Raw genomic sequence first — 72,089 nt, forward strand, 5'->3', positions numbered from 1 at the left:
AATGTTCTAAAACTCGCTGAGTTGGGCAACTTAGTTATGAAATCCATGCTCAAATCATCCCAAGGTCTTGCAGGAATTCGGAGTGGTTGGAGCAGCCCTTGAGGTTTAGTTGGAATATATTTTGTACATTGGCAATCCACGCATTGATCGATGAATCAAGTGACATCCCAACGTAACCCTGGCCAAAAGAAGAGTTCTCCCATGCCTTTGTATGTCTTTAAAATACCACCATGTCCTGCCGTTGTAGTTGAGTGAAATTGTTGAAGGAGAAGTTCCATGATGTTGTCAAATTTAGGAACCTAGAATTTACCTTTGTATAACAAGATTTCATCGCGAAAAGTATAGTCAAATGAGAGTTCACCCTTTTTTAGCTTTTTACTTGAAATACTAATAGTTCTTTGGCTTCTTGATTAGCACGCAGAAGAGTGGAGATAAGGGTGGACTTAACGTCTGAAATTATATCGTTTTTAAATCATATGCATGATCAACCACTAATTATCAAATTTGAAAGATATAGAAGAAATGGTTCGATCCTCTTATTTTGATTTCTCGAACTGAAAGATCTATGAATCGAGATCTTAATGCATATAGATACAAATGGTCCTCTCCTTGCTATGATAAGGCATCAACAACCTTGTTGATTCTCCTAGGTCTGTATTCTAGGTCAAATTCATAACCAAGAAATTTGGAAAGGTAGTGTTGTTGTTCCGGAGTAAGAATTACTTGTATCATCAATTCTTGGAGCCCTTGATGATTAGTTTTAATGGTGAATCTTCATTAACAGCATTGTGATTGTGGTGATTTTTAGACAGATCGAATTTCTTGTCACTATGTCTTTGCGTATTGTGCGAACCAATGCCTTGATTAGCAACAATATGTTCATGAGGTATATAAGATGGATGAGATTAGAAAGGTATACAGAGCACGGTTTAAGACACTGGGGAACCCAACAACATGGTCGATGTCTTAAGGACCAAGAGACATACCTAATTCGCACTTAAAGAGAGTGTCCAAAGGTCGCCCCAAAATAACCCGCTTCTTGAATAGAATGGATATGCATGCTCCTAGGTGTTGCAGGCTTTACGGAGGCGATGGTCATAGTCGAAGTAGATGCCCTCATCATACCGGATCAAGTGCTGATGACTATCCACCTAATTATAAGTAAATCTAGTGTTTATTTACTTATTTTATTGGATTATGTACTACATTATGAATTGAACTAAATACTACTTTATGAAATGCCTTGTAAACTTATATCAATTTATAAAAATTACAATCATAATCTTTTAGTAATAGGTAAACAAAAATTATAAAAATTACTTACTAAACGTCTTTTTTTATAGTTTTGGTACATTTTTTAACTGCCTTCTTTGTTGTGGAAGGAGTATATCTACTTCTGTTTTTGCGTGCTGAGTCAATCCTCAAGTTATATCCCTTACCGTGAACATTTGGAGTATGGAAACTGTTCGCATCTTTTGCTGCTTTTGCACCTTCTGCACAACCTATATGATAATAACAACCACAACAATAAATACACTAATCGAGTAGAATAAACCTTAAAAATAATTAACAATAATAAATACATTAATCCAGCAGAACTAACCTTAACAATAATTAACAATAATAAATACACTAATCCAGCATAATCAACATAACACCAATAATAAATGCACTATTACCTGCATCATCATCACCATCGCTATTATCGTCCCAGTCATCCTCGCCATCATTATCATCCTCAGCCGTTGGTGCTTGCACTTGAGGGAAATCAATAGCATCACTACAACCAATCCCTCTAGTGACACTCTGGATCGAATCCCTCAATCTCTTGTCAATAGACACTCTTGTTCCAAAGCGTGGAGAGGGGATACAATGTCGTAGTCTTAAATCCACGGAAAACCAACTTGGAGCAATTCAAGGCAATTGCCGACTAGACTGTACTGCCTACTCCACAACTTCAGGAGGTTGCTGCTGGGATTATCGCACTTGCAGGTGCGGGTCGAAGAACAAATCATTCATCCATTGCGACATGTCTGTTTTAGGCACCCATCGATACAGCTGACGATTTGAGGATTGTCTAAATGTGTCCTTCTGGTGTGACATAGAGATTCAGTAATATGCTTGGTAAGGCAGCATGTGGAGTGAGTGTAAGTTGGGGAATAACTGCGTAAAGAATAAGATGCCATGCTCAGTGTATGGTTGTGTGTATGGGTGTGGCTATGGCTGTGGATATGGGTGTGGGAAAGGTTGTGATTTGGGTATGGGTGTGAAAAGGGATGTGGCAGTTGGAATGGATGCATGAAGGGATGTGGCTATGGCTGTGGAACATAACTAGGCAATTGCAGGTGAGCCCCATATACCTCACTAGACCATTGTATATACCTATTAGATGCTTGATAGTGCAGGACAGGATCACCAACCAGAATGAAGGTCCAACGGTTTGTTTACCTTATAATGTATCCAAAATGCTCAACTCTCCAATCTTTGTTCTCTAGTCCAGTCAGGACCACGTTGTGAGCTTCTACAAGATGAGTAGGTTGTCCAGAGACTTCTTACTACAAACCAAACTACCTTCTTATCCTATTTGATGCATTTCACTTAGGTAGCGTTTGTTTTGAGGTACTGAGACAGAGACTGAGAGACTGAGACTCAGTATCGTGTTTGTTAGTTCAGAGACTGGTACTAAAATTTCTGTCTCTGTCTCTAAAATTTCAGTATTTCAGTACCTCCAAAAAGTAGGGACACAGGGGACTGAAATTTTTAGAGATGGAGACTGAAACTTTAATAACATTTTATACCTAAAATACTTTCATTTCAATTAATTAATTCTAATTTTACCCTTTTGTGCAAATTAAATTAGAGTTTCATTCTTGTTTCAATTCATGTCTCCCATTTTGCACCAAACAGAATACTGAGATTTATTTCAATCCCTGTCTCTTAGTCTCTGTCTCTCTACCAAACGCTACCTTAATGCATTCAAAAGATATTAGTGGCACTATTGCGCTCTATATTAAGCGATGTTGCAAGATGTCATTTGGAACTACAATATTTTCCATATGATCATGACTGTATGGGTTCCACACAGACTACGAAAATATAAATGAACTTATAAATATAAATACAAAAGAATGCATAATAATAATAAGAACACTATTAAATAGAATAAAAAAATCTACTCCGTCTGCAGTAATATCATCTAGTAATTGCCTAATATGAGAGATGATCCACTTTTTGTATTCCCAAAAATGCGATCGTTAATCAATCCAACTGAAATAAAATAATACCCTATTATTCACAATCAATATAATTAAATAATATATTTAAACAGTATATATTAAACAATATATATTAAACAATATATATATATATATATATATATATATATATATATATATATATATATTACATTAAGTAATTTTACCTACACGCAAGCAGAAAGCTTGCTGCGATCGCATAAGTGCTAGAAACGATATCCATTCCCAAGCCCATACACATAGCATAGCCAAAGGGCCATCCACATCCTTGCAATTATAACGTCATTCTCGACATAATGCACTATATAAATGTGTCAGGCAAGCCGATCCCTAACTAAAGCCCCATAATCTTAAAAAAATTTCGGAGCAGGGCCAAGAACTTCTAGTGGATCGACAATCCTGACTTGTCAGTTGTCACAAAATAAATTTTTCCCAAACAACAATGTGTGAATCTTCAGGTACATCTTTCTACTGAGTGTGATATCCAACTACATGTGCCGCTTTAGGGTGTGGATCCATGAAAGCTTGATACAGCTTATTTTGTGATTAGCTGCAGTAGGTACAATGTCAAACTACACCATAAATTCATTTTTGAATCCAACAGTGCTGCTATCTGTAAATCATGACACCGGCATACCATATGTCGAGAGTCCAAATATCATTGTAACAACTTCTAAGGTAATCCTGCATTCACCATGTGGAAGATGAAACATGAGTTTCTAGATGTCATCGTTCAATCAAGGCATTTATAAGGGTTTTATGTAAAGTAAGTTTCCCAATATGAGATACGTGATAAAATCCACTATTCTTTAACTCCATTTCAACTCGGTAATCATACAGATCTTGGTGAAGATGTGTTGATTCCAAATTTCTTGAACTTTGAAACAAATCGAATAACATAATCAATAGTAATAATATAATTTTTCTTGTGTGGCTTGACTTTGATATAGCTCATCCCTAAGTGACCATCTTCTAGCTTTTAAATGAGATGAATTATACCTTGGTTATAAAAGAACAAGGAGAGTAGGCACTTGAAAAAGGCACTCTTATGCTCAAGTTAGTATGTGAATAATAAACTCTTTTCAAGAAAGTAATTTTAGACCAATGTCTTACCTTTTTCTTTTGGATTTACCCCCTTTTATAATTGGAGTATATGTCACTAGCTGTTATCAGTTAAAATTACACTAATAACAAATAAAAGCATTTATTTTGTATGATATTGATATTAATGACCAATTTGAAGTAAAGAATTGTATACATTGCTTTAATGAATTGAAAAGTTAGTCGCATGACATACTTGATCCAAAATTTGACATGATGTAGTTGATCCAATTTGATTTGAACATATATCTTTTATGATCTAAAAATTTGAAATATTGCATACTTGATCCAATTTGAAATAACAGAATGGTATACATTACTTTTATCATTTGAGAAGTTAAAAGTTAAAATGTTCTGTTAAATACATGTGTTACTTTTATAATCTAACAAGGTGGAAATACAATCTAGTTGATTATGGGGGAGTGAACATGGAAAGCATGTTAGGGTGCCACAATGATGGTTTAGGAATTATTTTTTATGCAAATATATGGTTGGAATCAAATACTGCAGTTTGTAATATAGAAGAGTAAGAGGAATTGGTTTTGGTTTAGACAATCCTTTAGAGATTGATGTGTATTTAATTTTCAAGTGGAAGACACTGAAAGAAGTCATTAGCATGAGACACAAAATATGCTAACAAAATAAAAGGCCAATCATGAAAATAATGGAATGTTGTCTTGCTTCCTTTTTGGATGGTTGCAAATTGAGAATATCTTTTCACTGCTATTTGAGAAGAGTCAGTATTAAGTGTACTCATTCTATACTCCTAATGCATACCAGTTACATACTAACACACATAGAAATTAGGAACAAATATTATATTATGAAATAATTAGGTTAGGTAAGTAAAATTGTGTAGACTACTGATGATTAAAAGCTTGACTAGTTGAGATATTTTTGTACATCCCCTTGTTGGTACCAAGAAGCCATGTACAAAACTAAACTTTTCGAATCTGTTGGAAATGGAACTTTAGACTTAGAAATCTCATCCATTCAGCCCCTATAAGTAAATATATTGGAAAACCAATACAAATAGCAAAACAAAATGCGACTTCATTCTGACTTAGCAAATTAATTTTGTTAACAGGTGGCTTAAGGTGTTGGCTTCTGTTTTTAAGATGTTATTAGTGTTTGCATAGAATTAATGTAAATTCAAATTCAATCTTTTGATAGCTAAAATATGGCTTTGTTCAATTTGGCCCTTGTAAACGGTCCTCAAACTACTAGCGCTAATGAAGATGTCTATTCTTAATAAGAGCCAATGCTGACGTGTATTCTAGTTCTTGATTCTCACTACTCTCTTTTTGCTTATAATTGCAAAGTTTGTTGGCTTAATTGAGAATAAAAGTCACAAGCAATAGAAGTAGAAGCATTGCAAGAGATCCAAGTGCAACAATAGTAGATGTGCTCCTCTTAGATAGAACATGATTATTACCTTCTTTGTATGGCCTTAAGAATTTTACTCCATAAATATCCTGATTTTTCTTCATATCAAATGAAATATGAACAAAATTCATAAGTTTAATTAGTAAATAGATAAGCACCTAACAAATTGCATGAAATGTTTTTACAAACAAACAATCACCTAGAGACAAATTTAAAATGAAAAAAATACTAGAAACCAAATATAGCAAGCATCCCACAATCTAGATCATTCTCAATCTGTCATTCCAATTTCAGGGGCCACGATAGGAGAATCAGACGGTGCAAAACTCATCTCAGATTATGGATTATTTGTAGATGCACTAACATGGGCATCAAAACCAGGAACTGATGTTTTTTCTTGACCAGTCAAAGTAGATTTAGCTACTGCAGTTGGTGCTATTCCACCTCCAATGTCCCTTCTTGTTTCCATATTCTGTTGATTATTATCATTGTTATGTCTTTTTATGCGGATCATAAACCAAGCATCGTTTTTTCTTACGACATCATAAAACATAGTTTGAAAATTCAATACACAATGAGTCAAATCACCATATAATAAAATTTAGATATAGTTCTAGGATGATGTACCTTAGAAAGCATGTCAAGGTGGATGCTATTATTCATTTCCATATCATCGACTAATGAATCATTAAGTACTCTACCAGGATTCTTAAGACAACTTTTGTTATAATGCCCTGATGCACCACAATTTGAACACTTTCTTTGTTGCTTATATTTTGTATTTTTCTTGGGAGTTCCCTTACTTTTCACCACCAATGGATCAACAACATAGTCATCGTCTAAATTATTATTGTATGGATGTTCACCTTACTTTTGGAGTTTTGTAATTCTGTTGACAACATCATTCATTGCTTCAACAAAATCACTAGAGTGCTTACATGCAACATCCATCAACCTAGAACACTCAGCACCTAACACACTCAAACGAAACTTGAGTACCTTATCAGAATCACTTAGATCATTTACAATTGACTTGATAAAATCACTCTTGGCATTCTTCGTCCATCGCTTGCATACTAAGTGTTTTGGAATAATTTCAATGCGTTGGTGCTTTAAGCATCCAAATATGTACCTACAGGAAATTCCTCGATTTTTAAACCACATACACTCACAATGAAGCATCCCTTCAACTCTGTCAAACTCAATCGCATGCTCAATCTCTGGCATTCTAAAACTATTACACTTGAAAATTAGTTTTTTAGCATTCTAATGTACCAAGTCTATGTTCAAAGTACAAGCACCTTCAATTTCCTTCCTGACCTCCCAAAAAATGTTACGAGTGAAAGTCTTTGCAGCAAAACCTTCAAATGTCGGCAAAGAAGTCACAAGTACTGGATCAGTATGTTTACTATTGAACTCTGTAACTCTCTCATTGTTTCTGTATGATTTTATTAGAGAATTAATCCCTTCACATTAGGATGTTGTCCTAATTCACCTAAAAAATTGGTTCCTCAAATATGCAAGAGCCCATAAATACCTTAATTCATAAGTTTTGTCGGCCCAATAGTTGCTTGATAAATTATACTTCTCTACCATGTCTCTCCACTTGACCTCAAACTCTTCAACCCTCACATTAGCATATATCAACTCCTTGAAGTCATTTAGAAATCTATTGTTCTTAACCTTCTCACATGCATTCCTATGTAAGTGCCATGTACATAGTCGATGTGTTGCATATGGATAGACTTGTTTAATGACTTCTCTCATTGAAAGATCTCCAACAACTGAACTAGGGTGGGTGCTTATTCTCCATTGCTTCCAAAAAGGTTTGCAAGAGCCACTTGTATGAACCAATATTTTCATTAATAAGAAGACCACATCCAAATATGATAATTTTTCCATGATGATTGCTACCAGAAAATATCACAAGTGATTTATTATAGACATTCCTATTGTAAGTCGAGTCAAATGTCAACACATCTCCAAAGCACTCATAATCTATACGGCTAGTCCCATTAGCCAAAAACAAATTTTTCATTCGATTCTCATTACTTAATGTATGCTTGCCAAAGAAATAAGAATCATTCCCAGACTTACCTCTCAGGTAGCTTGCTGCAGCAATAACATCACCACCCTTCACTTTTTTCTTCCTATATTGAGTAATGAGATTGTATATATCTTTTTTGCTTGAATGACAAGTTTACATATCCACCTTTTTGAGCAGTCAAGTATCCCAAAATATATGTGATAGGTCCTGATGCCTATGTTGTGCAAAATTTTTGCGTAATGCCTAAGCACACATCTACATTTTGTAAAAATACTAACAAATCACCATATAATTAACATTTCACAAATATATAGACTAGAATCATCACCACTAATTCATATAAAACTACCTTCTAGCATCCACTCCATTATTATCACATTATCTCTTTTCAAGATTTCCACACTCAATCTATTAACACTTATAACAAACGATCCAATAATTTATCAGTTAACTCACTTAGTATTGTTCATTCATACCACCCAAGATTCATCTAATCCACTTGTCATCATTGCACCATTTTCATATGCTCCCATGTCTTTTGACCTTCTTTCTAATTGCCAATAATCAACTAATATTTTTTCTTTAAAATTTTGTTTTTCTATCTCCCATAAGTCTGTAACAAATTAAACTATATGTTTCTCTTGATGTTCTCTTGACTGAAACAAATATTAATAAATAAAGATATATAATTCATATTCAAAAGAAATAAAAAATAGTATATAAATAAAAAGAAAGATAAAAAGAAAGAAAACATAAATAATTAAGATAGAACGAACATATCATATGGCATGTGAGGTTGATTATATTCTACACATTAGGCATACATGTCTATTTAGAGCTTTATAGATTTTGAAGAATAGTAAATTGTGCTCTCTGAAATCTCCCGAAACCAAAGCTAGCAAACTAAATGGTCCAATTATGTCACTTCTTGATCCATTTTCTTTTTCACTATATAGTATTTGTGGATCAACAAAATTTAGATGTAACTATTCTGCAGTTAGTTTAGGTATCTCAAACATAAATTCTATAACAACCTTCACAGTGACAAATTAGAAAAAAATGTGGCACCAATTAATTAGTTAACTTTACATGTGATACAGTGATACCTAAGACCTGAAGAGTTAATCCACTAAGGGAATTTTCTTTGGCAATGTTAACTTGTTTATGATGTAACTTTTCAACATTTTCAATTGGCCATTGAACTAATCTCTTTCCACTTTTATCATGCCAAATTTGCCTTGGAATTAACTACAACGAACATAGCAAACTTAAGCAACAACTATATTACCTAAATGACTTAGAGTTAATTAATTACACTTTAGTTTTTGAACTTTACATCCTATACATTTTAGTCCTTAAATATCAAAACATATACAAATCATTTTCATAGACTTCTATACATATTTATTTGACATAAAATAAGTGAATCATATTCATTAAAACATTTGATTATATTCTTATCATATAATGAGAAAGTATTCTCAATTCTTAAACTACAACAACCATTGTATAGTACATTTTCTTGTTGTCGTATGTATCTTTACCAACACCCATAAGATATAGCATATACAATCATCAATCTTTGGTACATAAATAAATTAAATTAAAAATATATGCTACTTTATTTTTCTTTAATTATTTATTATTAAACAACATTTTAAAAACCCAAAAAATATCATTCCGATCAGATTTTGCATTGTCTTTTTATTTCAATTCATTACACCAAGTCCAAATTATGAGAAATGGTAAAGAGAATGAGCTTCAATTCATCAGGTACCTATTTGGGAACAAGAAAATAATAATTATAATAATAATAAAAAAGCGAAACACAACAACACAAAACCAAAGAATATACATAACAATCAGAATCAACACCATTACAATAAGATAACACAACAAAGTACTCAGAAAAATAACACAACAAATTAGGTATTTTTAAATCAAAATTACAGCTACTTTTATTTCAATTACCTATTTCCATTCCAATGAACTCAATTTCGAAAAAAATTAAAGTACATAAAGCCAAAAAAAAGAGATAGAACAAAAACCTAATCTCAAAAGTAAGGAGGTTGTAGGAAGAGCCGTGATAACAACAACAACCACTGCGACGGGACTTCAACGACGTCGTTAAGGAATGATCCACGGAAGAAAGAGAGACCGAGTGAGAGAGCGAAAGATAGCGACAATGTCGGCGCTGCTTGTCACAGCGGCGGTGACGATGCTTGGAACACTACAACATTTTGGGTCTATGGCCACGGTTTTTTGGTCACGGTAAAAAATCGTGACCATAGACCCTCTATGGTCACGATTTTTTAGGGTGACCAAAAAAAAAGCTTTGGTCACGATTTTTTAAAAAAGGGTAGCCTAAAAGGGTCTATGGTCACGGTTTTAAAGGGTGACCTAAAGGGGTCTATGGTCACGGTTTTTTACAGTGACCAAAAAGGGTCTATGGTCACGGTTTTTCAAAAAAGGGTGACCTAAAAGGGTCTATGGTCACGGTTTTGAGGGGTGGCCTAAAAGGGTCTATGGTCACGGTTTTGGGAATGACCTAAAGGGGTCTATGGTTACGGTTTTTTATAGTGACCAAAAAGGGGCTATGGTCATGGTTTTTCAAAAAAGGGTGACCTAAAGGGGTCTATGGTCACAGTTTTAGGGGTGGCCTAAAAGGGTCTATAGTCACGATTTTGGGGGGTGGCCTAAAGGGGTCTATGGTCACGATTTTGGAGAGTGGCCTAAAAGAGTCTATGGTCACGGTTTTAGGGATGACCTAAAAGGGTCTATGGTCACATTTTTTTACAGTGACCAAAAAGGGGCTATGGTCACGATTTTTCAAAAAAGGGTGACCTAAAAGGGTCTATGAAAGCTTATATCACATTTTTTACATGTTGCATTTAGGCAGGAGAAAGCTTGGAGGAAGCTGTGAGAAGAGAAACTTGGGAGGAGACTGGTATTGAAGTGGGAGAAGCTCCCAGCCATGGCCTGATAAAATATATTTCACATACCTTATATCATTTTGTTCATCCGTTATACTCTGTCCTAATTATAATAGCATATGATTTTATTCTAGTTGTCAATTTATCTCCTGAGCAATCACAATTGGTGTTGAGGTCGTTGATGTTGCTGCTGTTATGCTATAGCTAGTCGCAAGAGTTTTACTGCTGCGGGATTACATTGAAATTGTCGCTGCTGCTGTGAATTCAAAATAAGCGGGCTTATCGTGGTTTATTCGTGCGAGTTCAGCTAATCGAGGTAGGGGGTTTAATTTAAACGATTTTAATTTAAGAATGCCCACAAAGTTTATTGGATAACTGCAAATAGGTATAATAGTTGTGAGTAATTGATTGATTATATAAATGTTGAATTGTGGCTGAAATTGTGATTGGAACGGTTGAGATTGTGATTTGGAATTGTTGATTTAATGCTATTGAATGATTATGTGGATTGTGAATTGTTTGACAAATAATTGTTGTGAATGCTGAGTTTGATGGATTATATTGGTTGATTACTGTTGAGCTGGTTACTAAGTATATTGTAATGGTGGTGGAATTGATTGGTGATTGTTTTGAGATTTGATTTTGAGAGGTATTAAAGGAGTTGAATGTTGAAACACTAAACTACTTGTTGAAAATCTGAGTTTTGAAATGAAACGGCAACTTTGAAAGTGAACCAGCAACTTAATAGAGATTGGAATGATATGAGACTAAAATCTAAGCAAACTGCAATAAGTATAGTTATTAATATTTAATTTTGAAGGTTTCGTATTAACTGGAGAATTAGTTATGATTTTTCAAAGTTGAATTATAAAATCTGATTTTCGGTATTACTTTTAAACGAAGTGAAAAACTTTGAAAAGTTATAACTAATTCCGTGACGATCAGAATTGTATGGGACTAAGTCTGGATTAAACTTGAGAATATGTAAAGCTAGACTGGAAAATTTGAGGGCTTTTTGTTATATACACAATTTATGGCAAATTTTTAAAGTTAAGTCGTCAAATCTGTCCTGCAGCAGAAGAATTCAAACAGGCAGCAACTTGTTTGTCTTGCTGCAACTTCTCTGAGATGATTTTTGGAGTGAAACTAATTTTGTTTTAAAATTTGATTAACTTGATTTATTGTTCTAAAATTTCAGAATTTTAGGAGATAAGGATTGAGAGTTGTGAATTTTTTAAAATTGGTGATCAAAGCTGGAAAGAATCAGTTTTTAGCAAGTTATGCATCAACTTCCAATGCTTGTAACTCTTAGAATTGAGTAGCAATTGGGTTGCAACTAAGACACACTTGTTTCCAGACAAGTTAGGAGCCTCCAACCCAAATTTTAGCCTAATTGAGGTTTTGTAGTAAACGTTGTACAAGTTCAAAGATACTAAGCTCGTTGGTGCAGTTCCTCTAGCTTTTCTTGCTTTGGGTCAATTGCTTGTGTCTTCATAGTTAACTAAAATTCTACTAGCTAGCAACTTAGACTTCATTTTTCTAGTCCTTGATCTTAAATTTAAATTATCAGTAGGTGTTGGGAAAAAAATATAAATAAAAAATTGTCTCTGCTGTTGAACAAGGTAGTTAGCTTTGATTTAAAAAATTAGGAAAGATAATAAAGATGATGAAGCTTAGTAGAAGAGGTGATAATAAAAAGAAGAAAATAGCATTTGAATGCTTGTATTAAAATAGCTTAGTAGAAGAGGTAAGAGTTAGAAAGACTATGTTCGAATGCTTGTATTACTTAGAATGCTTATGCTTATGTAATAATATCTACTAACACAAGTTGGTTTATGATGTAAGTGCTGAATATTCTGTTTCCTTTTTTAGCCTAATTGTGTTGTTGTAAGGTATTATGATGCTTGCTTACATTGCTTTTTAGTTAAATGGTATCCATCAATTAAGATTTCCAGAGTCTGATATATGCATGATGTTACCTATTAATTAACGAAAAAATTGAATGTTGATGCGATTTGTTTAATGTTTCTTTCTTATCTAAATTTTGTTTGTTTGTTTTGTTACATATATTGTAGGCATCAAGGCTTTTTTCTAAGAAATGGGTTCTGATCTGAAAGTTGAAATGTCCAAGAAAACTCTAATTTTTGTTGTTATAGTTTAATTAGTTTTAATTTAGGTCTTTTGTGAAATTGTAGCAGTGCAGCACTAATTAGTTTTAATTTAGGTCTTTTGTTATTAGTTTAATTAGTTTTAACTTGTGCTCCATATTCATTACTCAACTGTACTGCATCATCAAAAAATATTTTTGCTCTGTTCTAACATGTTTATTTCTTTTGCTAGCAGGAGCATGAGGACATGATGTGAAGAAAATATAAGATGGGATGAGTCTTATAATGATTTTGGTTATTTAAATGTATTATTTTGTTGTGTTCTTACTTTTTGATAAGAGACTTTATCCAATATTACATGTAATGGATAAATTACACCTTATTTTGATTAGTGTTGTAATGGATATCTAGTTTTTAATAAAACTTTTATGATTTAGATTTATTGAATTTCTCATTTTTAGATTTATTTTGTGATTATCATCATTTTGGGATGTGATTATGCTTTAAAAAAATTTAAATCTCATAAAACAAAATAGGCTATAGTCACCATTTAAAAATAGGGTGACCATAGATAAGCTATGGCCACGGTAAAAACCGTGACCATAGATAAGCTATGGCCACGGTGAAAACAGTGACCATAGATAAGGCTATGGTCACGGTGAAAAACCGTGACCATAGATAGGCTATGGTCACGGTTTTAAGGAGAGATGACCATAGATAAGCTATGGCCACGGTGAAAACCGTGACCATAGATAAGGCTATGGTCACGGTTTTAAGATAGGGTGACCATAGAAGCTATGGTCACGGCAAAAAACTGTGACCATAGATAGGGCTATGGTCACGGTTTTAAGTAGGGGTGACCATAGAGGCTATGCTCACGGTGAAAACCGTGGCCATAGATAGGGCTATGGTCACGGTTTTAAGTAGGGTGACCATAAAGGCTATGGTCATGGCAAAAACCGTGACCATAGATAAGGCTATGGTCACGGTTTTAAGGTGGGGTGACCATAGATAAGGCTATGGTCACGGCAAAAACCGTGAAAAACCGTGACCATAGATAAGGCTATGGTCACGGTTTTAAGGAGGGGTGACCATAGAGGCTATGGTCACGGTGAAAAAACGTGGTGTAAAGTGTCAGAATTTGAAAATTGAAACCGTGACCATAGAAACTGTGACAATAGGTAAAAAAACTGTGACCATAGACCTATGGCCACGAAAGAATAGGCCACGGTAAAAAACTGTGACCATAGGTCCAAAACCGTGACCATAGATCTATGGTCACTCTTTTTACTAGCTATGGTCACTGTTTTGACCATAGGCCTTCTTTTTGTAGTGGAAGGACGGCGAAGCTAGGGGATGAAAAAAGAAGGGAGGAGTGATCATGTGCTTCAAGTAACAGAAACTTAGAAGTATTCTTTTAAGAAAGAATGAATTGGGGGAATTTTAGTTACTAATATTTTAATAAAATATATAATTATCCATTTCAAATAATAATTTAATTACAAAATAGCCCTATTATGGTTAAGATATTAACTCTCATAAAATTGAAGTAACTCACGTTACAAGTATAGTTAGTTATCATATTAAGATAACATCCAATTAGAAGTTTGACACATCATAAAGAGCAAGTTACATGTTATTTTAGGAAGGGTTGGGTAGAATTCACCAAATATATAATGAAGGATAAAATGAGTAATGAGTTTTATTAGACCTTTAATCACAAAGGTACAGGTAGGTATGCCTCGTTAAAACCTCTCCAAGTAAAATTCATTTGAAAAAAATCTTGTATGTAGGAAAAAGAGTACATGCCTATCCCTGACTTTTAACTATAGTACAATTTTAAAGAAGAAATATTCCAAGTATTAGGTAAAAATTTACCATCTAAAGTTTGGATTTGGTATACTCTCTTATCGAGAACTTCTATAACTCGTAAGGGACCATCTAAAGTTTAGATTCGTCTCGTGCTTTCAATTTTATGGAGTACCAAATCATGAACTTGGAAAGCTCGAGAATGAACTTTTTGATTATATCGATGAGCTATATGGTGCTTCATTGCTCTATGCCTAAGTATGGTCATGACATGAACTTCTTCTATAGAATCTAACTCTATTTGAGTAGCTTCTAAAAATTTACTTCATTGTTGATAACTTGAGTGCATAAGGAAAATTGAGACACTTCCAAAGGAATCATTGCATCACAACCATAGACAAGATAGAATGGAATTTCTCTTATAGTGGATTGTATAGTGCTATTGTATCCCAAAGTATTTCTGGGATTAGTTCATTCCAAAGACCTTTGGCATCATTCAATTTTTTTTTGAAGAGCATGTAAAAAACCTTGTTGGCTGCTTCAGCTGAACCGTTAGTCTGTGGATGTTCAACTGAAGAGAAATGTTGATGAATTTTAAAATTCTGTAAAAAAAAATAGGTAAAATTATTGTCAATAAATTGCTGACCATTGTCAATAATAATATATTGAGGTATGTCAAATTTTCATATAATATTTTTCCAAATAAATGAAATCATTTTTTGAAAAATTGTTTTTGCTAATGGTTATGCTTCAATCTATTTAGAAAAATAGTCAATAGCTACTACCAAAAATTTAATTTGACCTGGCACCGTAGGAAAATAACCTAAAATATCAAGACCCAACTAATTGAAAGGCCAACTTACTTCAGAGGTGTGTAATAACTAGTAGGAATATGTATTAGTGGAACTTGTTTCTGACAATTATTACAAGTTCTTACTTTATCATGAGAATCATGTTGCAAGCTCAACCAATAAAATTCTGCACCGCAATATTTTTGAAGCCAAGCTCCAACATGAGTTTCACAAATGCCTTCAATGCAAGCTCAACTTCTAACCTATTCAAACATTTTAGAAGTGGACAAGTATAACCCCGTCTATATAACTTATCACTTATTAAAGTAAAAAAAGAGGTCTATCTTCGAAACCTCTTTGGTTCTTCAACATTTGAGGGTATATTTTCATTTTTTAAGAATTGTATATAAGGTCATCTCCAATCATGTTCCTGAGTTATACTCAAAATGTTGGTTAGGTTTACATTATGTGCAACTAATGTAGATTGTAATACAGTTGGAGTATGAGAATATAGTTGTGTACTTGATAATTTAGACAAAATATCAGCTCTATGATTTTGTTTTCGTGAAATATGATGAATTTTAAATTTAGAGAAAAAAAGAAATGAGAGAATGAACAACAACTAGATATTTCATTAACAAAGGATCTTTGACTTGGAAGAATTTTTCTACTTGTTGGACGACCAATAGAGAGTCACAAAGGACTTTTAGTGCTAAAATATGTAAGTCTCTAGCTAATCGCAAACCAGCCAAGAGGGCTTCATATTAAGCTTGATTGCTACTTGCCTAAAAGGAGAAATGTAAAGAATGTTCTAATATATTTCTATTGTCATCTTCGAGAAGGATACCAGTGCCACAACCTTGTGAATTAGAAACTCCATCAACATAGAGGGTCCATACATGAGAATAGTCATCTGTATCAGGGGGAGTAACTCGACCGCAAAACCCACCAAGTATCAAAACTTTATAGACCCTCGAGTATGATAATGAATATCAAACTCGAAGAGTTCTACAGACCATTTTATAAGTCGTCCTGCTAGCTCCGATTTGGTAAGAACTTGTCTTTCTTCTCGGTCCAAACAATGATTATATGGCTTTGAAAATAAATATGCTTCTATCTTTCAACCAATTTGGTCGGCAAATACTTTATCCATGAGTCTTTGCTCCTGCATTCTTAATACCAAAATGCATGACTTTATAACAAAAGTTACCATACTTGATCTAAGGGATGTATTAAGATCTAATTCTAATAGGAATAAGTGTCCATGAAACTTAAAGTACCAAAACCAGAAGCATTATCAACTAGAACATCAATAGAGGATAAAGAGTATGCATCCTTAGGACAAGCTTTGTTTAAATTAGTAAAATCAACACACATATGCCATTTACCATTATGTTTATTTACCATAACATTGGCTAACCAAGTGGTAAATTTGATCTCACGTATAAAGTTGGCATCAATGAATTTCTTGCTTTTCTCTAAAGATACTTGTCATTTATCAGCACCAAATTTGTGTTTTTTTCTAAGCAATAGATCTACAGAAGGATTCAAAGCCAACTTATGACAAATAACAAATGGATCTATGTCAGGCAGATCTATAGGAATCCAAGCAACCAAATCGGCATTTTGTTAAAGAAACTGTTGGAGCTTATCTTTCTCATTTTCCTACAAAGTTGCACCTACATAAGTAAACTTGTTTGGATCATTAGTTAAGGATATTTTCTATAATTCTTCCATTGGAGTTGGTCTGTCTTGCTATTTGGCTCTTAGATCTAACTTGGCTAATTGTGGAAGATTAGTCGAGTTATAAACTACATTGATGTGTGCATCTATAGCTTGGCTTGAACTATACATTCTTAAATTGACATTTCAACAGTGCAGAGCCTCATGATGATCACTGTCAATAGTAGCAATAAGATTGTCCTACTCAAGGAACTTAATATAGAGATGAACTATGAAAACTATGACACAGAATTTATTTAAGAAAGGATACTCACCCAGTGTGATTTGTAACCATACAGATCCCAAAACAAGAACACGCTCACTTGTAGGGATGGCAAAAACCCCCGGTGGAGCGAGTATCCACGGGAATTTACCTGCGGGGGGCAAGTATGGGGAAGATTTTGTACCTGCGGGGACGAGGGACGGGATCCTGTATAATAAACGGGGCGGGGTGGGGGTAGAGGTCCCCGCCCCGTTGAGGCCCGTTTAACCCCCGTATATGTGAAAAGACTAAAATGCCCCATATTACATATATACTATACATGACCTTGTTAACCTAGCCCTAGCCGTCAGTTTCAAAATTCAAAAATCCTCAAACCCTCAAACCCTCTCCTCTCACAAACGCAGCCATACAGGTCTCACCATTCATCACCACCGACCACCACCGCCACCTCCCACCCCCTCCGTCCCTCACCCCCTCAGACCCTCACCGCCACCTCTCACGGACTCTCGACGTCACCATCACCGCTCACCGCAGTAGGGAGTGCGTCCTTGAGTCCTCGCCGTTGCCCGTCTTCCAGTGTTCACTGTCGTCGCCGTCTTCACTTCAGAACATTAGAGCTTCTTCTCGTCGTCGCGTCTTTGCATCTTCACTGGTCTTTGCTAGTCTTTACTGTCAGCTGCTCTTCCGTCGGGTCAGTCAGTTCCGTGAACTCTTGAATTTTCATTATTTACTTTGATTTTGAAGCATTTGTTATAATTTCTGTGAGTTAGGTTCATTATAATTTATATTTCTAATTTTGATTTCTGTGATCTATGTGATTCTTTGTGGATTCTGTGATTTATGTAATTTATGTAATGCATATGTTTCTTCTTTATCAAAAATAGTTTTGAATCATAAACTTATTTACCAAATTTTTTTATTAATTTTATATGTAATTAGATTGTTGGGGAAAGGATTATGCAGTTATTGAGTTGATCAGTTTCACATGCCTAGAAATGAGAGTAATGTTTCTCTGGAAATTATAATGAACTTTCTTAAATTGTAAGTGAAGTAACATTGATTTTGTTATTGACAAATAAAGGATAGAAAATAGGGGTAGAATAAAGATGAAGCAACTTTAGTTACCACGCTATTGTATAGTTAAAGTGAATATTGATTTATGTAATTTGTGATTTTCTGCGAATTGTTCTGTGTATTATTCTCTGTAATTTGATTTATATGATTTATTGTGGATTGTTGTGTGTATGTGATTATAGCTTTATTGTTCTATGATTTTGTAGAATGTCTCCCTTTGATTCATTGAGTAACACTCTTGAGAAGTACTCCATCAGAAGAACCTATAGCCACTCTTGTTTATGAATATGTTTAGTATCAAATGTTTGTTGGTTATTGCTATTTAAGTCTTTGAAGGCTATGAAAATTATATTTGTAATGACAATTGAAAATTATCTTTATTTTTTTATTTTTTATTTTTTATTTTTTCAATTTTTATTATTTTTTACAAAAATTCGCAGATATCTACGTTGATCCAGGTCCCAAACAGATACGGGATCCCCATTACCCGTTGCAGGGACAAGGCAGGGACGGGAACAGATAATGGAGGCGAGGGACGGGGGGCATGTCCCCACCCCGTGGGGACCCATACTCATTTAAGAAGCCCACTAAGTCACCAGAAGAAGGTTGTAAGATGTGATTGCTTCATTTTATTTTCTGAAATGTGGAATAAAAAAGAATATTTGCACTGCTTCTAGAGTCTAAAAGGACTTTACGAACAATCAAATCCCCTAGTTGTATAGATACTACCACTGGATCATCTAAATTGATTGTTTTTGTTTGGAAATCAGATGGTTTGAATGCCATTTCCAAAATAGTAGGGGGAGGTTGAGTGAAACTACTAGCTCCTTCTATCGAGAGCATAGCTCGGTAAGTTCGTTTACAAGCAGAATTGGTGATACCTCCACCAGCAAACCCTCTAGATATACAATTAATGATGCCCTGAGGTTGATCAGTGGTGCACGAAATTGTGATTACACTTTTCACAACTCCGCACAACTAACCAGCAAGTGCACTGGGTCGTCCAAGTAATACCTTACGTGAGTAAGGGTTGATCCCACGGAGATTGTCGGCTTGAAGCAAGCTATGGTTATCTTGTAAATCTTAGTCAAGAGATTAATGATAAAAATAATTTTTGTTTATGAATAGTAAATAACATAAAATAAACGGTACTTGTGATTCAGTAGAGAGGAACAGGTTGAGGTTCCGGAGATGCTCTGTCGTCTGAATCTCTGCTTTCCTACTGCCTTCTTCTCCAAACACGTATGGCTTCCTTCAATGGCAAGCTGTATGATCCTCTCGGATGAAAAATACCAGGCACGGTTTCTATACGGCTAATTAACTGTCGGATCTCTTGTCTCGGATGAAAAATACCAAGTACAGCTACCGCACAGCTAATCATCTGTCGGTTCTCACTTGTGTCGGAATATGATCTCTCTATTCTTTTGCACACTATCACTGTGCCCAACATTCGTGAGTTTAAAGCTTGTCACAGTCATCCCCTCCCAGATCCTACTCAGAATACCACAGATAAGGTTTAGACTTTCCGGATCCCAGGAATGCTGCCAATTGGTTCTAGGCTCTACCACGAAGGTTCTAATCCCACGGACTCGGTCCGTGGATCAGATACCCAAGAAATACGCATTAATCCCTGAAATCACTTAACACACATATCACGGCATTGAATGGTAATAAGAGAGGATTAATATTAGCAAATATAAGGCCAAAGAAGCATGTTTTCAATCATAGTACAAAATCAGGAAGGAAAATGTAAAACATGCGAATTGTATGAATAAGTGTGAGAATAATGGATAAAATCCACTAGATTAAGCACAGAATAAACCCTAAAAATGGGGGTTATCACGCACTCAAGCTGTCGCCCAATGACTACGTTGAGCTCAGATAGAACGAGAGTGGTTGTCAGGCACGCATTCATAGATTTGAGAATAATGATGAGTGTCACGGATCATCATATTCTCTATATTGAAGTACGAGTGAGTATCTTAGAATAGAATCAAGCGTGATTGAATAGAAAACAGTAGTAATTGCATTAATCCATTGAAACACAACAGAGCTCCTCACCCCCACCTATGGGGTTTAGAGACTCATACCGTAGAAAATATAATATGAGATGTAGAAAATGTCATGAGTTACAAAATGAATCTCTAAAAGTTGTTTTTATACTAAACTAGTAACTTAGATTTACAGAAAATGAGTAACTAAGTGCAGATAGGGCAGAAATTCACTTTCGGGGCCTACTTGGTGTGTGCTTGGGCTGAGCATTGAAGCTTTCACATGCATAGGTCATTCTTGGAGTTAAACGCCAGCTTGGGTGCCAGTTTGGGCGTTTAACTCCAGTTTTGGTGCCAATTTTGGCGTTTTACGCCAGAAAAAGGTCTCTGGCTGGCGTTTAACACCAGTTTGGGCCATCAAATCTCAGAAAAAGTATAGACTATTATATATTCCTGAAAATCCCAAGATGTCTACTTTCCAACACAATTGAGAGCGTGCCGATTGGGCTTCTGTAGCTCCAGAAAATCCACTTCGAGTGCAGGAGGGTCAGAATCCAACAGCATCTGCAGTCCTTTCTCAGCCTCTGAATCATATTTTTCTCAGGTCCCTCAATTTCAGCCAGAAAATACCTAAAATTACAGAAAAATACATAAACTCATAGTAAAGTCCATAAATATAATTTTTGCATAAAAACTAATAAAATTATAACAAAAAGTAACTAAAATATACTAAAAACTATCTAAAAACAATGCTAAAAAGGGTATAAATTATCCGCTCATCAATCAAGTTGACTAATGACACTTTTACCTTTATCTCGAGAAGCATGTCCATATGAAGAATAGTTAGTGGAATGTCCTATGCGCCTTTGAATATGGTCACTGATGTACTTATCCAGATGACCTTGTCGAGCTAGTCATTCGAGTAGATCCTTTGCTACTTTACATTCATCAGTAGTGTGACCATGCTTCTGATGAAAAGCACAATACTTAAATTTATCCACGTTCTTCAGATCTTGATAAGTATCTGCCTTCCTTGGAGGTATGATAAGCTTGGCGTTTAAAATTTATTTCATGATTTCTTCCCTTTTAGTATTAAACTGTGTGTAGGAATCATAATAGGGTGTGAGCTGAAAAGATTTCTTATTTTTCTGACATTTATCATCATCTTTGTTGGTGTTTCCTTTCTCCAACCACCAAGCTTGTCGAAGTTTTTCAATCTCCATCTGACCTTTGGCCTTTTCACGAAATTTAGCTAGGGTTTTTGGCTTAGCAACAACAATGGCCTCTTGAAACTTTCCTGAACGAAGTCCACTCTTAATGGCATGAAGATATACCTTTGGATGAAGATCTGGGATGCTCATAACTACTTTCGTGAATTGAGTAACATAATCATAAAGATTTTCATATTGTCCTTGCTTAATCGTGCTTAAATAATCTGAATCATGCAAATAAATAGAAGATGCAGCAAATTAATCTTCAAAAAGTTTAGCTAATTCTTGAAAACATGAAATAGATTTTGTAAACAAAGAATAAAATGTGAAGGACCATCTAAAAAGGTAGGAAACATAAAATAGGATCAGAAGCACTGTTTACTAGCATCATGGAACGAAATTTCTTGACGTGCTTTTTTGAATCGCCCAAACTATTATAAGGGGTTAACATCATTGGTAAAGCAAAATTTCTAGGCAATTCAAAATTCATGACATCTGCAGCAAATGGTCCAACTATATTTACTGAGTCTGCTTCGTTTGCTGGCTGATCTCTGTAACACCCTACCATACAGAGATTTACGCCTATGACATAAATCAAAGGTGGTGAGGCACTACAACCTCTAAAATAAATAAAATACGTATATATATATATATATATATATATATATATATATATATATATATATATATATATATATATATATATGAAGAATAGTTTAACTAGGAGCCTTGGAAGAAAGGATGATCAAAACAAGACTAAAAATGTGTCACACTCGAAAGGCGATTGGATAGAAGGCTTATACCGAAAACCAAAGAGACAAGTATATAAATGGAGTTTCGAAAGATAGATACATAAGCAAGCTCTAAACTTGAATTGCGAAGCAAAGGCCGGCTAGAACATATATACAACTCAAAAATATTTCAAAAGATAAACATAATTCTTATTTCTCCAAGTCAACATCTAAGAGGGACAAAAAATACAAAATACAATATGGAGAATCTGTTACGTATATAAATATAAACAAAACACAAACACCGAGTCCCAAGATAATTCTTCGCTTCCAAGAGTCTCCAGAATGTCCAGAGCGGTGCTTCGCGTCATACATATGAAAACAACAATATATGTATGGAATGAGAACCAGAGGTTCTCAGTATGGTAAAGGTGCTAACATACATAATATATAAGGTCCCAAGAAAGCCAGAGGCATTCCTAGAACTCTGACACTCAGTTTTAAACTTAAGATTCAGCTAAACCAGAAATTAGGTAACTGTCTAAGGTTCTCAAGTTCTGAATCTAATCCTAACTCTACAATTCACTTTCTGTCTCATTACATTCTAGCCCTACAATTCACTTTCTGTCTCTTCCAATCCTCTAAAACACCGGTGGAACTACCCTCGTCACTCATCTGTTAGACGAGGGGCCTCTCAGTTGCACAAACAAACAATACAGATAAAGAAAACACAAATAGGATATAGATACAGTAGGTAATAAATATAGCAGGTAAGCATAATAATCACATACGCAAATCCAATCAATGCACAATCAAGCAAAACACACATATGCATATGATGTATGCCTGCCTTATGGCTAATGAGTCTCATATGTCGATTATATAGCCAACCCAACATGTCTGGTAGCTAACCCAGACATTGTCCTCTTGAAAACTGGTGAGTGGTACAGTATTACGATCCTCACCTGGTGAGCGGTAAACTACCTCAATCGCCACCATCTGTGGGCGATAAACCACCTCGATCCCCACAGACATTTTCAATTGGAAAATAGCACACATGTGGGCAGTAAATAACCATGATCCCCACAGACATATCAACACTGGACAAGCGATAAACCACCACGATCCTTGCCAGGTCAAGCTCAAAAACAATTTCATTTTCAAATTTATTATAAACCATTCATACATTCATTAACTCGTATATGCATCTCCGGCATATTCGCAACCTTCCGCACTTTCTCAATTAATTAATCATAGCCACATTTCATTAATATTATCATTATCTTCTTCATTTGCTTCTTATGCAATATTTCCAACCCCTCATCACCTAATTATCACTTCATGAAATCCTTCCCAATATCCCCTAACTTATTTAACACATTCACTTTTGTTCTAATGCTTAAAAGCTCACTAATGGACCTCAAACAAGTGTAAAGGATGTTTGGAAAGCTAAAGAATTGCTTTAGACTTGAAAAATACAACTTTTACAAAATAGTAGGGTCATGCGTACGCATGCCCTTCGTGCATATGCACGATTGCAAAAATTAGCCAAGTCGCGTATGCAACCATGTCCCACGTACGCGAGTATCCAAAACAGCAAGGAATACTCACGTCGCGTGCAAGCCTCGCGTACGCAAGCCCTGTTTCCTTCAAAAGTTGCAGAAAACCAAATTTTTACACCGAACTTCGTACACGCATAACTTTTTCGTTTTAAAATATTTTTCATCCATTTTTTGAATGGCATAAACTTCACGGATCCAATTTTTATTCAAAATAAGTTTAACACAAATTGGGGGTCCGAAAGTCGAGTTATGACTCGCCGAAGTTGGTCAAAAATTTACTTTTACCAAAAATATCAAAACATTTAACCTTTCCGAATTCTCAATTCAAACCGTGATAATTTACACTCAAATCAGTTCCAATATACTGAATACAATTCTCTACCATTTCCACAACATTCCCAAGCTCAATCTTACCATTTTTCACTTCAAATTCATCTACAACTCAAACTACACAATTTCAATATCAATCAAACCATCACCATCACTAATTATTATCATCATAAATCATCAATACAACTCATTATCATTTATCTATCAATCCTCTTCAATCATCATAGTCATCAATTATCAACACACAAAACTATACCAGTTGTATTCAAAGCAATACCATCATCAATATATCAACAAATATCATCAAACCTCATCGATATTAATAATTAACACATTACTAAACTCCACAATTTCACCAAACTTACTAAATCTTAATATTTTCATCTAGTTCAACTTAGCCTACGGTCAACTAGCTTAAATTTTTACGGTACATTATATTTTATTTATGAGAAACTGAAATTATACCTTGGCCAATTCTTCCTTAAACCCAGAACACTTCAATATTCACCATTCCTCAAGCTCAAAAGCTCCAAGACCACCCCAAATGAATTTTCCAGCTCCCCAAAGTCCAACCTCAAGTCTCCAATACCACCAAATTATTTTCAAAACACATAATCCAATCTAATTTTTACACAATAACACTAGAATTACCATAGGGTCACTAATTCAATAAATTGACAAGGCTTAGAAGTTTTTCATCTTACTAAAAGAAGTTAGGGACAAGACCCGACAAGTCCACAAAGTTAATTTGATTCTAAACACCGAAAATTCAACAAATCTCAACACCAAAGCTCAATAATTTTGAAACTATAGGAGGAGCATCTGGGTGAAAAAATGTGACTTTGAATTTCGAGACAAACGCGTGATCGCTGACGGCTCGTCAATCGGAGCTCCGGATTAAAAGTTATGGAGGATTGAATTTTTGGAATAAGGTTAGGGTTCCTTTACATTCTTCAATCTCCCTTCTTCACTCCCAACGTGAATTACCTTATGATTTTGAGGGAGAAGAGCTGATGTGTTGCTTATATATATGGGCCTTGAGCTCGGTTTGGGCCAATTCGTTTGGTTTGGTTCATTTGGTCTAATTTTAGGTCAAAACCTTTAAAATTAGTGTCAAAATTTATATTTTAATTATTTCTACGTCATTAAACTATAAAATTTAATTTTCTAATATTTTTTAAATAATAATTAATTTATTAGTTTATTATTTATTAATTACCCGGATTTTACAATCTCTCCTACTCTCGAGTTTCAAAAACATGGGTTGGATCAGGTTTAGCTTCTTTTTCTTCATCTGGTTGTTCCTCTTCTTCTTGATTATTATTGTTGAGTAATCCGAACATTGGTAAGCTCGACTATCTAGTTTTCCATTCTTTGATTTTTTGCTGCCATGCGCTAATTAGCCTGTTGTAATTTTATTACCATCCTAAGAAGTTAAGATGGTGTCGGAAGAGGTTGATTACCCATGATTACATGCTAAAATTTTGGATCTCAAAGAAAATTTGAATCTTCGGCCCTATGATGGGCACCAATTGTGCTTGTGTGGCTTGACTTTGATATAGCCCGTCCCCAAGCAATCGTCTTCTAGCTTCCAAATGGGATGAATTATACCTCGGTTATAAAAGAACAAGGAGAGTGGATGTAAGGTCCCACATCAGTTGGGGAGGGGAACGAAACATGCCTTATAAGGGTGTGAATACCTCTCCCTAGCATGACGCGTCTTGACGAGTGAGTGTGGAGGGTTTCGGCTATCATCCCTATCGTCAAAGGCAAAACTGTGAGGCCTTGTGTGCCAAAGCGGACAATATCGTGCTAGCGGGTGGTCTGGGCTGTTACAGATGGTATCAGAGCCGGAGCCCGGATCGATGTGCCAGTGAGGGCGCTGGGCTCCCTTAGGGGGTGGATTGTAAGGTCCCACATCGGTTGGGGAGGGGAACGAAGCATGCCTTATAAGGGTGTGGATACCTCTCCCTAGCATGACGCATTTTGACGAGTGAGTGTGGGGGCTTCGGCTATCATCCCTATCATCAAAGGCAAAACCGTGAGGCCTTATGTGCCAAAGCAGATAATATTGTGCTAGCGGGTGGTCTGGACTATTACAGTGGACACTTGTAAAAAGCGCTCTGACGTTCAAGTTAGTATGAGAACAATAAACTCCTTTCAAGAAAATCGTCTTAGACCAGTGTCTTACTTTTTATAATTGGAGTATATGTCACTAGCTGTTATCAGATAAAATTACGCTAATAATAACAAATAAAAGCATTTAGAATATTTTGTGTGATATTGATATTAATGGCTGATTTATAATGTACGGAGCCGAGTTACAATGTGTAATCGATCTATAACGGATATATCAATGATAATGATAATAATAATAATAATAATAATAATAATAATAATAATAAATAAACAAATAAATAAACATAGAAAATAATTACATATGGTCAACGCTCAAAGTATCAACAATATGATCTTCAGAATGTGTAATGTCACAAATCATCTTCTGCTTTTATTCTTTTTAAAAAAAATCTATAATATTATATAATCTATATTTAATGTATCATATAATATATGTTTTATATTTCTGTAACATTAAATAAATATATTAAGATATACTTAAATAATATTACAAATAATATTATATAAATATTATAAATGATGTTATATAAAATATATATTCATCTTAGATTTAATATCATATAAAATATCTATTTAATATCATATTTAATATATCTAAAATACTTTTGAATATATGTTTAACTATATTTAATATTATACAAAACATATATTTAAATATATAAAAAAAATTATTCTGTTTTAAATAAACAACATACTCATCAACTTTAAGATATATTAAATATATTTTTAATAATACATTAAATAAAATATATTCAATATATTTAAACAATATATCACATCAAATGTTATATTTTATATAGTTTTAAATAATATATATTAACATATTATATTAAATATGTTTAATATAATTTTTAATAATATATAATAACATGTAAAAATATATATTTGAATAATATATTTAAATAATATATTATATATAAAATATATTTAAATAATATATAAAAAATAAATTTAATATATTTCATCAATATATATTATATATTTAAATATATTGATTTAAACATATTTCAATTTTTAAAAAATCTATACGTATATTAAAATTTTAAATATTTAAAAATATTTTAAAAAATATTTATACATATTTAATATTTTTACAATAATATATTATATAAAATATATTTTACATATTTAAGCAATATATATTTAGTACTATTTTTTTTACAAACTCAAAATATATATCTGAATAATACCCTAATCTAACTAATACTAAGTAACTAACTAATACTTAGTTCAACACTTTTATCATTAATAATTAAATAATTAACACAAATTAATTTAAAAATAATAACCTAAATTATTTTTTTGAGTACCAATATTAAAAAAATTAATTAAGTAAAAAGTTATCATTAAAAAATATATTTACTTGTTAAATGAAAATGTTGATGTTGATAAAGATGAAAATGAAAATAATAATACTGATGAAGATGGAGACCGCTTGATGGAGATGTTTGATTTTCAAATTTCAAAACAAAGTAAAGGCAGTTGAGAATGTTATGAAAAAAAGAAAATATGAATTGAAAGTGGAACACGAATTCGATACGCGGGATATATTTGTATACCAAAACGCCAAAAAGTGATTTGGCGGACCGATAACCCAAATTGGTTAAAATAAAATATTTTAGTTTAATGAATTTTTTTGTTATAATTTTTTAAGAAACGGATGTTTTTACAATTTTTTTTATCTTTTTTTTATTTTATTCACTTTAATTGCGGTTTCTAATTCCATCATTAACTCAGAATCTTCTCGGTCTCCATGTCTTCTGACTCCTCCCACCCTCGCTTTTCATATTGAACTTCCAAAAACTAATACCAAATCTCTCTCACCACCACCACTACCATATTATCCTTCTTCCTCTTATAACTATCACGGCCACCTCTCTCCTCTTTCTCGTTTTCTTCTTTATTCTCTTCCTTCACCGTCGCAAGCACACCACATCTTCCATTATCTCCACCGCCGGCGACGACAACAAACCTCTCCACCATCTCTCCTACTCACTCTTTCGTTGCGCCACCAACTCCTTCTCCTTTCCACTTGGCCATGGCGACTTTGGCACTCTGGCACTCTCCCTCCTCCTCCGACTCTAGCAAGAACTCCTATTGCAATGACCCTGCAATGACGCGTGTATACTCGATGGTGGAGATTATGAAATTGATCTCTGCCATGAGACCTCTGACATGACGACAATGGTTTTGACTCATCAATGATGCTAACAAAATAAAAAATTTTAAAGTGCACAAATTAAATTAAAATTTAATTTTTTTAAGTTTAAAACACATTACCATTCATACAAATACAATTATAGTTTTTCATAAATGAATTATTGAGTAACTTAATGGGATTAATTTTGGGTATCACTTTTGACTTCTATAGTAACTGAAATGATTTAAAATTAAAAATTAAAGAAAAAAATTCTAAACGACCTATGATAATTACTTCGAAAGATAACGAGACCCTTAATAAAAAAAATACCCAATCCGACTCCTGAACTTTACTTTTATGGGACTGATTAGCCCATGTGTCAATGTTCTTTTTTTTTTCTGGCACAGGGGCTAATCAGTCCCATAAAAGTTAAGCTCAGGGGCCGAGTTGGATTTTTTTTTTGTTAAGGGGTAATTGTTAGGGGTCGGGTTGGGTATTCACTCAAAATTAAAAATTAAAATTAAAATTTGTATTGCATACTATCTTTAAAATGATACCGGTATCATATTAAAATATATGTGGGCACAAATATCAGAATATTGTAAACACATCTGAATATTCTAAAATTAGTCTCTTATTTTATATTAGTTTATGTACAAAGATATGTTTTATATATCCAAATATTATTCTTATCTTATATATACAAATATCACTTTTTTTGTCTTTTTTTTATTAGATTTTGTAAAAAAACAAAACAATTTTTAGAAAATATTAAAAAATTTTAATTGATAAAATTAAAAAATTATATGGATATTTATGAAAATTTTTAAATATTAGTTTGACTATAACAAAATATATTTATTTTATTTTAAAAAAATAAATACTAATTATGAGAATTTAGGGTTTAAGATTTGGAGTTTGAGAGATAGAAATTGGAGGTTTAGGATTTGAGGATTAGGGGTTTGGAGTTTGGGAGCTTGTAATTTGGGATTTGGGATTTAGGATTTTGAGTTTAGAGTTTGGGTTTGGAGTTTAGGGTTTTAGAATTGGACATTTTAGGGTTTAGGGTTAAATTTTTTTTATCATATTAACAAAATAGAAATTTTAAAGTGCATAAATTAAATTAAAATTTAATTTTTTAATTTTAAAACACATTATCATTTACACAAACATAATATCTTTTTATAAATGAATTGCTCTTAATTTTATAATCAAATTTACTATAATTTACCCTATAAAATTACTTTGAAAAATTACTAATTTCATATAACGTCTTACTATAATTAATAAAATTATTCTCTATATCATTTAACTATAGTTAATAAAATTAATGTAACAAAATTACTAATTTTCAATATATATATATATATATATATAATCAAATTACTCTAAAAATTACTAACTTAGAATTTAGAGTTTAGGGTTTATGAGGTTTTTGTTTGTGTAATATGAGACTTCTTTTTCTTTATGTTATCTTCTTGCATTTTTTTTTTTTTTTTGTGTATTCTCTATACTTTTTATGTACTATCTATCTATACTCATTTTTATAGTATCTTACTATAATTAATATTTTTTCATGACATATTACTATAATTAATAAAATTAATTTAAGATAACTATTAATTTCTCATATCATATTAATATAATTAATAAAATTAATTTAAGAAATTACTAATTTCTCAGATTATATTACTATACTTAATAAAATTACTAAAACATACCTAATTTTTTAAATTATATTACTATAATCTATAAAATTACTCTAAAAAACTACTAATTTTACCTGATATCTTAATATAATTAATAAAATTATTCTCGATATCATTTAATTATAATTAATAAAATTAATGTAACAAAATTACTAATTTTCAATATATATTATTATAATTAATTAAGTTACTCAAAATATTACTAATTTTTTAGAACATCTTACTTAAAAGAAGATATGTTTTAATAAAATTAATAAAATTATTGAAAAAAACTAAATTTTTAAATCATATTACTGAAATCTATAAAATTATTCTAAAAAATTATTAATTTCACATAGCATCTTACTATAATTAATAAAATTATTCTTCATATCATTTAAGTATAGTTAATAAAATTAAATATAAAAAAATTATTAATTTTAATATATATATATATATATATATATATATATATATAATTAATCAAATTATTCTAAAAATTACTAATTTAGAATTTAGGATTTGGAATTTATGAGGTCTTTTTTTATATAATATGAGACTTCTTCTTCTTTAATGTTATCTTCTTGATTTTTTTTTTTTTTTTTGTATTCTCTATCATCTCTATGTACTCTCTATCTTTACTAATTTTTATAGTATATTACTATAATTAATATTCTATATAATTAATACTTTTCCATGGCATATTACTATAGTTAATAAAATTAATTTAACATAATTATTAATTTCATATCATATTACTATAATTTATAAAATTACTAAAAAATAACTAATTTCCTAAATTATATTACTATAATCTATAAAATTCTTCTAAAAAATTACTAATTTCACATGATATCTTACTATAATTAATAAATTTATTCTCGATATCATTTAACTATAATTAATAAAATTAATGTAACAAAATCACTAATTTTTAATATATATTACTATAATTAATTAAGTTACTCAAAATATTACTAACTTTTTAGAACATCTTCCTTTAAAAAAAGATTGAACTGAATTATTTAACTCATAGTAATTAGTTTAAAATATAGAATTAATTTAAAATGTAAAATTTATTTATTGTTTATTTTTCTTTTCATAAAATGTTCCATTCTTCTCAAAACTCTAAAAATTAATGACTAGTAAATAAATCTAACCAACCTTATTTTTCACTTTTTGTTTAACAAAAAATTTTAAATGGTAATAATCCAACACAACTATTCATTAGAATTCCAAGCGATTAATTGATTTCAATTTTGCAAATGAATTAAAAGGAAAATCTTGTTGTGAAACTCGCGCTCTCCTTGCTGCAAGGTTGTTGTGGAATCCAAAGCTTCACTGTCACAAAGTTTTCACAGGAGGAGGGAGGATGCCGGAGAAGACGGTGCCAAAGCCGTCATGGCCGAGTGGAGAGGAGAAAGAGTTGGTGGCGCGGCAAAAGAGTGAATAGCAGAGGAAGATTTGGAGTCATCGCCGGCGATGGAGATAGTAGAAGGCACGGTGCGCTTGCGGAGAGGAAGAGGAGGAAGCTAAGAGAACGACGAAGAGGAGGAAGGCATATGCTCTATCGTACACGGGACAAAATCTTCCTCTTAATCTCATCCCTACCACACCTAATCCTCTTCGTCAGGGTATCTGCTCCATGATTGCTGTTAAAGTGTTGCTGCACACCTGAAGTATTGTCATCTGCCAACGCCGGTTGCGGGTTGGGGATGCCGTCATCGGAGATGAAGGACTGTGCTGATGAGGAGGGGTCGTGCACATTGGCAGCGAGGATATTAGCCAAGAAGCCTGCCCACACGCTAGGCCGGTGAAGTATCATACTCTCCCACTCTGGGTTGATACACTGATTCCGGCGTTCAACAATTCTCTTCCTGCATCTATGTTGTTTATGCAAAATAATACAACAAAAAATATCTTACCCAACAAAATTTTATCAATTTTGAATCAATTTAAATATATGATTTTTTTAATTTTTTGATATAATACTACAAAATATTTTAAATTTAACAATAATAACCATCATAAAACTAATATTTATAAAGTTACCCCACTGACACAAAAGCAAAATAAAGTATTAACTAGCCAATTATATGAAATTAAATTTAGAAAAATTTCTACGTTAGATTAAAGAGTATATATAATCCAATGACTCCTCATTAATAGGCGCACCGATCAGCTAAAGTTAAGCATTATGCACATTGATAAGCCAAACACACACGGCACCTAGAATCCGTACCCTTAAAGGTGAGAGAAAAAGAGAGAAGTGATTCAATACATCCGGCATTAAATCACGGACCCTGCCATGGGATGTGTGTCGTGCAAGCACGTAATAAGCAGGGGGTGTATTGTCAATGTAATACACAAGGGGACGGGTTGCATGTCTATCAGAACAGTGTTCCTAATTTTTTGTTAAATTTTGTTTGGAGCCATTTTAATGGAAAACTCATACTTCTCTCTAATTATTAAATTAAAAAATGACATGTTATTTACTATGCTAAAAAGTTTGGTTATGGGGTTTAGGGTGATGTATTGGCTGGGAATGGGTGAACCTAGTATATTTACGCATGGATGGGTAGAAGGGCAACATGCAGGGGGCGTGGAGCATGCAACACGCGAGGGGCGTGGAGCCCACGTGGCAGTGCCAATACACAACACGCCGGGAGCGTGCTGACACGTGGCAGTTCACGATTGGATGAGGCAGCTGCACGTGGTGGGCGTGCTGACACGTGGCATCACGTGATTGGATGAGGCTGCAGCACGTGGGGGCATGTTGAATGCTGCCCTCTATATAAGGCAGATCTCGGTACCATTTTCATTCAAAATAAGTGTGTGCCTTGAGTGTTCTTTGAGTGTGTTAGGGTATAATAGAGGGTACCGCAAACTTGGTGGTGTATCGCAACAGTGAGATAGTACGGAATACTCATGAAGGAGTGAGGTTTGTGTGCCAGAATCCATTTTCCTTTGTGGTTCCGTGCACTATGACGTTAATAAAGTTTCAGAACGGTCTCTGTCAAAGCATGGAGAACGGTATGTCGATGCGAGTGAGCAGAATTCTGTACTGGAATTCAGTTGTAGTTTTTGGTGGCCTAATACAGTTTGATACCATGCCGATCACTGATGAAGCGAGTATGCAGAATATGTTTCAAATTCACTGACAGACTCAGATGCGACAGCCACAGATTGAGCTGTACGTTGAGTTTAAATTCGTAGAGGCAGCAGGGATTCAAAATGATTTAGATATAGAAGATGATAGAGCTGCAGTGTTCGAATGAATGAATAGTGACAGCGAAGAGGACTTCGAAGCAACTTATGAAGCCGGCGACGAAGACGAGGATGGTGATATGGGAGTTGAGGCAGCAGCGGACAATGTAGTGGTTCATCCCTTGAGCAGTCAACCGATGTGTGTTCCACCTTTTATGCGTGAGTTGGATCTTGACACCATGCATGCCTCGGAATTTCCGGAATATGCAAACATAGGTACGTGTTGACTAAATAATAAGTTTTTGCTAATTTATGCTTTGGATTGATAAATGAACGCTGATTTAGGCTTTCTGTAGGTGTTGCTGATCCTGAGGACAGAGAGTTCTGGATTGGAATGGAATACAGTTCTAGAAAAGTCGGTCATCGCAGCAATTAGAAGTTACACTATCTCTAGAGGAGTTGACTATGATGTGTATGAGTCTGAGCCACAGACGTTCTATGCAAAATACAAGATGTATGAGCGTGGGTGCGACTGGCTTATCCGAGCCAGCTTGATACGGAAAAAAGGTTGCTGGGAGATACGCAGATACAACGGTAGGCACACGTGCACAATAGGAACGATTTCACAAGATCATTCCAAGTTGGACTCAGATACAGTTGCTGAGGCGATAAGACCACTGGTCGAGACTGACCCGTCCATCAAGGTGAAATCTATAATAGCGGAAGTCCAGTCGAGGTTTAACTATACCATCAGTTACCGAAAGGCTTGGTTGGCAAAGCAGAAGTCCATAGCCAAGGTTTTCAGTGGTTGGGAGGATTCTTACCAAGCCTTGCCATGGTGGCTCTCGATCATGGTTCAGAAGAAGCCTGGTTCAGTTGTCCAAATAGAAACACGACCACTGTACAACGGGAATGAGGAGGCGCACGGTATAAAAATACTTCATCGTGTTTTTGGAGTTTCAATCCATGCATTAGGGCATTCAGACATTGCAAGCCCCTAGTTCAGGTTGACGGCACATACATGTACGAAAAATATAAAGGTACACCTGCCTCTGCCGGAGCGGCCGACCCACCTGCATCTGCTGGAGCGAATGGACCAGGGTTGTACTCGTCAACAACTGTGTATGCTCGCTGGATAAAACCACTATCACACGACGCACTCCCTAACGTGTGGTCGCTCATAGGACTGCGCATACCATGGCCCATATCTACTGATGCCCTATGTGGATCAGCCGACTATGTCGGTGAAGACATAACACTAAAATCTGACCAACCACCCAAACCAGTGTTGGTCCAATGATGTAGTTGCTGATCCCCCTGATCGCCAGCGGAAAAGTCAAACCAATCATGACCAGCGGGAATGGTAAGTATGGACTGATGGAGCTGGCCGGACTGACCCTGGTGACCGTGCTGCGAGTGCTGCGAGTGGTGGCTGTGCTAAGAGTGCCTGAAGTGGTGGCTGCTCTGAGAGTGGTGACTACCCTGAGAGTGCTGAGAATGGTGACTATCCTAAGTGTGATGGCTACCATGACTATGGTCCGGTGGCTGTGGTATATAATAAGGAAACGGCTCAAACACTGCATGCTGAGGTGGACCCTGAGGTGCAGGTGGCTATGGATGCTGAGGAACGTACTCAGACAATCTCAGTATATGTTCGTACGAGGCCACGTACCAATCCCGGTACTCCACCGTGGGTAAAAAGTCCCAGGACAAAAGGGGGTGCTGATCCCGCAACCGACTGTTTTGCCTGTTGGCCCACTTCCCTATCCATGCCCTATGCAAAACTGTCCAGTCATGAAGCTACACTCCGCGAAGAACGACGCAATGCTGGTCGAGCGGGATGTCCCTTGCTTCTCGCGGGTGAGGTTGTGCATACCCAAACTAACGCATCACTCGGTCTACAGGATGCCATTCGATACATTCAAATGACAACAAAGGAGCAACAAAGTCACACACCTCAAGATGTCTATGCAACTCGTCAGGAATGATCAATCCGTCGTACGGTCGCCACTCAAACTGCCACGTATTATTGGTATATTAGAACCCTAACATTAATTGTTGGAAATACGAATCACAAGAACCATAACTATTTACCTCCTACATGTAGTCTATATCATGCCTGAATATCTCTACAGTCTTCGATAACCACACTGTGGTCCGTTCCAAATGACTCCACCTGAAACATGATTAATTGAAAAAATTTAAATAAGTCATCATAAATCAAACATGCACGTGAATATAACACATGACTAAAATATGACTTATTACCTCATGGCAACTGGTATCTCAGCCGGTGAAAGGATCTGTCTCGGTACAGGAGCAATAAACGGCATTCGCTCCCATGTCCAAACAAAAAACAGATTCAGAGGGCCATCCATCTCCTTTGTATCATATCGTGATGCACGGCATCGTGCTCTGTAAAGATGTGCGAGACATGCTGAACCCCAACTATATGTATGGATCCGCTCAAAATCGCGAAGCAACGGTAGATACTTCGCATGGGCGTATGCAGTCGACTTATCCATGAATAGTGTCGACCCTAATAAACAGAAGATCTGACATCTGACGTATCTCCTAATGGACTCCTCAGTGTCCAACGGCTCTGCGTCTCTGATACGTCGAACCCAACCCAGCTTTATATAGGATTTTCGAGGAACGACTGACTACTGGTTCACGACTGAATATTGTGATGCTCTGACTCTGCAAGAAGTCGCCACTACTATCATTCCATCCACTCACAGGCTCTCCATCGATGGATAGGTCAAATATATGAGCGACATCTTCCAATGTCACTGTAACCTCACTGGCCAGCAATACAAAGGTATGAGTTTTCGGCCTCCACTTCTCAACCAGAGCAGCTAATAAGGGGTGAAATTCTCTTATCACTCCAATCCTAAAGGCGTGGTAGAATCCCGTAGTGCGTAAATAGTTCTCGACCATCGGGTTTCACATCTGGGGCGGATCCAATTTACGCACCAACAAATTCCTGTTTGGCTGCATAAACAAAGATAAATCTGTTAGATTAATTAAATAATAATTCTTACAAATAATAAATATTCACATATTTATTTTAATATCTTATTTATTAAAATATTTAACAAATATTGGCATATTTATTTATGTTCAACGAAATATATATTATTACTCATTTAACATTTATTTATTTTCAACGAAAATAGATTTATTTATCTAATATTTATTCATTTCTTTAAATATTTATTTATTATTCTTAATATTTTAAATATACGTGTGTTCGCATAGTTATTTTTAAAAAACCAAAATACTTATTTATTTATTTATTCATTAGTATACTCATCACAAAAAATATAAAATATAGATTATACTATTTTATATCATAAAATTAATCCTATTATAAGAAAAAAAAAGTTATATACTTACGTTTATATTTAAAATAATAACATATAATATTATTTAAAATTTTATTCCAAAATAATTCATAAAATACAAAAAAATAATAATCCTATTATATATGTATATCATACTAACAATGACAAAATTTAAAAAATTTAAATACATAAAAAAATAAAATTTATCAACTTACATAAATTAAGTGATTCAAATAATTGATAATATATTCTTTTAATACTGTATAAATTACGTACCATTTTTAACTCACTACAAATTAATAATATTTTTTTTTCAATAATTTTTTTTGTCAATATTTTTTTTCCTAAATATGAACCCTCACTAGTAACTACTGCTACAAATACACTCTTCTTCTTTTAATGTATTATCAACACACTCTTTCTTTTGTAACACACTCTCTATACTCGTTTTCTTCCTCTCTCAGTCCTTCAGCACACTCATTGTGCTTCAATAGAAGGGAAGAGATGAAATTTATAGTGGGGTAGAGGTCTCTTGCTGGTTATCGGGGTGGGGAGCTGCTTCCTGCATGCAGACAGCTCTGCACCCTTTTCCCCCTCCCCCCTTCCCGTGATACTGCAGCAGCATTGAAATCCAGCGACCGCTTTACGAGTTTCACAGTACCACACCTCTCGTGTGATGGCAGGAGTCTGTCACCATTGTCTGGTCGCCACTTCACCACGCTCCCGGCGTGTTGAGGCAGAGCTGCTGACTGCCTCTGACATCACGTCTCCGGCGTGTTGATCCCGTCCACATCTCAACAAAACACCTCATGCACTAATATTCACCCAATACACCATCATGACTTCCATAAAAAAAATAATTTCTGTTTTTATTACCAAATTCTGTTAAATTAAATCTTTTTTCTATCATTTTTATTGGTTGGATTTTTTTAAATAAATAAAAAAAATTATATTTACCACTTTATAGTAAAATACAAATATTTACTATGTTATATAGTATTTTTTCATTTTGCAGGTACTTAATTTCTCCGTCAATACATGCAAAATAGAAAAAAAAGTGCTAGTAAAATGTTAATAATTTATTTTTTGTTGGTCTAATTTCATTAGACAAAAATAATAAATTTGGTTAATTTTAAAGTATTTTTTGGGATAAAATATACAGAAAAAACATTTACATATAAATTAAAATAGTATATAAAATACAATGAACAATCATTAAAAAAACAAGAAAAAAAAAGAAAGAAAAAAGCAAAAGGAGGAATTCACATATTGGTTTCTCTCTATATTTCTACACGCTTGTAATATGTATAGAAACAAATACCATTAAACTAATGTAACAATTACATAAATTATTATGTGATGGTCCTTTTTCTTTGACTATCTAATAAGAAGGAACATTAATTTTTAGTAATTATTCTATTGAAGATGTTAAAAATATTTTTTTTATGATAATTTTTATTTAAAAAATGTAACATTTTTATTTGATTATATTTTAAATAAAAGTAACACTTTTATAACATATAAAAATTAAATTCTATAATTTATTATCTAATAATTAAAATAAAATATCTTCACATAATAATTATAAATTTTTTGTTAAAATAAGACTTTAATTTTTTGGCTAATTCTTTTTTATAGATGCAGGAATAAATTTATACATTTAAATTTGTATTGAAGGAATATTTAATTGATAAGTGTCTGTTTAAAGGAACAATTTTTGTAGACTATTGAATGGCAGTCATACAAATATCAGTAGGAGTCGGAAAATGATGATGTGATTTTTGAAATTAAAAGAGATTGATTAAATTAATTAGAAGTGGTGCCATTAGCTATCAATTAAATACATTCATATTATATTGAACTGGATATTCTGTGGGCCAAAAAAATTAAAACAATATATGTAAAACCATTTTATAAATGAGGCCAGAGATTTTTTTGTAAAAAAATTCTCTTAAATGAAACGCGTACTAACATTACTAATTATTATTCTCAGCAATAATAATACTTAGTTACACTTATTACTAATAGTTATAATATTAATATTAATTATAAATATTAATAATAGTACAGATACCAAAATTCGTAACAACGGTGGTAATAATAATAATAATAATAATAATAATAATAATAATAATAATAATAATAATAATAATAATAATAATGTTATTTATATTATTAACGTTATAATTTAATACTTTTTTTATCCTAATAATTAACTCTAAAAAAATAAGTCATGGCAAATTTAGTGATTCAAATTTATAGACTAATTTAGAATTAAAATTTGTTTAACATTAAGTTCTTCTATTAGTTGTTTTTTAGAAAATGAATTGAGATTAAAAAAATATAAAACAGAAAAATTATGTCTAAATATTATATAAAAAAATTCTTATTATTCTATTAAGTTGTATTATCAATATTAATGTTGATAATAATTTTATAATTTTTGTTACTATTAATATTGTTTGTTCTAACGATGTCGGATGATATGTACGCCTCAAACGAATTTGAGCTTTCTCCTGATGTAATGACATATTTTATTATTACAAAAAAAAAAGATATATTTAACAATATCTTGTAACCATGATTCTCTTTTTTTTTGAACTAAAAACTCTATTAACCATTGAGAATAATTCACTATTGAATGGTGGTAGTAGGGGTGTTTATGGTCCGGTCCAGTTTTGGGTAAGAATCTTAAAAATAGATCTGGTCATTATTTCGGGTCGGGTCTGGATCATAATTTGAGTCACCCAAATTTGATCCGGTAGCCCAGTCATCATACACAATTAATATTTTGTGTTATTAGTAACGGATAATGACTATTCTTATGTGTAATTTAAGTATTGTAAACCTTAATATTTTGTGTTATTAGTCATTATAAGACTATAAGTTAATATTTTATATTTAAAATGCATAAGACTTTAGACTAATGCATAATAGTGTTATTTGTATCGATTTAAATATTTGGTGTTATTAGACAATATTAGTATTGATTGTGGTTATGCTTTAATTTTAGAGAATGGTTGGTTCTTGTTATATTTTTCTAAGTGAATTTTACCATGTCAAATAATGGTTGGAGTCTTGAAAATTTGGATATTTTCATATACTAGCTTACAAGAAGGTAATGTTAACGGCCTGGTTTTCACCCAATTTTTACTCAGTATAATCGTGATCCAAAAGTGTGTAGATTTCATCGAATACAGGATCAGATTTAAATCTAACAAATAGATTCGATATATATTTCGAATCAGGTATGGATCACATCAAATTTGGTTTCACCCAACCTATAACCACCCCTAAGTGGTAGTAGTGGATCAGCTTTTCTTTTTTGTTTTGGTCAAGGATCATCTTTTCATTCAACTTGGCTTTATGTTATAAAAAACAATTTCTGAACCCATTTAATCATTTGGTCCCAAAAATATACATCAATGAGAAGAAGCCCAACCAAAAAAAGAAAAACTAACCAACTTGCTAATTAATCTTCATCATCGTAATTAACAATCCTTACATGCTAATAGCACCTTACCACTTTACCGAAATTTCCACTGCACATTCTGCTTTTACTGCAGTTTTTGTCTCCTTCAAAAAACACTTGTCATTCATTGATGCTCCATAAGAATGTGGTGCAGTTTCTGCGTTGTGGTGCTCCATAAGAATGAAAATCATTTCCACCCTAAAAAAGAAACCACCCGAGGATAAGCCTAATAACATGTTGCTTTCCGATAAAAGTTTTAACAACCAAAATTACAGTCAAGACCTTAACAAATTAAAATATTCAAGTTGCAGAAATCAATAAATCAACCAAAGCTCATAAAAACTCCAAACCACAATAAGGATGCAACGGCTCATCCTCAGTGATAATCACACACCATCTCAATGACATATTACCTACACTTAATTAGAACGTCATCATGTGATAACTAACCAACCCTACAGCAAGCACTGGAACTAACTGCAACTTATCCAAAAATTGTCTCATTCCATTCACCCTTGTCACATTTAGGTGCTGCCAACATTAATTTACATATGTAGATAAATTCACCTGTCTACATAGTAAAATTCGCCTAACATTTAATATAAAGAATTCGAAAAAGATCACCATTTGAAGCCGTCATTCGTCATCATTTGAATCTATTTAGGCATCTTGTTTTGCAAGGAATTCAATCATATCATTTACTTTTCTTTTTATCAGATTACCGTTTAAAATTGTTAAAGTTTTATGTTAAAAATCATTATAATTATATTTCTCTGCAGAATCTAATACTATTTTCCAATTCTTAGCCGCATTTATTAGCTCTGCATAACATGATATTATGTGATTGTCTTTTAATATAATGGGTTATGCTATGGTGCTGAAACAAAATTTTTTTAGCATCTACTGAAATGAGGTAGTAACAAGAAAAGTTGGACACGTATTGGTATTGTTGTTGCAAGAGCAGACACAAACTATAGAGCAGCACAATGGTGGTAGGAGTTGTATTGAAAGTATTAAGCAGTTGTTAATAGTTTAATGAAGATAACTTTTTTATTGATTTTTGTTGACATTGGACATAGACATGCTGTTTTTATTTTGTAGTTGGACTAAGTTATTCGAAAAGTGAACCATTGATAAAAAATTATTTTGGGCAATAATAATAATAATAATAATAATAATAATAATAATAATAATAATAATAATAATAATAATATTTAGATATAATATGATATTTGGAACATGTAGTAGTTATTTGTAATTTTGTACATGAAAATCAAATAGGACCACGATAATGCTATCATAGTAATAATGAATTAAAATTATAAATCCCAGTAAATAAATAATAATAATAATAATAATAATAATAATAATAATAATAATAATAAAATTCTAAATCCTTCTATTATTTTATCCTTTTTTACAAATTCATTAAGCCTTAAAACACAATTTTTTAATTAAGAAATTATTTTTATTGTAAAAAATAAATCACATAATTTAAGCATATGTATAAAAGTGTAAAATAAAATAAATAAAATTAATAAAAAAATAATGAATAAATTGAGAAAAATATGTTCGAAAAATCATAAACCCTAGCTAGAGGTGTTTATGGATCGGATCGTATCCGCAGATTCGCGGTAAATATTCGCATCCGATCCAAAAAATGCGGATACAATCCGATCCGCACATTGATCGGATCGGATAGGGTCCGATCCGCACCCTTTACGGATCAGATCGCAGATATCTGCTCTACATCCGCATATCCGATCTGCGGATTCGCAGATCCGCACAATAATAATTAAAAATAAATAAATATATATATGTTTGGTATCATATTTACTTGTTTGTATGTTTTAGTTAGTAATTATTATTCATATATTGTATTATTTTATTTTTGTTATTTAGAAAAAGTTTGATTAAAAATATTTTAGGAATAAATAAGTTTAAAAATGTGAAAGAAATATTTTTTATTGAATTTTTTACATAAAAATATGATTAAAAAGAGAAGGTTCAATTATGTGGATATATCCGATATCCGATCTGATCCGTACATTTGCGGATCGGATCGGGCACTAAAAAACGCGGATATCATATCCGATCCGATCCGATGGGAATTATACAGATCGGATTGAATTTTTGGCCATATCCGATCCAATCCGATTCGTGTACACCCCTAACCCTAGCTACTAAATCATAAACCCTAAATTCTCAACAACAAACTCTAAACCATAACCCCCCAATCCAAAATCTCTAAATCCTAACTCAAATCTTATACCATAAATTCTAAACTACAAACCTAAATAAAAAACACTAAATAAATAACCTTTAACCATAAATTGCTAATTCATAAATCCTAAATCATAAATCACACTTTCTATTTTATCAATAATAAGCACTAATTTCTTAACTCTAAATCCTAAATAATATCATATATAGTAAAATATTAATAAAAATATTTTGTATTACTTTTTTAATTAAAAATACTAAAACTTTAATATTTATTATATACAATCCTTTAAATTAAAAAATTCTAAGAATTTAAAAAGAAAAATTATTTTTACTAGTATTTTGTGATTTGATGATTTTGATATTTTTTTAATTAAAAATTGAACATAATAAATACAAAATAATTAATAACTCATTCAAAGCTTAAAAGAATAGTAAATTTTTAAAAAAATAAAACTAAAAGAAGAATATATATATATATATATATATATGATTTAAAAACAACATAATTCATATTAATAAAGTGATTGAAGGCTAAAATTATGCATATGTCCTGAATAAAAATTGGTTATATATTTATTTTATGTTAATGTGTGTCAAGCAATTCACATCATTTAATTTTCATGGCCAAAAAAAAAAAAAAGAATGCAATTTATGAAAATTATAGATGTACATCTATAAATAATTTTATGACAACTAAATGATAGAAGAAGATTTTGGGTTAACTTTAATAATATTATTTAATAAATCCTTTGAAACAAAATTATCCTCACATAAAAATTAGAAACTCGTTTTACAATATTAGATTTCACATTTTGAAATATTAGCTTTTAGTAGAAACTTTTTAATTTAAAGGATTATATACAATAAATGTTAAGGTTTTAGTATTTTTAATTAAAAAAGTGATACAAAATACCTTTATTAATATTTTACTATGTATGATATTATTTAGGGTTTAGAGTTAAGAAATTAGTGTTTATTGTTGATAGAATAGAAAGTGTGATTTATGATTTAGGATTTATGAGTTAACATTTATGGTTAAAGGTTATTTATTTAGTGTTTTTTATTTAAATTTGTAGTTTAGGGTTTATGGTATAAGATTTGAGTTAGGATTTGGAGATTTTGGATTGGGGGTTAATGTTTAGAGTTTGTTGTCAAGAATTTAAGGTTTAGGATTTAGTAACTAGGGTTTATAATTTTTCGAACACATTTTTTTTAATTTGTTTATTATTTTCTTATTAATTTTCTTTGTTTTATTTTACACTTTCATATATATGTTTAAATTATGTGATTTATTTTTTATAATAAAGATAATTTTTTAATTAGAAAATTGTGTTTTAAGGTTTAATAAATTTGTAAAAAAGAATAAAATAATAGAAGGATTTAAGATTTTATTATTATTATTATTATTATTATTATTATTATTATTATTATTATTATTATTATTATTATTATTATTTTACTGCGATTTATAATTTTAATTCATTATTACTATGATAGCATTATCGTGGTCCTATTTGATTTTCATGTACAAAACTACATATAACTACTACATGCTTCAAATGACAAATATCATGCCATATCCAATTATTATTATTATTATTATTATTATTATTATTATTATAGTCTAAAATAATTTTTTATCAATGGTTTACCTTTTAAATAATTTGGTCCAACTACAAAATAAAAATAGCATATCCATATCCAATGACAACAAAAACCAACAAAAAAATTATTTTCATTAAACTATTAACAACTACTTAATATTTTCAACGCAATTCCTTCCACCACTGTTACTCCACAGTTTGTGTCCTGCAACAACAATGCCAATACGTGTCCGACTCTGTTACCACCTCATTTCAGTAGCCTTAATATAAAGCTACTTTAATCTCAAATTTAATATATATATATATATATATATATATATATATATATGATAAACGAGTCTAACATGCATTGTGTGATACATTTGACAATTCATTCCACTTAATAATACTTGCTCACAAAACCATAGTCAGTTAGTTTAGTTGGTCTCACTCTCTAGATTCTAATAGTTCATTCACTAAACATAGTTGAAGATATCTTTGAGAACAAAAACAAAGAGCAATGAGATGAGGTATAAGAGGTATGCAGGGATTGATGTCCAAAGAGGGAAAGTGGTGCGGAAACTAGCAGCAATCCCCATGACAGCACAAACAATGGCCACAACAAGAACATCTGCTGAGAATTCCCAAGTTATGTCCCTCACATATATCAGAATAGATATCACCACAAATCCAAGAATGTTGTTCATGAACACTGCTCCATATATCTGCATCCATTCACCCAAATTTCTAATATAAGTATCTAGTACTTAAAAATATAGATTGATCTCTATTTACAATGCTTGGTTGTTTAATTAGCTCAATACTTGTTTTCAAATGAACTTCAGATACTGGTATGTTTATATCAGATGTTAAGAGCTATGATGATTCTGGAGTAGAAAACATGTCACAGAAAGTGAAGGATACTATGGTGACATGACTTAATAGGAAGATTGCTAACCTCATATATTGTTTGAGAAGTGTTGCTGCTCTTCTTGTGACTAGCTTCTTTGATTGCTGCAGTTGCTTCTCTGAAATTTGTGGCCAGAGGTACCAAGATAAATGAGATGGAAAAAGAAGAAAGTCCTGCTTCTTCAGAGAAGTTCTGGACACTTGCTATGAGTGGCTCTGCAAGAAGGGACAACATGGTAATTCCCAACACCACATATCCTATAGCCTCCAACCATGCAGATGCTCCTTTGCTTTGGTTTTGTTCCATCACCTTCTCAACATCTTCCCATGTCTAAACCACAAAATATTAGATTGTTATTAAGTTATGAATGTACCAAGTTTTCAATTTGTTTCTGGTTAAATTGAAGAGTTTAATTTTGATGTATAATAGTATAAAACATTTTACAAAGTCATCCAATTATATCTGTTCTTTTCAATGACCACTCAGGCGGTCAACGTTAAAGGTAGTTATTTTTGCTGACAAAGCATTACGTAATTGAATGTATATATAACACTATTTATACTAACAGTACATCAAAATTAAATTCTAAATTCAATGGTGGAATTTCGAAAGTGATAAATATTATAGAACAGAGGGACAAAAGTAAAAAAAAAAAAATGGTGTTGTTTGAGCAAAAAGGAATAGGGAAAATACTTGATGAGTTCCATGAGATGAAGATTTTGAATTAGCAGCTTGGCTGGAATTTGAGTTTATCCATTTTGTGAAACCATCAACAAATTCTTTCTCACTGATTTCATTGTCTCTATTGACATCAAGATCTTGAACAAGTTTCGAGAGTGCCTCCTCCGCATCGACAGCCTTACTAAAATGGATATCCTTCACTATTCTTTCTAGCTCAGATCTTGAAACATGGTTATCTCCATTGACATCAACTTCCTCAAATAGCCTGTCGAAGTTGCATAACATTGGTTACTCAAAATCATGATGTAATAACCTCATTTAGTTAGATTCTGGAGATTGTAATATTTACTATCTATACTGTTCATGCAGCATATGTATGAAAGAATGTTATTGGCAGATAAAAATGAGGGAGAGAATAGTAATTGACCTTCTAATGGCGGCTTTATCAGCTGTGCCATCATCATTAAGGAGCCTGCCAACCACATCCTCACTCTGGACATGCTTCAAGACTTGAGATACAAGATGTCCCTTCAATTCTCTTTCTTTCCTCACATGTTCAATCCATGGCTTGATAAATGTCTGTTCAAGAAATTATCTCTCTTAAAAGCTTAACCGTTAGGTAAAAACGTATAAATGGTTATATATCTAGCAATAGCATGTCCTCTTCTTATGCATGAATTATGCATAGGTCTATTTTTATCATAAAAATTATGATACCATATCATGTGAGAGTAGGTTGTAGTATGATGAAGTTATCATTGATGTGTGGCATTATGTTACCTGATACACTTTGTTGAGTGATTCTTTTGGGAGGTATTGTCTATCCAAAGCATGTTTTGTTTGGTTAATGTATTCTGTCAAGCCACTAACAAATTCTTCCTTGGTTATAATTTGGTCACCATTTTTGTCAAAAATCTTCAACATGTCTGCTATCTGTTCCTCTTTGATGTTTGTGTCTGATAATTTGTTCTTGAGTAGTAACTCTTTTACTTCTGATGCTGATAAATCCTTGCCCTCATGTTGACTAATTTCTTGATATAGCCTGCACAATCAAAGTGTTAAAGTTTGTGTAGAACAACAATTTTGACACATGAAAAAATAAGTTATGAATTTAAAGTATTTTGAGTTTAATTTCTATGCACTGGTACATTTAATCAAGTTAAGTCCCAAGATAAAAACAATCTCGACACTTACTATCCTAAGAGGGTAGTGTACTGCATTGTATTTTTTGTGACAACAATTGGATGCGACAGTGTATAGAAATTAAATTCAAATAATTCTTTAAATTAATCTTTCTATTAAATCTAACTCACCCACTTATGGCATTAACATTAGGAGTGCCATCCTCAGCCAGAATCTTTTGCAGAGTTTGCTTTTCAACACGTTGCAATATTCTTAATATCAAATCATCATGTTTTATATACTCTAGTCTTGTTTTCTCTATCTGAGGTTTGAATACCTGCATACAATAAAGTTAAATAAATTTAGTTAAGATAAAGTGATGAGTCTTTAATAAGGTTCAACTAGAAATACTAATAGAAATTGTTGGATGAGAAATTAAACCTGGTAAATGAAGTATGAGATGAGGAAAATGAGAGCTACAATAAAAGCAATCATTAATGTCACATTGCGCAGTGTGGAAGAGTTTGGGAACAAATTGGTAATCTGCATTATAATCAGTGGTGTCACTGAGAAAACCATGTTTCTTGCCATCTTTCTTGTGTCCACATCCATGGTAATTCCATAACCTATAAATGAAAGTGAATAAGCAACACCTAAGTTTAACATTCAAAAAATAAAAAATAAAAACTAAAAAATAAAAAAGAGAAAACCTATAAATGAGTTAAGTTAATTGAATGCTAGTGAAGACACTATTACACTAAGCCTCATTCATTATCGATGGTAAAATGAGAAAAAAAAAATGGAAAGAATTGTACAAGCATGATAGATGTATACTAAAATCAACCAATAAAATCATTAAATTAATTATTACACTAGAATATATATTAGAATACAATTATACAAAATATATATTAAAAATGAATTAAATTATATATATATTTGTACATAAATATATAATAACTGATTTTAATATACAAATAGTATTTTTGAGAAATATTTGAAAAAGTTTTAAATATATACAAACAACTTTTTTTAAAATAAAAAATATAAAACATTTCGTATGAAAGTCTTCTATGTAAATATTTGACTATTTTAATGGACATATAAAAGTTATCTAACAATTTCAAATTATTGAAATAAAATAATATTTTTTTTAAGTACATATATCACATCGATTCACGTTTTATATGCTGGAAACATCAATTATCATCCAATAATATATGGGGTATGGGCTAATATTTCCACAAAAAATAATCATGGGAAAAAGGTATGGGCTAAAATGCTCAGTGGAAAGAACTAATAAGATTATGCATATATATATATATATATATACATGTAAGTGATTCTTTTATCCCTCCACATGATGAGTTTGTAGCATCAGAATCAGAGTCAAGTTTCAACTTTTGCTTGCCAATGATGACACAGGTTCCCCACACAACAGTGAGAAGCAAGATAGAAGAACCAGCCAATAAACCAACTCCAGTTGAAGCATACTCTTGTGCACTCTCCTTATCACTTGAAAGTCCAGTCACTTCCACAAAGAAGGAAAAAAAAAAAGAAAAAGAAAAGATTAGCTAAGACTAATTAAGATAGAACATATAAATAAACTTATAAACATATAGTATGTGCTATATATGAGAATAACAAAATTAACTATTCCAATTGGTTGCTTAACCAACTATTATACAAGTATACAACAAATTCTTTAGTCAATTTTAAAATTTCTTTAAGAAAAAATAGAAGGAACCAAGGATCAAATAGTCAATATTAATCAATGTTAGCTAATTTTTTTTAAGATCTAAAATTAAGAATTTATGATTTCGGATCTAAAATTTAAGACACACTAAATAATTTTAAGAATATTAGTTGATATTGACCATAAAAAATGGCTTTCAAGCAACTAAAAAAAGATGTTATTGAGTAACTAAGAAGAAAAGATGGAGAAAATCATGAAACTAAAAGAGGTTTTGATGATTCTAGAGTAATGATGTTGCATACCAACTAGAATTAAAGACTCAGGAAGAGCACCAAGAATGTCAAAGGCACTAGCACCAAAGACACCAGGTCCAAGAATCTTGAAGATTTGTTCACCACCAGCAGCCAAGTATGATTCACCATGGAACAACAAGTACTCATACACCAATATCAGGAACAAGTGGCCAAAAATGTTGTTGGAACACGGCAAGAACCCATACATTTGTTTGCAATACTTTCCACCAGAAGAAGAAGAAGACTTATCAACAACAAAAACGTCTTGTCTTTCATTATTAAGGGGTAGGTAAGTGTTTTGAGGTTGAACAACATTATTATCAACTCCATCAGAGACTAATAACTCATCATAAGGACTAGTGTATGTGTGGAGAATGCGGCATTCAACATGATGAATTGCTACTACAACGAAAATAATAAGAACAAGAAGAGTGAAGCATGGTTTATTAGAAAGAATGCTCTTCATTTTTCAGGTGCTGTATGGAGTGGTGACAAACAAGAGAGAAAAGTATCCAAGCAAATTAAAGCCAAGACTTCATGTATATATTTCAATTCGAAAATTAGGAACCGCTGCTATATAAAGTATTATTAATTCAAAATATTTTTCTGAAAGTAACGTTTGCTTAATTTAGATCAGTAACAATTGCACAATAAAAGAAAAAGAAAAAGAAAATACAACCTGGTCCATAGACGCTCAATAATGCAAATGTAAATCTAACAAATTATTCATGACGGATAACCCACTTGAACTGCTCCAGCAATCAACTCATTATTGGAAGTTAGTATTCTACCTTACGTATGCAATAACTCATTGGCTAGTAACAAATTTTCAAATGGAATTTTGATCTACAACAAATTAGTCCTTAGCCTATCAAATTGAAAAGTATAGTAGAAAATCAAAATTCAAATTAACACAGATGGATGAGGGTCTCTGTCCTTTAACCATCTCTTCCGGAGGATGGGAAAAGAACTTGGTTGTTTGAGAGGATAGCCCACTTTCTACCTCTGCAGTACTCAGGGATTAGTCATTGGGTTTTTGGCCTGGTGCAAACCAAAAAAAAAAAATTTCATCACATATCTTTTAATGTAACATCAGATTAATTTGGAAAGTTTTCTATACACAGTTCATGGTGAAAATAATTAGGAGTTGATGAGGGATGTAAGATGTGAATATCATACATTTTAGGGGCTGATGCTAATTCTTCTTTTATATTGCGTTTATAAATTCTCTTTCTAAGACAGAAATATAAAACGAAAAGATAGAAAGAAAAAAAATTAATTTACACTTAAAAATATAAAATATTTTAGCCTTTTGAAATATAAAAAATAAAATTGAAATACAAGAATGCAAGGTTGTTATGAACATTTATAGCTAGTAAAGACAACAAAATTAGACACCAAAAAAAAAATATATTATAGCTAGTAGGTGAAAATAATAAGAACCTCTCCTACCTTATCCTCAGAGTAATTATGATCCAATGGAGTAAGGTCCTCTTGATGTCTCTATCCCCAAAGAAGTTATATTAAAGCAGTGTCTTATTATGTATCTCACTCCATAGATCATAGTCATATATTTGTCGTCCAGTTCTTGAAAACAAATAAAACAAACAAAATATGCAATGATGCATGAAAAATTAAGGGAAACAATAAAAATATATAAAATATTAAGCTATATGCTTAATTTAAAATTTCGTGTGAATCTCACAAACATGATATGAGTGGTGCTAATTTGTGCTAACAAAAAAGTATCTGAAAGGAATAGAGATGCACCAAATTACATCAACCAATGGAATTTGGAACTTAAGAAACAAGAAAAATACACTGTGGCCGGTGAACTTAATATCTATTTATGTATCCTATATATCTCTATTTACAAAAATATTATTTATACACTAAAATTAGCCATTAAAAAAAATTTATATCCTCATACGTATACAAATACAATACATATCATCTACCTAACAAACCATTCACGTGCCAAAACAAAATGTACTACCAAGTCATCTCTTTCACCGATAAAAAAAACCAGCTTACTTCATTGTATTTTCTGTGATTGTATCTCTGATAAAATCTCTCGTCACTTTTCTATCCAAATATAATTGAAAATAAAAACAAAAAGAATAACTTGAAATTGAATATAAAGATAATTACTCTATTTTCTATCTAATTTTTTGATGAAATAAGAAAGAGACTCCACAATCTAACTTGTCCACACCATAGTTTGAAAATTGAATCAAATGGACTCACTTAACTTTCTATCAAATTCCTCGATGTAACAAGAGAAGGAGTCACTCAATCTCACTTGTTTACACTATCGTTTTATCACGAAACCCAAAAAAAAAATACTTTGTCACTCCTCTAATCACTCTATATGACGACTACAATAGTTTATGAGGTATTTATAACCTCTTATTAAGTTAAAACAAAGAAAACTCTAAGCCCACAAACATAAAATACAATTTAGTAACTAAATAAACAAAATCAAAATATATCAAATTAAATTAAATATTCTAAACATATAAACTAGCAACTTCTAAATAATATTTAAACTCTTTGTATCACGAACATTTAAAGCACGTATCATTTCTTCTCTTATCTTCCCTTCTTTGATCAATCTATTCAATTCATTCTATTTCAGCTCTCATTATCCTATCAATGCATCAATTTCATTCTTTTTATTTTTTTTCGTTCTTTTTATTCTAGAATTTTAATTTTTTATTGTGTAGTTTGTGGTCAAAATTAAAAAAAGCATTATATATCTATTTATCTACTTATCTATCTACTTAATATACTAAAATTGAGTTTTCCCCTAACTAATGGAAGTGAGGTGTCGATTCCTCATAAATCCATTTTTCCGCCAAAATGAATACACTATTTTCTCTTCTAAATTTATTTTATAAAAATATCTTCATTATAATTATACTATAATTAGCATTTAAGTAATAATGCATAATTATACTAATTTAAGAAAAATATCTTTATTTTTAGAAAGTACTTTTTTCATGTATTGAAAGCACTATTCTCTCTTCTAAAAATATTTTTTAAAAAATATCTTTATTATAATTATATAAAATAATCTACTTAATATACTAAAATTGGATTTTCCTCCAACTAATGAAAGTAAGGTGTCAATTTCTCATGAATTTATTTTCTTTTCAAAATAAAAGTACTATTCTCTGTTCTAAATTTATTTTAAAAATATTTTTATTACAATTATATTACCATTAGCATTTAATGAATAATGTATAATTATATAAAAAAATTAAACATAAATTTATAATTCTAATTGCCATAAATATGATACTAACGTTCATAATGGTAAATTGATATTGCAATAATTAATTTCTATAATTATTTTTATACAACTAATGACTATATATAGTGTTTCTTTGTGGTTAGTGAGTCTAAATCTAAGAGTCAAAGTATTCTTTTTTTTTAATCTGTTATTTTTTTTTGATTGGGCAATTGTTTCCAATGAGCTTTGTAGGTCAAGTTCAAGTCACATCCCCTCCACGTTTTCTATGTTTGTCCGAAAATATTCAAAGTGGAGCATATAATGAGATTGAATTTTCTCAATTTACGTTCAGTTTTGAAAAATTCGTGTCAACCTTGAAGATGCAATTCAAAGATTGGTACTATATTTAAATTTTCTTCTCTTAAACTTTTTGTATTAAAAATAATTTTATAACATATTGTGATTTTTTTCAGAAACTACTGGCCTTCTAGTGCATTAATGCAATGTCATTGAGGAGAATAAAAGTCAATTTAGTTTGGTAATTTTAACAAGAAGATAGTCTGAATTTATACGAATTCTAAGTGTTCGATCTTATGATGTTATTTTGGTTGGTTGCTATGAGAATGACTCTAATCTATATGTATCTAAGGATTAGAATAGATTAAATATTATTTAAATAATTTAATTCTAATATTGGTATTTGATTAAATTAGTTTTAGAGAAATTTAAATTGTTGTCTCAATTTATATTATGACTATTCTTTTTGGATATGTTATTTTTAAACTTTTTAATATGAAATTTTTTTCTTTTTTTATTTTTAAGTTTGTTTTTTTTTTTGGATATATGTATCACATTTTTTTTGTATTTCAGATTAGTAATATAATTATTAAGAGAAATATAATTCATCAATAGATTAGAATGATTAAAATTTAATTATATTGTGTGGACACAAAATTGATTAATTAAGATTAAGGCGTGAAAAAGAAAAAAGAGTCACAAGTGATTTTGCTTTCTTGCTAATATATAAAAATACGTGAAAGAAAAAAAAATTAAAATATCACCATTTAAAAAAAATTGTTAATCATGCATATGAAAAGAGATTGAAAAATATGCATGGATATAAAAAATAAAAAATTATTATTCGATTGTAGAATGAAAAATAATCATATATATATATATATATATATATATATATATATATATATATATAATCATAACAAAAAATAATTAATATATGTGACTTAAATTTTTATATGTACAATTAATATATATATATAAACAAATATTTAGAATTATTTAACAAAATTAATATTTATGTATAGATAAATAAAAAAATTATTATAATTTATGAAAATTACACATACGATGATATTAATAATAAAGAACAAAAAAATTATCGAATGATTGTAGGCTCAAAACAAAAATAATCATGATCAGAAAATAATTAATATATATGATTTAAATATATTTATATACAATATATATATATATATATATATATATATATATATATATATATATATATATAAACTAAATAAACAAGTATTTAGAATTATTTAACAAAATAAATATATTCTAAAAATTTTTATTATTAACTAAACAATTGATATATATACATATAAATAAATATGAAAATTAGTATGATTTATAAATATTATTACACGTATGATGGTATTAATGGAATAATAAAATCATTGAATGATTGTAGGCTAAAAGAAATATTTATAATCGAAAAATTAAAAAATAATTAATATATGTGACTTAATATATATGTTACTTAAATAAGAAAATATTTAAAATTATTTAAACAAAATAAATAAATATATCCTACGAATAAAAAAATTATTGACTAATCGATCAATATATACTGGTATATAAATAAAAAAATCATTAAATAAAAAAGAAATGGTATATTTTTTATTTTGGAAACAAAACGTAAATAATTATAATATAATAATTTGTTTAATTATTAATATTTATAATTATTATTTTAAATCATAAATTTAGAAAAAAGAGTAGATTAACACAAACGTTTAATAGCTATATTAGAGTTGATACCAAGGTTCTGAAAACCGGACCGGACCGGCCGGTCCGACCGGTTTAACCGCGAACCGGTGCCTTTGACGGTTTGGTTCAATATCAAAAACCGCCAGAATTAAAACCGCTTTCAAACCGCTGAACCGGCCGAGAACCGGTCGGTCAGACCGAACCGGGACCCGGCCGGTTTTGAAAAACGGCGCCGTTTTTTCGTTCTGATAGAAAATGAAATGGCCAAGTCTCCTTAGCATCTACCCCTCGAGCCATTCTTCAATCTTTCTCCCCAAAACACAACCCTAGATCCCCCACCGCCACAGGGCTCAGCCCCGCCGTTTGTTGCTCTCAAGCACCACCGTGTTTTTGTCCGATCGTCCGCGCTTCTCCCTCATTCGGAAATCGGTGCGTCTTCCTCGAGCTCGCCGTCATTCGCTGCCTTGCTGGTCTTCGTCTGCTCAAACCGTAGCCTCCATCACTCTCCTCTTCAAGCTGTGTCACCGCCGCCGTGGAATCTGGTCCAACCGTTGTCCCTACTGTTTCAGCGTCGTCACAGCTCGTCTCTGCCGTCGCGTCGCATATGCTCCACTCTCCTCTGCCGTCGTGTCGCACTGCGAAGGGGAAAGAAAGGGTGGAGGTCGTGGGAGGAGGCGCGCGAAGGGTGAAGCCTTTGCTGCTTCCGCCGTGTTTGAGCTCGAAGACGGCCGCCAGTGTTGCTGCCTCTGTCGTGCCTTCCCATCATGTTACCACTGATTTCATCTGCCCTCATCCTTATTCTACTTCAAAATCATGCTAAATTTGTGAGTATCCGTCCTTTTTGAATATGCTTATAAATAATAAGATTAGACATTGATTTTTCTGAATTCTGATTATGGTTTTGTTCAAATTTACTGATGGCTTTGTTTGTAGTTGCTGGTTTTGCTGGGGGAAGGTTTAGTGTTTTGGAATATTTTATAATGTGCTAATGTTTGTAATTGCTGGCTTTGTTTGTAATTGCTGGGTGAAGGTTTAGTGTTTTGTGATTATTGGTTAATGTTTTGGTTTAGTGTTCTATCTTTTCCAGATTTCCCTTCTCCCTGTATTTCTGCATGTTGCTGAATTGGTAATCAATAAATTTGCCTTTTTGCTGTAAATCAGGACTTTACTAGGATTTGTTAAATTTGTTGCTTGTTGCTGAATTTGTTGCTTCCCAGTCACAGAATCAGAACAGAATGCTCAGTCAGTGCTTGACTGATTGGCTTTGCTCACTGATTGTATTTGATGATAAATTTTAAATTTGCACTGCCTATGTTACTGATTCACTGTTCTTTCAATGCTTTTTGTTGTTGTTAATCATTGTGATGAGCTTTGTTAAAATTTGCACTGCCTATATTACTGAGTGTTCCTTCAGTGCTTTTTGTTATTGTTACTCATTGTGATGAACTTTGTAAAAATTTGCACTGCCTATGTTACTAATTCACAGATTCATCCCTCTCATCATTATCATTGGCATGAACTCCGAACCAAAACCCCAACTCTCTGGATAAAATTGTAACGAAAGCTGATTGGGACTTTTTCTTCTACTTAAGGTATGAATCAGAATGATGAGGCCAAGTTGTGAATACACAAGTGTCAACGGACTATAATATATAGAGTTTGTGACATTAGAAGGGTGTAATAATAACAATAATGGAGTCATGTTATTTGAATATTGAGGTTTAACATTTAAACTCTCAGCTTCTCAGCCCTGTTTGATTCTTCATCCCAGGCAATTGAATCAAATCAACCAGGCCTTCATTTTCTTTTTCTCTTAGTTGATTCTTAATTTTTCTAATATCTGTAGCTTTTTGAATCAAGTGGATCAGATTATGTAGTTTTCTTGATTTGGGATATTTTCGAAGACGCATTAGAAGAGCTATTTTATTATTATGTTTGCTATAATAATATTCAGATATTCTGTATGCTTGTGATTGTTTTGGTGTTTACATTTTCTTTCCAAGTCACTTGCTGTGGTTGTTCTTTGAGTTAAGGCTTTGTTTGTGTGTGTGAGAATATGTGATAATGTTGAATGAGTAACAATAAGTTTCCAAGTCACTTGCTGTGGTTGTTCTTTTGAGTTAAGGCTTTGTTATTGTTACATTTTCTTCACAAGGCTTGATAAGTTTCCAATTTGTTACTGAGCTTTGTTTGTTCTTTTATTCTAAAACGGTTTTTCCGGTTGAACCATTGGTTGGACCGGTTGGACCAATGAACCAGTGAACCAGTGATTAAAGCGGTTTGATGACCGGTCCGGTTTTCAAAACCTTGGTTGATACACATAACACTAGATTAAGAAAAAATGAACGCATAACATGTTACTTTTTTATTAATTAAATTACTACAATTCAAATGTATTTTAATAAAATAATTTAAAATTATAATTTCAATCTTATCACATGCATAGTACGAATTATTAAACAATTTATTATCATATACATGGCACGGATTATTAAACAATTTCTCATGTGTTTTTTTTTTCAAAATAAAAATACTATTTTTACTTATAATTATTATTTTTTTATCAATTCTTTCATTTAAATACTAATATTATTTATTAATTTTTTTATTTTTATTTCTCACATTTATTAAAAGATTCATTTTCAATATTTTAGGTATTAATTGTTGTTATTTAATTAACTTATTTTAGGTATTAATTATACCTCAATTATAGTATTAAGACTTTGAACATAATTTCAATTTAATTTTGGACAATATCAAATATATATATATATATATATATATATATATATATATATATATATATATATGATATTTTAGGTATTAATTATTGTTATTTATTAACTTATTTTAGGTATTTAATTATTAAAATATTAGATATTAATTATATCCCGTTTACTGTGTTAAGACTTTAGACATAATCCCAATTCAATTTTAGACAATGTCAAAAACAAATTAAATTAAATTAGAAGAGTAGTTTTTAATTTTACATAAAATAATATAATAAATATAGAGTATAAATAAATTTACTTGACAAATATAATTATTCATAGTGTGATATTTTATTACGATAACATATCTTTATGTATCGGCTCCCTATATAGCAATAATATATATATTTCTTTTTAGTTTATTATTTTTCTATCACATGACATATTTATTATTATATTTTAAATTTAGAGTTTTCTTGATCTAAGATTGTAAAGAACTGATGGTTCATTTAAGTAACTAAGCTGTATAAGATCATCCACACCCTCTAAAATGTCGGGATTAGCTGGTAGGAGTGCTAATTTGGACACTTTCATAACCTGCAGTAACAACCACAAACATGTTACCCTGAAAACTTTATTCCGAAATGACAAAAATGCTTAGAATTTTACATTTCCATTTGAAAGCGAAACGCATGCTTCCTCTTCTGAAGTTGACTGTATCTTTCCTAGTTCCCAGTTCCCATTTTGTTGCCTATACACCAAACTTGAAGTTTCTGTAGCAACAACCAAAATTAGAAACGGAAGTTTAATGTACAAACACATGCTACTAACAAATTACCAACTCTCAATCTATGCCAAAGGTATGTGCTAACAAATAACTTAAAAAGAGTTCATCAAAATACACACCTTTCTGATGAAATAAACAATATTATCATCCTCCAAATCCACTTCTCCTGTTGGAGAAGAAACCACAAAAGGTACAGCAGAAGTAGCAGTAGAAGCAACAGCAGAAACATAAGTAGAAACTTTAGAAGAAACAGGAGCAGATGCATCAGAAGGAGCAGGAGTAGCAGCAGCAGGAGTATTAGTTTCAACAGCAACAGCAAAGATTGAAACATACCATTTTATCAAGATGAACAGCAGCAAGCCACAAATCCAAAGTATTGAGTGCACATTCTCTCATGTACTTCTTGTTGTCACCAAGGGATTTCAATATATCATCCAGAATACCCTGAAACGAACAATAAAGCACAACTTGAGATGACAACACAAGATTATTAATAAGATAGAAAATACAAAAGCAGAAAACGATCCAACAAGAAATAATCAGAACAAATAATCAGAACCAACAAGAAATCATCATAACCAAAAATCCTAAAAACAATCAAAACAGAAACAAATCCTCTAAAAAAAATCAGAAAAAATAAATAAAAAATCATAACAAAAAATTAAATAATTTAAAGCTTAGCAAAATGAGAAAAAGTCAAATAATTAGAAGTTTAGACAAATAAAGAAAATAGAAAATCAAGTTAAAACCCTAAACCAGGAATCGAATCTTTACCGCCGCCACCAGCGAAGCATCCGGTGCCGAGCTCGATGGAGATGCCACCGATCGTTTCCTTCTAGATCCTGCCGCCGAATCATGAATAAACACCATAGACGTCGGCACTAGCAGAATGAAGGTTGGCACTGACGAGTGGCACTAATGAGTTGCGCTGACGAGTGGTGCTGACGGTTGGCGCGACGCATGTGAGAGAGGGAGACGGTGGCGTGGGGCATGAGCGAGGAGGGAGGGGTGGACGTAGGTGCTGCGACGGGTTGGAGGGAGGGGTTGTGACGGGTTGAGAGAGGGAGACAGCGGCGTTGTTGGGAGAGGGAGTTATGGCTGTGTTAGGGTTGCAGAGATGTGAAGGGTGAGTGACGGTGAGCTAGGGTTAAATGATTTTTGAAACAAAGTGTAGTGTATGTTGTTAATGTTATCACTTCTAGTCTAGGTTTATAAGTTAACACTTAGAAAAAAAAGTGAAGTGTGTAAAAATGGTGGAAACTAAATTTTGGGAGGAGGGAACTCTATGGGTACGTTTTTTAGGGTGCGCAAATAAACACAGGATATGGGCACACTTTAAAAAGGTGACCATTGGAAGATTATTTAGTCACGCTTTTCAAGCGTACCGGTTTCTCTCTATGGCCATGCTTTTCAAGCGTGACAAAAAAAGCGTGGCCAAATCACAAATTATTGGCCACCCTCATAAAAGCGTGCCGATTTTTCTCTATGGCCATGCTTTTCAAGCGTAGAAAAAAAGCGTGGCCAAATCATATTTCAGTGGCCATCAACGAATCCCTGTGAGTAGAGAACCAAAAAATGGCTGACCTATTATGTCAAAAACAAAACAGCCAAAGTAAAGGAAGGAACACAAAAATACTGAGAACAAAGATGATCAAGATGAGCACACATCGAAAGCCAAGCCTATAATGTCAACTTTCTACGAAGGCGACAGTGAAAAGGACCAATCATTTTTCAAAAGATATCATGGACTTCTAGATGCCCAAAAATTTCACCCTACCGACGACAGTAAAACCTTACTAAGGAATAGGTGATCCCAACATACGTGTCACCAAGTTTTACACGATTATGTTTTCTGAATGGTGCATCCGATCCAATACTCTTCGAATATTTCCTACCTTTTTAGATGGTGTTACCTTTATTTGGTTTTCTAATTTGCCTGTAGGTTCTGTATCAAGTTTTGACGAGTTGACTGACCTCTTCGTCAACAACTTCGCTGCACTAAAAATCTATGTGCACGATTCGGATTATCTCAGTACTATAAAACAAGGACAACACGAAAGCCTCAAAGACTATATAACAAGGTTCTCCAAAGCAACCATGGAGATACCCAACCTCAACCTGGAAGTCCACTTGCAGACCTTGAAAAGTGGACTCTGCCCTGGAATATTCCAAATGACCATAGTCGTGACAAAATCAAAGACGCTAGCTGAGTTCCGAGAAAAGGCGACAAGCTAGATTGACATTGAGGAGCTCCGATAAATCCGGAAAGTAGAGCGGCCTAACCCTAACAGAGATGAGGAAAAGTGGAACAAGTACCAAATAATAAGACCGATAAAAAGTCCTTCAAACTAACACCAAAATTTGATGCGTACATCCCTCTCAACACCAAAGGGAGGACACCATCAAAGACATTCTACACTCAAAGCTGATCAAACCACCAAACAAAGCAAGTACATATCAGGACCAACGATATATAGACAAGTCTAAGTATTTCACTTTTCATAAAAAATATGGATACATCATGGATGACTGTGTTATAGCAAAAGACCTACTTGAAAAGTTAGCCCGGCAGGGCCTGTTAGACAAATTTGTCAACAGCCGAGGACAACAACGAAATACGGAAGACCTCGGCCACCATTCCAAACCAACCGACAATCACAGAGATAAAGGGAAGAAGGTAAAGGATAACCCTAATCCACCTCACAGAATTATTAACTGCATTTCTGGTGGTTTCGCAGGTGGCGGATGTAGCAATTCAGGCAGGAAAAGGACCTATAGGACCATAATGTCAGTCACCGATTCTGAACCAATCTACACCACACATATATCTGGATGACCCTGTAGTTATATCATTGTAAGTCGGCAAGCCATTGGTAAAAAAAGTTCTCATGGACCCAGGCAACAGCATCGATGTGCTGTTTTACTCCACATACCAAAAAATGAACCTAAATGACAAAGCTCTCCAACCATCTACAGGGGTACTAGTAGGTTTCTTAGGTGAGCGCATTCCAATCCGAGGTTACATATGTTTACAAATAACATTAGGCAATTTTCCTGATTGCAAAACTCTAGATATTCAATACTTGGTTGTGGATTGCAAAAGCCCATATAACATCATTCTTGGCAGACATTCTTTAAATGCTTTCCATGCTATTGTTTTTACTTTACATTTGTGTGTTAAATTTTTTTCACAGGACAATAAAATTATCACCACCCATGCCAATCAAAAGGAGGCCAGACAGTGCTATAACGCAAGTCTTAAAGCAAATATTTCAAAACAAACCAACCAACAATATGTACAAGCAGTCTACAACTCAGAAGACCTACCTGCCTTGGTAGACCTGGATCCTCGGACTAACTATCAAGACCGACCTATGCCTACAGACACCCTAACAAAAATAAAATTAACAACAGATGAAGACAAGCACACTTATGTTGGAGATGCCTTACAAGGTCAAGAAAGAGAAAACCTTATTACAGTACTACAGCAAAACATCGACCTATTTGCCTGGATGCCAGGAAACATGCCAGGCATCAACCCAAATGTCATCTATCATAGACTCACCATCAACCCAGCAATCCGACCTATAGCTTAGAAGAAACGCCACCTCAATACAAACAAGAGGGAAGCTTCCTTAGAAGAACCCTAAAAACTATCTACTGTTGGATTCATAAAGGAGCTCAGATTCACAAGCTGGTTAGCTAACATGGTTAAGAAGCACAATGGTAAGTAGAGGATGTGCGTAAACTACACCGATCTCAACAAGGCATGTCCAAAAGACACATATCCTCTCCCTTGTATTGATAAATTAGTTGATAGCTCATCTGGTTTTCAATTTTTAAGTTTTATAGATGCTTATTCTGGCTATAACTAAATACTTATGTATTCGATCGACCAGGATAAGACCGCTTTTATTACTGACCATGGTAACTTTTGTTATAAAGTTATACCGTTCAGACTCAAAAATTCAGGTGCAACCTATCAAAGGCTAATGGAAAAAAATTTTTCCAACCAAATCAGACAAAATATAGAAGTATATGTAGACGATATGGTAGCAAATACCACGTCCAATGGCAATCACATCAACAATCTAAAGAAAATTTTCCAATAACTCTAATTATATAACATGAAACTAAACTCGGAAAAGTGTGCTTTTGGAGTTCACGGAGGAAAGTTTCTCGGTTTCATGCTAACCTGTCGAGTTATAAAAGCCAATTCGGAAAAATGCCAGGCTATATTGGAAATGAGGAGCCCCAAGTCAGTCAAAGACTTCCAACAACTTACTGGCCGTTTAGTAGCACTATCGCATTTCTTACCTCGGATCGCAGACCATTCACCCTATTTCTTTAAAACATTAACAAAGCAAAAGGAGTTCATATGGTCTGAAGAATTTGAACAGGCATTCACCGAACTTAAGGCTATATTATCTTCACCACTAATACTCCAAAAACCAAAGAATGGTAAATCTCTCTATCTATATTTATCTGTTACTAATCATGCTATTAGTTCTGTCATGATAACAGAAAAAGGTAAGCAGCAACACCCAGTATACTTTGAAGGTTGTAGTAGGCTTAGAGAAGGGGGCTTGAATCTATGCTTTTCTTTTAAGTTACTGAAATGACCCTTTAAAGCAAACTTTGAATTCTGATTCTATTTGAACTCAGTAGCAGAAATTTGTGAGACAATTTATTTTTGTCTCATGAATATCAGAAAACAGAACATTGCAGAGAAGAGAGAAGCTAACACCAGCATGTATCCTAGTTTGGTTGCCTTGTGCTATGCAACCTACATCCAATCTCATCCACAACATTGGAGGAATTTCCACTATAGTTAAAAGTATTACATACACCAATTCCACAGGATTGACACAATCCTTTCACACTCAAGTTCTAACCTAACTTGACATTGGTTATGCTAATACCTAACTCTTCACTCTTAGTGATAACCCAACTAAGAAAGGGATACCTCACAGGTACAAGATACAAGACATAGACATACCTAAAGAAATCTAAAAACAACTCTAGGCTTTTCTCTCTAGTGTATCACTCAGCCTCTTTCCACTCATGGCTTTTACTTGAGCTCTCTCAATATGCCTTTTCACTCAAGAAATTACAGAAAGATAAACATTGAAAAACACATTACAATCTGTAAAATATGAAGGATATTGACTTCATCAACAGCCTCTTTGCTATGTGATAAACCAGGTTTGATAGCCTCTGATTCAGTCCTTCATACTGGCGGAATGCTCCTTTAACTAGGAAACACTGTCCAGTTAGATGAACTTCTTCAAAGAGCTCTTTACAGAACAAAACCTCAATACCCTGGTTATCTCTCCTTGGCTTCTGAATGAACAGCAAACCTCTTTTATCTCCTTGCATGTTGCTGGTTTCTTCTTCTTAGGTCAACTCCTTGAGCACTGTGCTTCACCAACCCACAAACTCACTTTTTCTCATTAATCCTCATAGTAGAAACTTTGCTTCTAACTTCCCTTGGTTGACCGAAAGCCTCAAGACAGCAAACACAAAAGGATCTTTCAATGGTAAACCAGATCTCAGCCCTTGAAAACCAACTTGGTCCCCAAGATACATTTGAGACCGTGGATTTACAGCAGAGAAGAACAAACAACATCTTTTTCATGTATCTCAGAATGGATAGGCAGAATGTTGAAGATGAAGAGAGGAAGATCTGATGCATGCAAAAGAAAATGGGTTACCTTTAATCTTTTCTTAAGCTTGATTTGGTTTGATCTTGCTGATTTGACATCTGCCTTTCAAGCTTAATCTCTCTCTCTTTCTTGCTTCTTTGGTGATCAGTTTAGGGAAGAAGCTCTCTCTCTCACTTTTTCTGATTTCTGACCAAGGCACAAAAGTGAACGTTGCTTTTGGTAAAGCAAATGAGAGGGGTTTGCTTGCTGAAATCAAATCAGGCTTGGATCGGGTTATGATTTGCTTGGCCCGTTTTGATTTCTCAGCTTTGTTTCCTTTTGGGCTTCGTTTATGTTATTAACCCATCAGCCTTGTTTCATTTTCCATTCTATTTGGGCTGCTAAATTGAATTTTGGCCTGTAATATTTAATAAATAATTAGCAACATACAATTATTAATAATCAACACTAATTATTTATTTTATCTAAAAATAATGTCATCATTAATTAATTTAGTTAATTTCTTAACTCAACAATCTCCCCCTTGATGACAAACATAATTAAGCAATAACCAAAAAGAATTGTATTTTAGTAAAGTTAGAAAATTTCCCTTTGATTGATGTTTCTTGCTTTAGTGTTGCTCCCCCTTTCTTTTTCAAGAGTAGCTCCCCCTAGATTTATGCTCTCCTCTTTGTTCCTGTTTTACATTGTACTTATAGAGAACACAATAAATAGCTACGCACATTTATCTTGACTAAAGGAGTTTAAGCAAACAACACCACCAAATCAGCCCAACTCAGAACGTATCATGTCAACCAAAGATTAATCAAGGGCAAACCAACAACATATAAAAGCATGTTCCAATAGGCATGCCACTACATTTCCTGCAGCGGCTCAGTTGCAAATCAAAATTTGTATGTTCAAAACTATCAGCCGCATCAATCAAAAATTCACAATTAAGATCACAAAATTCAATACAGTAACAATTCAGCACTTTAAATCCTATTACTCCCCCTTTTTGTCATCAAGGGCGGATAATAAGCAAGATTAACAAAAATATCACTTTAAATCCTGCAGGAAAAATTTAGAGCACAGTTCAAAGTACGAACTAAATTAACAAAAGTGCAGAAGTACTCAGAGTTATTATAGTAATCCAAGACAACAAAAAAGTAGTTCAAGAGAAATAAAAGAAGCAGTTTTTATGAGACAAAACAAGAGCAGACAGAAGCAGCTTCATGAAACAATCCTAGGCATCCAAACTATTTCCCTCCGAATCAGCTTCCTCTTCAACATCAGTGGCAGGATCTTTATCTTGGTTAAGATTGTCAATGAACTTCATAAACATAGCCACTCTATCCCTTGATTGTTGGAGGAAATTCTCATGTTTGCTGGCTAGCTTTCTTTGCTCCTTGCTCATGGCAATCATGTGATTAGATTGGGAGACAAACTCCTGAACAACATCCTTGACCACATTCAGCAGAGCAGATTTTTGGCCAGTAGAGATGGAAGTACCCTCTGTGGAAGGAGGAGGAGATTCATCAGGAATGAACTCTTCATCATCATCATCTAGAACCCTCTCAGATCGAGTAGGTCTTTTTTGCTGTTTCACTGCACCACCTCCCTTTAGATATGAATGTCTATTTTCATAATCCTCATTGGTTAATTCAACACCAAAATGCTCAAATATGCAAGTTAGAAACATGCCATAAGGAAGTGCTTTGTCTTTTTCACTCCTAACAGAGTCAAACATGTATCTAACCATCAAATATGCTAATAAAATTTCTGTTTTGGTGAGAAGGGCATATAAAACAAGAGTGTCAGTGTAGGAATCCCTTTGATATGAACCACTTTGAGGAAGTATGATGTGGTTGACGATTCTGTGCAACAGAGCATGTTCATATCCTAGGGCTTTGTGAGTAGGTGTAATGCCATCAATCAAGGAGACATGTTCACAAATATTAGCCAAAGCATCATTGTAAGAAACACCAACTCCTTCATCCCACTTAACTAAAACATAAGCACAAGGCCCAACATCAGTATACTTCAATGAATCACTGATAGTTTCATTGTTCACAACTATGTCTCGACCCTTTACATATGAGTGAATAGTGCCTTCGTGATATGTCATGTTGGCATAAAACTCTTTGACCAAAAGATGATTCCAGTCCAGAAATTCTAAATTTTCAACAAAAGGAAAGCCTTTCTTTTTCAAAGTTGGTAAATCAGCAAGAAAAGAGGGGCATAGGATACGGTACCTAATAACGCCTTCATAAAAGTCATTGTTTATAGCAGACCTAAATCTAAAAGGATTATAGTTGGAGTGTGATGTCATGAAGTGGGATTTATGAGAAAAATGATCAATGTCAGGTTCTCTAACAGATTTAAGAGGAGCTCGAGTTTTACCTCACTGAGAACGTAATGGAACAGACCTCGACTTGGGTTGATGGGGCTCAGAGGTAGGTTCAGGCGCTGCTGGTCTTTTCCCTTTTGAAGAACTCGGCTTTGATGATCCAGGCCTTGAAGGAGGTTCCTTTTGAGGAGGAGTTGGCTTGGCTGAAGATGGAACCCTAGATGGGTTTTTAGTGCATGCCATAGGATCAGTCCGAGGAGGTGAGGTAGGAGGAGAAGGAGAGGGAGTGAAGGTTTGGTCTTGGGAGCGAGTTGAAGGTTTTGTGGGAAGCTTGTAAACTTTTTCATGAGGAGGCCTTTTAGCAATGGTTTTCTTCCTTATTTGGTTAGTTTCAGGCTTTTGAGGGAAGAGAAGCAGTAAAGATGATGGAGGAAACCGAGGAGTTGTGGAGAAGTTAATAGAGGGAAGAGAGGGAGTGTTGGTAACCGTACCCAAAAGAAGTTTTTCACAAACCATGCAACTACATCACCTTTTGATATGACTTGAAAAGACATGACCTCATAAAAGAAAGATTTTATTTGATTTTAAAATAAAACAGGAAATTAATTTTAAATTTTTAAAACTCTTTTTGAAAAAAATTGAATCAACTTGAAAGCCTTTTTGGACAAGAAACCGAAACACACAAGCTAACAAAAAACAAATATTAAAAAATGTAACATTCATATTGGCCCAGAGGTGGTTTGAATTAAGGAAACATGTAGGACCACCCATGATCTGATTTTTTGAAGTTGGCCCAGATCAACTTTCATTTGCAACAAGCCCAGAACACGCTGATTGAAGGGAACATTCTTCACATGTCCAGAATTGTCTCATACATGTTTATGAGATAAAATGCTCCAGCAAACACATTAGCAATTTTCAAACAGTGAATCATAACTAAAAATACCTAGACTAGTCCTAAGCATGCAGAATCTGTCCTCAGGCAGTGGTTTAGTGAAAATGTCTGTCAATTGCTCTTCTGATTTAACAAATTGAATGCTAATATCTCCTTTTTGAACATGTTCTCTTATTGAATGAAATTTAACTTCAATGTGTTTAGTCCTAGAGTGCAAAACTGGATTTTTAGAAATATTAATGGCACTCATATTATCACACAACATGAGAATATTTTCAGCATTTAACTTGTAACCAGTAAGCTGTGTTTTTAACCACATAAGTTGAGAACAACATGAGGAAGCAGCTATATACTCAGCATCTGCTGTGGACAAAGCCACTGTTGGCTGCTTCTTACTTGACCAAACATTCAAGGACTTTCCAAGGAAGCAACATAAGCCTGAAGTGCATCTCCTATCAACTCTATCACCGGCAAAATCTGCATCACAATAACCAACTGCAGAGAAATCATCAATCTTAGGATACCAAAGACCAAAATTGGATGTGCCATGAACATATCTAATGATCCTCTTAACTGCAGAAAGATGTGACTCTTTTGGTTTAGATTGGAACCTTGAACACAATCCAACATTTTGTACAATATCGGGTCTAGAGGAAGTTAAGTACATAAGAGAACCAATTATTCCTCTATACCTAGTCTCATCCACATCTTTCTCAATTTCTCCCTTGTCTAATTTTGAATTAGGGTGCATGGGAGTTCCCATAGGTTTGGCATTTTTCATACCAAACTAATTCCTTGGCATACTTTTCTTGATGAATGAAAATACCTTTTTCAGTTTGTTTAATTTGTAGCCCAAGGAAAAAATTAAGTTCACCCATCATACTCATGTCAAATTCACTTGTCATGAGTTTTGCAACTTCAGAACAAAGGGATTCATTGGCTGATCCAAAAATAATGTCATCAACATATATTTGGACAAGAATGAAGGAATCATTAGAATTCTTGATAAATAGAGTTGTGTCTATGGTGCCTCTTTGAAAATCATTTTTTAAAAGAAAAGAGCTAAGTCTCTCATACCAAGCTCTAGGAGCTTGTCTTAAACCATAGAGAGCTTTCGATAATTTGAAAACATGATTAGAATGCTCTTTATTTTCAAAACCAGGTGGATGCTCCACATACACTTCTCTATCTATCACACCATTCAAAAATGCACATTTCACATCCATTTGATATAGTTTAAAACCACAAAATGCAGCATAAGCTAAGAGAAGTCTTATGGCTTCCATTCGGACAACAGGGGCAAAGGATTCATCAAAGTCTATTCCTTCTTCTTGGTCATATCCTTGTGCCACTAGCCTTGCTTTGTTTCTTGCAATGCTACCATCCTCTCCCAGCTTGTTCCGAAAAATTCACTTGGTTCTGGTCACTTTCTTTCCATTTGGTCTAGGAACCAATGTCCAAACTTAGTTCTTCTCAAACTCTTGGAGCTCATCTTCTATTGCCTTTACCCAAGAAAGGTCACTAAGGGCTTCCTTAATATTTTGAGGCTCCATTTGAGAAAGAAGGGCAATGTTTGTTCGTTCATTTTCTTTTCTTGTTGAAGACCGAGTTCTAACTCCATGAGAGACGTCCCCAATGATAAATTCCTCAGGATAATTCTTCAAGAATCTCCATTCACGAGGTTTGGTGGACTTGGAGGCAGATTCAGATACCAAAGGATTCTGGGTGCTGCTTGCTTCAGGATTTCCTTCAGATTCATGAGACAAAATGGAATTGTCTCTTGAATTTTCAGCAACAACAATTTCTGGTTCAGCTTGAACAGAATTTTCATTTTCTTGATTTTGCACAGTTTGAACGTCCTTTTGAGCTTGATTTCCTGCATCACAATCTTCCAAAATATTTTGCACCAAGTTAGTATCACAAAATGTAACATGTATGGACTCCTCAATAATCCTAGCATCTTGATGATAAACTCTATATGCTTTACTAGTTGTGGAATATCCTACAAACAAATACTCATATGCCTTTGGATCAAATTTACCCAAACTGTCCTTGTTATTTAAAACAAAACATTTTCATCCAAAGATGTGCAAGTAGTCTAAGTTTGGTGGGTAACCTTTCCAAAGTTCATAAGGGGTTTTTTTCAAAAAATTTCCTTATGATTGTTCTATTCAAAATGTGGCAAGCTGTGTTAACCGCTTCAGCCCAAAGGAATTTTGGAACATTACTCTCACAAAGCATAGCTCTTGTCATTTCTTGTATGCTTCTATTTCTTCTTTCCACAACACCATTTTGTTGGAGTGTTCTTGGACAAGAGAAGTTGTGAGATATTCCAAATTCCTCACAAAAGGATTCAAATAAATTGTTTTCAAATTCAGTTCCATGGTCACTTCTTATAAAAGAAATCTTTAAATCCTTTTCATTTTGAATTTTCTTGCAAAAAGGTTCAAATGTCGAAAAGGCTTCATTTTTGTGTGCAAGAAATAAAACCCAACCAAACCTAGTATAGTCATTCACAATCACTAAACCATAATGTTTACCACCTAGGCTTTGAGTTCTTGTTGGACCAAATAAATCAATGTGTAGCAACTCAAGTGGTCTTTTAGTAGAGATGTCTTTCTTTGGTTTAAAAGAACTTTTTGTTTGTTTTCCCATTTGGCAAGCATCACAAGTGATGTCTTTGTCAAACTTTATCAAAGGAAGACCTCTTACTAATTCTTTCTTTACAAGTTTGTTTATTTGAAACATACTTGCATGGCCCAATCTCTTGTGCCATAACCACTTTTCAGATTCTTTAGAATGAAAACAAGCTATATTTTGATCCTTTAGTTCATCAAGAGTAAGTCCATACACATTATTAAAATGCTTGGCAACAAAAAACACTTCATTTGTCTTTTCATTTATAACACATCATTCAAGCCTTTTGAAAGTCACTAAATATCCTAAGTCACACAGCTGACTTATACTCAAAAGATTGTGCTTTAAACCACATACCAAAAATACATCATCAATGAAAGTAGATTGTTCATTACCTACTTTTCCAACAGCAATTATTTTACCTTTACCATCATCTCTAAAGGTCATAAAACCTTCATCATACTTGTTTAGTTTGATGAAGTAAGTTGACCTTCCAGTCATGTGCCTTGAGCATCCACTATCTAAGTACCACATATCCTTTTTGTTCTTGGATGCTAGGAAAATCTGCATGAAAAGCTTCAAATAACCTTAGGTATCCAAATTAATTTGGATCCTTTGAAGTTAATCCATCTTGGTTGCCCAAGTACATTGAAATCACAAACAACATTATAAATTTTGTTTCCCACAACTCTCTTTTCAATGAAACATTGTGCATAAGAGTGACCAAATTTCTTGCAATTTACACAATGATTTTCTGATGTGTATTACCGAAATTGAGGTGAGTTATTTTGCTGGAAATGATTAAAGGGCTGAAATTTTCTGGTTTTTAGAAGAGGTGCATTTCTTTTGACAAATTGATTTCTATTAAAGTTGTTCCTCTTTGCAAGAACTTTTTCACCAGAATTTTTTTGAACTTTTGGGCTTTTCGAATATGAGGTTTTGTTGTAAAATGGTGGTTTCTTGAAAGCAACCTCATTTTTCGAAATGTACCCCAAACCTGGCCTGTTTGAACTAGGTTCGGTTCTTGGTGAAGGCTCAGTTTCATTTGTGTATACTTCATCAAATTTTTCTTCAAATGTTGGAACATATCCAATACCAGATTTGTTTAGTGTGGATTTTGTATTTGATGAAGATGGCACAAATTTCATAGAGAAATCATTGAAAACTGCACTTTCCTTGGCTATATAACATAAACTAGATTTTTCAAATAATGGTCTTTGGCTTGAGAGTAATCTGTCCAAGTTACTAGAACTTTGAGTAAATTTTGCTAAGTCACCATTAAGTCTTTTAATCATATCATTTAATCTTTCATTTTCAGCAATTAACTCATGAGAAGGATCCACAATGTGCTTTCCTTTTAATTTTTCAAGTTCAGATTTTAGAAATCTGTTTTCTTCAATGATGTCCAAAGCACATTCAGTTTCCTTCATTTTTTCTTTTAAAAAATTATCTTCAGCTCTTAACACATCTCTTTTAGATCTGTACTCATTGTACTTGTCTAGAAGTTTTGAGGTGTTTAAAGTAAGATCATCAATAATAGCATGTAAATCATCCATAGAAAAGTCAAAGTAATTTACCTCATCAAAATTATTGTTTCCAACCATGAAGCAGTCTTTATCTTCACCTTCAGAATCTTCTTTCTTATTGGAGTTGTTCTCAAGATCCTCCCAAGCTGCCATGAGTACTCTCTTCTTGTCTTTCTTTCCTTTGTCCTCTTTCTTGAGCTTTGGACAGTTTAGCTTGAAATGTCCAGCCTCCTTGCAATGATGACACGTTACCTTGCTCAAGTCCATCTTGTGTTCCTTTGAGCTTGAACCCTTGTATTTGTCCTTGTTCTTCATCATCCTTCTAAATCTCCTAGCAAAAAAACATAAGTTCATCATCTGAAATACCATTAGTAGACTCACTCTCTTTTGGTTCTATTTATGACTTGAGGGCTATTCCCTTTTTCTTTGAGTCTGGGTTTGTATGTGTGGTTTCATAGGCAAGGAGTTTTCCTCTCAACTCGTCATAGGTTATAAGGCTTAGGTTGTTGCTCTCGGTTAGGACAATGACAGTAGTTTTCCATTCTTTTGTGAGGCTTCTAAGGAGTTTTCTCACTAGGATTTGTTCTGAATAGTTTGTACCCATAGCATCAAGGTTGTTGATTATGATTGAGAATATCTCAAATGCTTTATCAATGCTTTCTCCATCCTTCATGTTGAACATCTTGTATTCTTTTTTGCAGTATATCAATCCTCGTTTCTTTGACCTGTTTTGTGCCTTCGTGTGTAACCTGGAGTTTTTTCCAGATTTCTTTGACTGTCTTACATATAGACACCTTTCGGTACTCTTCAAAGCTGATAGCACAGTGAAGAAGGCTGATGGCTTTAGCATTCAGCTCCATCTTCTTCTTGTCATCCTCATTCCATTCAGCTTCTTCTTTTGGAGTCACCACTCCATCAGCACTTGTTTTTGTTGGAATTTTGGGACCGCTCATAACAATCTTCCATATGTTGTAGTCAATGAATTGGATGAAGATCCTCATCCTCTATTTTCAGTAGGCATAGTTCTTCCCGTTGAAGAAAGGAGGCCTATTGTTTGACTGGCCTTCAGTGATGGTGTAGGCAACTGTGGTTGTGCCCAAGTTGTTCGCCATTGGATCTTTGCTCCAAGCGGTTAAGCTTGATTCTTGAGACCTTAGCTCCTGATACCAATTGAAGGTTGTAGTAGACTTAGAGAAAGGGGGCTGAATCTATGCCTTTCTTTTAAGTTACTGAAATGACCCTTTAAAGCAAACTTTGAATTCTGATTCTGTTTGAACTCAGCAGCAGAAATTTGTGAGACAATTTATTTTTCTCTCATGAATATCAGAAAACAGAACATTACAGAGAAGAGAGAAGCTAACACTAGCATGTATCCTAGTTCGGTTGCCTTGTGCTATGCAACCTATATCCAATCTCCTCCACAACAACGGAGCAATTTCCACTATAGTTAAAAGTATTACATACACCAATTCCACAGGATTTACACAATCCTTTCATACTCAAGTTCTAACCTAACTTG

At 33.0% G+C, this 72,089-nt stretch overlaps 3 protein-coding genes and 1 long non-coding RNA gene across 4 annotated transcripts; 2 read left to right on the plus strand and 2 right to left on the minus strand.

The window, feature by feature from the left end:
• Nucleotides 1-44,445: 44,445 nt before the first annotated feature.
• LOC107613463 (sodium/calcium exchanger NCL1-like) lies at nucleotides 44,446-49,372 on the minus strand. The gene is made up of 9 exons (XM_088497445.1): nucleotides 48,787-49,372; nucleotides 48,122-48,319; nucleotides 47,230-47,414; nucleotides 46,980-47,125; nucleotides 46,447-46,708; nucleotides 46,094-46,245; nucleotides 45,679-45,931; nucleotides 45,034-45,315; nucleotides 44,446-44,800 (listed from the first exon to the last, which is right to left on the minus strand). Exons 1-9 carry the CDS (start codon nucleotides 49,241-49,243, stop codon nucleotides 44,552-44,554), a joined length of 2,184 nt encoding a protein of 727 aa, XP_088353571.1. The 5' UTR covers nucleotides 49,244-49,372; the 3' UTR covers nucleotides 44,446-44,551.
• Nucleotides 49,373-54,302: 4,930 nt separating this feature from the next.
• LOC107614498 (uncharacterized) lies at nucleotides 54,303-55,983 on the plus strand. The gene is made up of 2 exons (XR_001614467.3): nucleotides 54,303-54,843; nucleotides 55,506-55,983. It is a non-coding gene; the product is annotated as an uncharacterized LOC107614498 (long non-coding RNA).
• A 1,136-nt stretch (nucleotides 55,984-57,119) lies between these two features.
• On the minus strand, nucleotides 57,120-58,387 carry LOC107612107 (uncharacterized). Its single transcript, XM_016313930.3, has 4 exons — nucleotides 58,292-58,387; nucleotides 57,851-57,961; nucleotides 57,637-57,755; nucleotides 57,120-57,503 (listed from the first exon to the last, which is right to left on the minus strand). Exons 1-4 carry the CDS (start codon nucleotides 58,385-58,387, stop codon nucleotides 57,482-57,484), a joined length of 348 nt encoding a protein of 115 aa, XP_016169416.1. The 3' UTR covers nucleotides 57,120-57,481.
• Nucleotides 58,388-59,202: 815 nt separating this feature from the next.
• On the plus strand, nucleotides 59,203-59,752 carry LOC148547547 (uncharacterized). The gene is made up of 2 exons (XM_088495492.1): nucleotides 59,203-59,302; nucleotides 59,460-59,752. The coding sequence occupies exons 1-2, from the start codon at nucleotides 59,203-59,205 to the stop codon at nucleotides 59,750-59,752; spliced, it is 393 nt and encodes a 130-aa protein (XP_088351618.1).
• Nucleotides 59,753-72,089: the final 12,337 nt, after the last annotated feature.

This window comes from Arachis ipaensis, chromosome B8 (assembly GCF_059453495.1).
Source record: "Arachis ipaensis isolate K30076 ecotype BB chromosome B8, ASM5945349v1, whole genome shotgun sequence".
NCBI classification, from domain to species: domain Eukaryota; kingdom Viridiplantae; phylum Streptophyta; class Magnoliopsida; order Fabales; family Fabaceae; genus Arachis; species Arachis ipaensis.

Bases quoted from the DNA above. Each gene is read 5' to 3' on its own strand.
- LOC107613463 (XM_088497445.1), bottom strand. From the start codon at position 49,243: ATGAAGAGCATTCTTTCTAATAAACCATGCTTCACTCTTCTTGTTCTT. The intron at 47,415-48,121 runs GTATATATATAT...TTTCATTTATAG, and splicing joins GATAAAAGAATCACTTACAT to GTTATGGAATTACCATGGAT. The intron at 45,316-45,678 runs GTATTTTCCCTA...TTTGTGGTTTAG, and splicing joins CATCTCATGGAACTCATCAA to ACATGGGAAGATGTTGAGAA.
- LOC107612107 (XM_016313930.3), bottom strand. From the start codon at position 58,387: ATGGTGTTTATTCATGATTCGGCGGCAGGATCTAGAAGGAAACGATCG. The intron at 57,962-58,291 runs GTAAAGATTCGA...TGTTCGTTTCAG, and splicing joins ATGCTTCGCTGGTGGCGGCG to GGTATTCTGGATGATATATT. The intron at 57,756-57,850 runs GTATGTTTCAAT...TTTCTTCTAAAG, and splicing joins CTGTTCATCTTGATAAAATG to TTTCTACTTATGTTTCTGCT.
- LOC148547547 (XM_088495492.1), top strand. From the start codon at position 59,203: ATGTCAACTTTCTACGAAGGCGACAGTGAAAAGGACCAATCATTTTTC. The intron at 59,303-59,459 runs GTAAAACCTTAC...ATTTGCCTGTAG, and splicing joins ATTTCACCCTACCGACGACA to GTTCTGTATCAAGTTTTGAC.